A 72,089-nucleotide genomic window follows, 5' to 3' on the forward strand; every position below is an offset into this window, starting at 1 on the left:
AATAACTCATTTTTGTTTAATTTATTTGAGGATTAATAAATCGATTATGTGATGTAACTTGATGATGTTATTCCGCTGTGTCAACATGATATATTATGAATTATGAGTTATAATGAAATGTCTCTTAGTGAATGCATGACATATGACCGATGTTGTTTATTTTATTTATGAATTGTGACGCCCTTGTGCATGTTACTCTGATTTAATTATTAATTTCCGTGGGGGTTTAGAAGGGTGTTACAATTACCAAACCTCATTATACCATTCTCGTCGATTCTGAATTCACCTCCTTTATCTTGGTTAATCAGAGTCAACTTATCAACTAACTCTACATCAGTCTTCTGACCTTCTCGGATTTCCTCAAGAATACTACTAGTCAGCTTTAGCATACCCAATTTAACACTGGTAGGAGTGTCTTCACATACTAAACTCAAATCTCGGAATGGCTCAATTAAATCCAATTCTCTCACCATAAGCATAGACATATGCAGGGACTTCCTACTCAATGCATCGGCAACAACATTTGCTTTACCCGGATGATAATTCAGTTCAAAATCATAATCCTTGAGAAATTCTAACCATCTTCTTTGCCTCATATTCAGCTCTTTTTGGTCAAAGAGATACTTCAAACTCTTGTGATCACTAAATACTTCAAACCTTGAACCATATAGGTAATGCCTCCACAATTTCAACACAAATACCACTGCTGCCAACTCTAAGTCATGAGTCGGATAGTTTCTCTCATGCACTTTGAGTTGTCTCGACGCATAAGCGACTACCTGTTGATTCTGCATTAGTACACCTCCTAATCCCGACAACGAAGCATCACAATAAACAACAAAAGGTTCCGCCGGATTCGGCAAAATCAAGATCGGCGCACTAGTCAACCTCTTCTTCAACTCTTGGAATCCTTCTTCACATTTCGAATCCCAAACAAAAGCTTGACCCTTCCTAGTCAACTTAGTTAACGGCAACGCTAACTTTGAAAAACCTTCAATGAACTTTCTATAGTAACCCGCAAGACCAAGGAAACTACGGATTTCGGAAACTGACTTCGGAGCATCCCACTGAGACACTGCTTCTACTTTCGTTGGGTCAACGGCAATACCATCCTTAGAAATTACATGCCCAAGAAAGCTCACTTCATTTAACCAGAACTCACACTTTGACAATTTTGCATAAAGTTTCTTTTCCTTCAATAGTTCCAATACCACTCTAAGATGATCCGCATGCTCTTCTTCATTCTTAGAATATATTAAAATATCATCTATAAACACTACTACGAACTGATCCAGATAAGGATGGAAGATCCTATTCATATACTCCATGAAAACCCCCGGCGCATTGGTTACACCAAATGGCATCACTGTATATTCGTAATGACCATACCTCGTTCTAAATGCCATTTTCTGAATATCGTCCGTCTTCACCCGAATCTGATGATATCCCGACCTCAAGTCAATTTTGCTGAACACACCCGCTCCAACTAGTTGATCCATCAAATCATCAATCCTCGGCAAGGGATACCGATTCTTGATAGTAACCTTGTTCAGTTGTCTGTAATCCACACACAACCTCATTGAACCTTCTTTCTTCTTCACTAGTAACACCGGTGCACCCCATGGTGAGACACTAGGACGAATAAATTTCTTCTCAAGTAACTCTTCCAATTGACTCTTCAACTCAGTCAATTCCGATGCCGACATACGATAAGGTGCCATCGACACAGGACTAGTTCCAGGAATTAATTCAATAGCAAAATCTACCTCCCTCTCTGGCGGTAATTCTCTTACATCTTCTGGGAAAACTTCCGGAAATTCACATACTACCGGTAAGTCATTACTCACCGCTTTCTTTTTCACTTCCATGGACGCAATCAACATAAACACAGCAGCTCCGTCCTTCATTGCTTTATCCACTTGTCTAGCCGTCAACTCTAAGTCCTCAACACTGACATCTTCAGGAAAAATAACTGTTTTCGTGAAACAGTTGATATGAACCCGGTTAAATTGCAACCAATTCATGCCCAGGATAACATCCAGTTGTTCCAACGGAAGGCACACTAAGTCCATTCTGAATTCTCTTCCAAAAATATCAATTGGACAGTTCAAACAAGCAAACGAAGTAGTCACTGAACCCGACGTAGGAGTGTCAATGATCATACTTCCATTAATCTCAGATATTTCCAAATTCAGTCGTTTAGCACAATCCAATGAAATAAACGAGTGAGTTGCTCCAGTATTTATTATTGCAATTAAAGGAGTGCCATGGATAAAACACGTACCTTTAATCAACCGATCCTCTGGAGTAGTCTCTGAACCAGATAAGGCGAACACCTTACCACCCGCTTGATTCTTCCTCGGCTTAGGACACTTAGGACTAATATGACCTTCTTCCCCGTAGTTGAAACAAGTTACAGTGTTCTCTTTGCACTCAATAGCAATGTGACCTGCCTTTCCACATCTATAGCACTTCTTTTCCTCACTTTTGCACTCGTGAATGCGATGTCCAGGTTCTCCACACTTGAAGCACTTAATAGGGGCACTAGAGTCTCCCCCACTAGGCTTCTTCCAGCCTCCAGCTTTCTGGTTACCCTTACCATATGGCTTGCCACGATCCATATGCTTTTTCCCTTTCCTGTCGACTAACTCGCGAGAGTGTGACGACTTCAGTTTAATATTGTCCTCTTCAAAGATTCGGCTGCAGTCAACCAAATCGACAAACCTACGAATCCTATGGTATCTGATACCCTGCTTAATCTCATCACGGAGACCATTTTCAAACTTAACACACTTCGAGAATTCACTAGCCTCATCATTATTGTAGTGGACATAATACTTTGCCAGCTCAACAAACTTGGACGCATACTCCGGCACAGTCATGTTACCTTGTGTCAGCTCCAAAAATTCAATCTCTTTCCTGCCTCTAACATCCTCAGGAAAGTACCTCCGCAAGAATTCTCTCTTGAACACAGCCCAAGTGATTGCAATACCTGCAGCTTGCAGTTTGTCCCTACTAGCCATCCACCAATCATCAGCTTCTTCGGACAGCATGTGAGTCCCATATCTCACCTTCAGATTTTCGTCACAATCAACCACCCGGAAGATCCTTTCAATTTCCTTCAGCCACTTCTGGGCGCCTTCGGGATCGTGAGTGCCTTTGAACAACGGAGGGTTGTTCCTCTGAAAACTATTCAGCTGCCTGTCAGCACCAATTCCAGCTCCATTGGCATTCCCTCCCAACACACCAGCAATCATACCGAGAGCCTCAGCAATTGCATCGTCGTTCCTTCCTCCTCTTCCGGCCATTGTTCTGCTAAATATCAAACAATATTTATTAGAACAAGAAGTATCGACAGTGTCAATCTTACACTAATCGCATACGAGGGGTCAACCGACACTAAGACTCTGACTCAAACGACCGAGTATGCTCTGATACCACTATTGTAACACCCTTCTAATACCCCGCATAAATAATAAACAATAATCAGAGTAAACATGAAAAAGGGCATTACAACTTCCAATAATTAAACAATAATACTCATGTCATGCCATAAAAGAGAACGTCAACCAAATTTATTCAGATCATCATGTTTAACACAGCGGAATTATCTTTAACATCTTGTGGTGTCGTTTTCTTTTACCTCCCCGTTTCACTTGGGAGGACGGCACGCTAAACCCTTCACGCGAAATTTGGAAGGAGAATGCGCCCGTGGTGGGATGAATTTTGTTTCAGTTCTTCCTACGATATCACACGAACTTTCTTATTTGTCCTACGAGTAGGAAAGGGGAAAAAAGATCTCAACTAAACCCTAGGAGTTTGCTAAGTGTGGGGATTTACACCTAGACTAGAAATTCTGGAGTCCGGGAGTTCGGTTATACATAGGGAAGTGTTTAAACACCCTACATATCTGTAGTACTCTACAGGAACCTTCTCTGTGTCATTGTGATTATGTTTGCTGCTAATGATTGGGAAAGTTTCTCCTTTGTGTTAGGAGAAGGAATTGAATTGATTTGAAAAGACAGACAGACAGACTGACTATTTTTGGTATTTTATTAGCTCGCTGAGATTCCTTGTGAACCTCATGCCTACATATCCCTAGTGGAAGTCAGAGCTTAATGTAGTTCGGGGAACTAACTAGGGAAATTAATTGTTTTTTTGTGCCTTGCTTGAAGCTCAAGGTTGAAGCTTGGAATTAAATCTCTGTTTACAGTAAAGAGACATGAAATTATCTCTACATAGAGGTATTAGTACTATTCTACCACAAACATTTTGAAAGTGTGACAGAATAACTGAATTCATTTCATTCAAGAGGGGGACCTTACTTGTGTGTGCAAGTATGCCAGTCAGATGCCTCTTAAATGAAAGAAAGATGCTCGTCCAAATTAGGGAAAGTGTACAAGTCTGGGGATGTGCCAGAGCATGTCTTTCAGAGTCCTAAATGGGAGACTTTGATTGAAATTGAAATTGAAATGTTTGTTTGTTTGAATGTGGTAGAGTAGTAAAAATATCTCTTTATAGAGATAAGCTATGTCTATCTACTGTATGAAAGATTTGACTTTAGCTGGCTTGTATGAGGCCCAAGCTTGAGGCTTTTTGATTGATTAATTGATATTATTGACTCTGGGAGATGACTCCACTGGGGATTAATTACAGGGTATTTTTGTGTTCTGTACAAAGCCCAGAATTGAGGCTGACTCTACTTAGGGAGACTCTATTTGTGTGCCTTGTACAAAGCCCAAGGTTGTGGCTAACTGTTGAGGATAATTGAATTTTTAAGACTATGAATGACTCTATTTTATGTGCCTTGTACAAAGCCCAAGGTTGTGGCTGACTGTTGCTAGGGAAAACATTATTTTCTGCCTTGTACAAAGCCCAAGGTTGTGGCGGACTCTTAAATGAATTAAGTATGGATGACTATATGGGGAAAGATCCTAAGTGTTAGGAATCTTTGTGTAATACGGTGAACTGACTTTTATAATTGAAAATGTCGCGGTAAGCAAGAGTCGCCACCGACTTTTATTTTATCCAATTTTAGGAAAGGCTAAAAGAACAGGAAAAGACCTTTTAAAAAGACTTTGAGTTCGGGGGGTAAGTTATACAAAGGGAAGGTGTAAGGCACCCTTTGCATCCATGGTTATCCATGGGCTCTTAATTGCTCAGCTCACTTTGTTTGTTTGAATTGTTTGAAAAGAGCAGTGTGTAAAAAGTAAAAACTTTGTCCAAGGACTTTAGCTTGTAAATAAGCGTAGCCTTGTTTTGAAAGTATTTGAAATTGAGTTGGAAAAGTATTTTTAATTTGAATTTGAAAAGAGCGAGCAATTAGTAGCAACTACCCTAAGTTTGAAAATTCGTTCTTTTAGCTTTTCGAGGCGAAAGGATCTATCCATGCCATAAAGGGCAGGAAGTCTTTCAATTGGATGTTTAAGGGTCATCGAGTAATCGTTCGCCATAAGACTGTCCCATGCCATAAAGAGGGCAGGTAGTCTAAGGGAAGGATATAATAGTCATTAATCTTTTTAGGCATCATGCGAGGATACCTTAGCAGTTGGGACAATCATCTTATAAGGCAACATTGAGGGACTAATGAACTTAGGGCAACGTTTGTTTTGCTTTAGGTATCCTCGGAATCGAGGGACTTGACTATTTAGTACACTTAAAGGCAACAAGGCAACAGGCAACAAAGGCAACCAGAGGGATTACCCTAAAGGTGAGTGTGTGGCACAATCAGGTGGTTCAATTCAGATATATTATCTTATAATTAGTGATCTATGTTAATTCAAGGCTTGCACTCCCTAAGATTACTAACTACGCAGTTAAAATGGCGAAAATTAAAGGCAGAAAATAAATGCCCTACGCTATTACAATAAACACCTGCGGGGATGGGGGAAATTAAAAGACAACAGAAAACCCTTATAGGGTCACAGAAAAAATAAAAGTTAAAAATTAATTTCCACATCTTCTTTGCCTTGATCTTCTCTGAATCTTTGATTGACTCTGATCATCTTTTTGATTGAAGGCGCGTAATCGGGAGATCTTGAGGTAACCCTGAAAAGTTGGGCATAAAGAAAAAGGATGTTAGTGCATTTAAAGGTCAACCCTAATCGGTGAAAACAAACCAAATAAAACAGTTAAAAATAATAAAAACAAGAGGTTTTGAAAAGATTCAGGGCGAACCCTGATTTTTAGGGAACCAGGTTTTAGTAGAAAAGATACTGAGTTGATGGATGACATCTACCTAACAGTGATTAGTGGTCATGATAAATGTCTAAAATAGAATCAGGGTTTAAAGCCATGGATTAAACATGTAAAGTAAATGAACTAATATATATAATATATATATATATATAATCGAAAGTTCGATTAAATAAACTAAAGAGCCTTAAAAATATAATTTTATAAATGTAAACAAAAGGTTTAAGTAAAAATAAATTTCTTTGAAAGTAATAAAGAAAAATAAATAAAAGAGGAATTTTAAAAAAGAAATAAATAAGTAAAAAGTTAGAAAACTCAGCTCTGATCTTGTGTGATAAGCTTGTGGAGGAGTATGGTGGACTTGCAGATACTGGGCGTTGGATAAGATGTGGATGAGATCTTGAGGGTCCTCACGTGATCTTTACCATAGTCCTCGCTGGGTGCGCAGTATTGGATCTGTGATCAAATAAACTGTAAAATTACATTGTAAAAAATAAGGGTGTCGTTGTGGGGAATCGACCCCAGGTTTCCTTGGTTAACAGTCTACTCTCTCTGCCATGTGTGCTGAAATCGTTAGCAGTTAATGGAACATATGTAATTAAATAAATATGAAACAGTTCAAAGGGAAAGTCAAACGCAATTCAAAGCTGGGCCCCACTGTTCTGGAAGGACCAATCGTGCGTGGAGAGGGAAGGCCATCACACCGATCCTCCAATCAGAATACACAAACAGAACACGCTGGTGTTGACCAGACCCTGCCCTATTCAGACCACCGCTGGCGGCGGTTCATTCACCTTCTCCGGCGAAGGAGATTTGCGAAACCTGCAATAGTTAACCAAAACGATCGAACAAATAACCCAGATCCATGTTTTAAGGTGCTGCGAATCCGATGGTACCATTATCTTGGGGTAAAAAAGCCTGCAACTATGGAAACGAGAGCGAAGAGTCTTAGTGCCCTAACAATGGCGTTTAATCTTCATTACGTGAAAACCTTCGAAACGATACTCCAAACATATTTAAACATGGTCAGGAACATACGTGTATACGTGAAATTCATTTATATGGCATGGATAAACAGTTTGAAATTAGAAAGAACATGCAAACCGATGAGGATGAGTGAGGATGATCCGGAGGACGTCATGCTTCAAGGAAGAGTGGAAACGATTTCTGAGACTTCCAAGAGGAGGATGCAATGCTTGGGAGGGTTCGAAACTGGATGAAGAGAGTATTGGATCATGCCCTAGCTATTTGCAAGTCTTGAAGGCAAAGAACCCTAGTATTTTTCTCTCCCCCTCTTTTTCCTCTTGATTGGTACACGCTGAGAATATATAGTGGATGATAATTAGGGTTGAGGCTTGGCTTAAGATTGAATCATTTGGTGACATGGAGATTGAAAAAAGATTTTACATAAAATCTTTCTAAGTTTGGTCACCAAGCTATTTTATGCATATTTCTTACTCAATCTTGTCCATTGGATGATATTTGAATTGATTTGAATTATTAAGAAGAAATAATCATCATATAACTATTTTAGGATTTTATTTGATTTTTATTTGAAATTAATTGAATAAAGTTCAATATAAATAAGATAATATCTCAAAAATAGTTATATTTGACCAATGGATCTCTTTTGGGCTTAGTAGTCACGTGGATAATACCAATTCATGGGCCCAATACTCAAAAATATAAATTTCATCACTTTGGGCTTCATGTAATTCTCAACAATCGACCAACTTGTGCGAGCCATAAATCATTCGATATTTATCATATGGAGGTGCTCTAGGACCCTTTGGAAAGCTCAAAGAGTCCTTCTAAAAGTTCCTTTTGGTTTCATCTCAATTGAGTCTACCATGTTCAAGTTATGAGCTTTGAGAAAAAAGGACTTTTTGCGATTTTTTAGAAGGACCCGTAATGTTTTGGCTCATATCTCCCAAATGGTGCGTTTCTGGCCTTGGCTTGTGAGAGACAAAATTGTAGAGAATTCAATTTCCTTTAAACTGAGCTTTGGATGGGAAACTTTTGATGTTCCATGTGAAAGTTATGGCTGGTCAAAGTTGGGTTGACTTTCTCCTATGAAAACCCTAATTTAGAAACTTTTGAATTGTTGATTTCTGATCTTTCCTTGATGAATCATGATCAATCCTTGATCACATGATGAATGATACTTCAAAATAAGATTGTTGACAAAAATCAGAAGTTTTGACAGTGATTTGACCATAGTTTGACTTTTAGGTCAACCAGTCGATTATTGATCGTTTGAGCTGTTGATTGAGCAATCTTGGGAGTCAGAGCTTGAAACTTCATGTGAGGATCCTTTGAAGCATATGAGAGACCATGAAGTCCACTTGAGGTATCAGAAATTGATTTTTCTTGGAAAGAAACAAAACCCTAGTTTTGGTCCTTATTTTTTTAGGAGGAGAATAAACATGCTTGCATTTGGATATCACATGAGCCTGAGGAGACTTCCTGAGCCAAGATATTTTGGAAATTTATGGGCAAATTTTGGGGTATGACAGCTGCCCCTGTTCAATTTTCTTAAACCTGAAGATGCAGAGTGGTTTGTATGCCAGTCGGAATCTGAAGGTGGAAGAGGATTGAACACTAGAATACCAAGAAATTTGCCCTTGCCGAGGTAGGGACTTTTGTTGGAGAAGGGCTTGAAGATGCCATCCAGGTGTTTGAGATGATGTATGATTGAGATGGGCTTGAAGATGCCATCCAATTTGATATACTTGAGAGTCAAATGTGTCGTACGTTAGACTGTTTCTGAGGAATAGACTTAGATTGAGTCGTACGTTAGACTGGGTCTAGTTTGCATCAGCAGATGTCTGGAAAACCGTGCGTTAGGCTGGAGGATGTGTCGTACGTCAGATCAGATCCAACTTGCATCCGTAGATGTCTGGAAAAACCGTGCGTTAGGCTGGAGGATGTGTCGTACGTCAGATCAGATCCAACTTGCATCCGTAGATGTCTGGAAAAACCGTGCGTTAGGTCGAATCTGAGCTTAGTATGTTGAGAAATGTTTGTTGGAGATTAATCGTGTCAGCACCGTTCGTAGTAACTGAATTAGACTTTGGAAAAGTTGATCGTGTCTACACCGTTCGTGATGATAGAATTAGATCTTGGAATGTTGATCGTGTCAGTACCGTTCGTAATACCTGAATTAGATCTTGGAAAGATGATCATGTCTACACCGTTCGTGATGATAGAATTAGATCTCTTAAAGGTCGATCGTGTCAGCACCGTTCGTAGTAACTGAATTAGACTTTAAGGGGTAATTGATCGTGTCCACACCGTTCGTGATGATGGAATTAGATCTTTGAAGATGATCGTGTCAGTACCATTCGTAGTAGCTGAATTAGATCTTTGAGAATGATCGTGTCATCACCGTTCGTGGTGAATGAATTAGATCTTGGAAAGTTGGAGATTTCGTTCATTTGTCTGTACCTGTATTCTGCAATAGGTGTAGCAATTTATATAATTTCATGATGCATGTGTTATGTAATGAGTCCCTCAAAATGAATGAGAAACTTTGTATGTTATGCATGAGTTCATTATGAGGTAATGTATGCAATGTATAAATATGTTTATGACATATAATATGTGAATATGGTTTATGTTGTCTTGATTGAGAAAATAAATCTCTATGTCTTTGTGATTTTATTGTCTGATCTTATCTTGAAGATGATCAGCTGGGGATTTATGATTTCTGCTTGGGGATGATCAGTAACTTGATGTACCCTGACTGGGGATTAGAGATATTAACAAACCATGTTTGGAGAAGAGAAGCAGGTCGGGGAACCGACGATGTCAAAGATGCGAACTCTGTTGAGGAGCTATGTCTTTTGTTGGATGAGTACGTTTGGGGATATCTTCTTTGAGGATTACTCTGTGGGGATATGATCTTGTGAAGTCGACTCTGTGGGGAAGCATGGATGTCTTGAACGTTGCCCCCAGTATTTATAGTAACTGCCATTCCTGGATTTGATTTAGGACATACTGCTGAGTTTTGATCAAGATGTCAAACTGGACTTGCATAGATTTGCCCCTGTTAGTAGGAATTTTGAAAAGATTCGCCTTGCAAGGACTTTATGAGATGTGCATTATGGGCGACATGCCCCCTAGTAATCATAGGCTCAAGACAATGTCCTATGTTGGTTGAGAAGTAGCTTCAGATCTACTTAGATGCATGCCCCTGATTGTTTTGGCACTCTTAAGAGATTCTCATAATCTTGACTTGATTGCCCCAGATTGATTGGGAAATAGTTTGAAACTCGCTTGGGATGTATGCCTTTGACTGTTTGTCATTTAAGAGATTCTTGGAATCTTGACTGGATTGCCCTAGATTGATCGGGCAAAACGCGTCATGCCCCTTGTATACGTAGGAGACATTGCTTCTTGGAGTAATCTGTGTTGGTCGGGATAACTTTGAATCATTAGCCATACCCTGTGCAAATTCATTTTGATGCTAACATTTGAAATTATGTAGCAAAATTTGTTTAATAATGAATTCATGAGATGCAATGCATACGTTTGTCTTGAGTTTTTGAAAAAACATTAAAACAAGAGATGTAAAAGCGTGATATTTGTAAAAACATGCTATTTTTGTAGAAGCAAAACATCGACTCAGCATTTTAGTAAACCTTAAGGAGTCGGGATACCTTTTTGGTGACAGTATGCTTTCGAACTAACCATGCTTCAATTAGGACTTTCAAGGGTTGTAACGTGGCTTGGTTCACGGTTTAAGAAACAAAGGATAATGGCTCAAAATTTATTTATACCCATCCCCTACTTCGTGATGTTCTTCAGTCCTAAGCTCAGTTAATTCAACTTATGCATTCAGATTCGAGAGACTTTTGGATTTGCACCTTTGATAATGATGAAGGTTCACAAGCAAAGATAACTTTTGAGATGGCAGTCACTTCTTCCTTTTGGTAGTCACAACATTGTGTTGTTCAGGAATTTATTGACTTCTCTTTTTTCATCTTTTTGATATCCCTAACTTTTGCCTGAACTGTCTATTTTGAGATTACAGTCAGCGGGATGCCTTGATTTTGCCTAAGTCATCTTTTTGATTTTTGACTTAGCAGGCTTTTCTTTGTATATATGTTCTTTCATTTTTTTTGAAAGATATTGACTGCCTTGCTTAATGATTGATGAACCATCATTGGCTTTTGATTGACATCTCCAACACTTCTTTGATCTGTGCGGATGAATGCTTGTGATTGAAACCTTTGTTGAAAGGTGTACTGAATGATTCTCTTAAAATAGAATGCACAGCCAAATTAACTGAGAACTACCCTGCCCCAGGTTATGATCAAGGGTTTTAATTAGTACAAGAAAGAAACTTCTACTTCTTAGGCTCAAAGGGGTTGACGAGGGATTAACATCCTTATATCTCCACTGTTTAGGAATTGAAACAATGCCTGTACATCGTCAGCATAGTCCGCTCAAAAGCATACTGTATGAGGTTGCGGTATCGTTTTCGTCCTCCTCCCTGAAAAGGCTTACAGCTTAGCAGGAGCTGAATATCACAAAACACATGCAAAGTAAAGACGCAATTTAAAATGAGTGATAGCGAAGTAAATTGTTCAAGACAAACATATGCAATGCACTAATGATGATTATTAAAACAGATAATGTCTATCATGATTCAAATGTTAAACAAACAGAAAAGAAACTTGCAAATGAAAGTAGATCTAATGATCCAAAAGTTTGTCCGTATAGACGTCAATCAGTCTTGTCATGACTAGGCATAGGAGCGGTGATCACCACAGGAGTTTCAGGAGGGTTGGATTTGATTTCTCCGTCATTCATCAGATCTTGAATCTTATTACTTAATGTGTAATTTCCAAGACTGTTGGAATGGTATGCGCACCTCGCATTGGGTTTATAGTCAGGAGAATTCGTTGGCTCGATTGCCCTGAGCGTCTGGATCATATGAGTGAATTGATTGTTGTGACCCAGTTGTCGTGATTCCATTATCGTGACTCAGTTGTCGTGACTTTGTTGTCGTGATTTCATTATCGTGACTCAGTTGTCATGATTCCATTATCGTGACTCAGTTGTCGTGACTTCGTTGTCGTGATTCCATTATCGTGACTCAGTTGTCGTGATTCCATTATCGTGACTCAGTTGTCGTGATTCCATTATCGTGACTCAGTTGTCGTGACTTTGTTGTCGTGACTCAGTTGTCTTGATTCCATTATCGTGACTCAGTTGTCGTGATTCCATTATCGTGACTCAGTTGTCGTGATTCCATTATCGTGACTCAGTTGTCGTGACTCAGTTGTCGTGACTTTGTTGTCGTGACTCAGTTGTCGTGACTTCATTGTCGTGGTCTTTTCTGATTTGAGTGTCATGATTAAATCTTTAATGGCATGCTTCAACGGTCTACCATCCTTTACACCATAACCAGGATTGTTCAAATAATAAGCGCATCTCGCATTGTAATTGTACCCCAAGATTAGGAGTACCTTTAATTCTTCTTGCCCCTTGGCCAAGTTAAAGATCACCTCTCGGAATTGGTTATTCTAAGCCTGAAGATTTTTGACTGATTGCTCGAGATCCATTTATGCTGAAATAAACAGCGAGGAGGTGAGAAACCTGTGGTGGGAACCTGTGAATGCAGATGCAATATTTTCAAGGATCTCCGGAAATTTAGTTAGCAACGTAAAAATGATTTGGTCGCTTCTTCGTTTGAAGAACTATGATCTTTGGATGTTCTTCTATGGGAATCAAGCTCACCATATCCAGTGGGTCATAGCCTCTGATTCGGGAACTTCCGACTTTGAAGGTACATGGCTAGAGGAAAATAAATCCTCTTGCCCCTTGATAGGTACGGTGTCTCTGAAATGGAAGGTATGTGGCGAGAGGAAAGTAAATCCTCTTGCCCCTTGATTAGAAATTCGGTCCTTGATAAGAGTACCTGAAATTGTGCGCCCTAAATTCCTAAGATCCTTGAAAGGGTTTGTGAACATGCAATGTTATGATGTCATGATGTCATTATGTTATGCGGATGCAATGCATCTGACGAAACGTAAGGTAATAAGGATCAGTGAGCCCCACAAGAAAAACCTGCAAGGAAACCAAAGGGTTAGTAGCAAGCACAGACAAGTCACACTAGTGTCCTTAAGTTTAAAGGCTTGCGTGAAGTTCGTAGGTAAGTACCCTCCCCACTGAAGTTTAGTTGGTTCAACCTGTCCTATATAAAGATCGGGTTCTAGGGAGCTCATATCATTGACCTTTCTCGAAGGCGCTTATCTCAGTTCGGCAATCGAATCACCAACCAAGAAGGTCCTGAAAGTCCAGTCCATATGAGTGTAGCTTCGAGTATCAACCAACTCCGGTCGGAACCAAAGCCAGCTATCTCGCTACTTGCTAATAGGCCAAAGTCAAGTTCAACTAGGGTTCTAGGGCAAATTAGTGCTTAATGACACCACGCAGCAGCCAAGTGTTTCCTCAAGTCGGATCCCAAGGAACACCAGGACAAACAAATGTGTCACACTAACGATGGCCACCATATCAACCACATCAGTATACGCTGTGCAGTCTCCTTGGTCTCATGCCATTTACCTAAGGTTCTCAGATCCGGGTTAGGATCTTTCACACAAGTAAATACCCAAAACAGCCTTTGAAATATAAAGCAAACAAATCAAACAATTAAAGTGATCCTAAACTTTAAGGTAACCCCTCTTTTATTCGAAAGCATCCCCAGCAGAGTCGCCAGTTCTGTAATACGGTGAACTGACTTTTATAATTGAAAATGTCGCGGTAAGCAAGAGTCGCCACCGACTTTTATTTTATCCAATTTTAGGAAAGGCTAAAAGAACAGGAAAAGACCTTTTAAAAAGACTTTGAGTTCGGGGGGTAAGTTATACAAAGGGAAGGTGTAAGGCACCCTTTGCATCCATGGTTATCCATGGGCTCTTAATTGCTCAGCTCACTTTGTTTGTTTGAATTGTTTGAAAAGAGCAGTGTGTAAAAAGTAAAAACTTTGTCCAAGGACTTTAGCTTGTAAATAAGCGTAGCCTTGTTTTGAAAGTATTTGAAATTGAGTTGGAAAAGTATTTTTAATTTGAATTTGAAAAGAGCGAGCAATTAGTAGCAACTACCCTAAGTTTGAAAATTCGTTCTTTTAGCTTTTCGAGGCGAAAGGATCTATCCATGCCATAAAGGGCAGGAAGTCTTTCAATTGGATGTTTAAGGGTCATCGAGTAATCGTTCGCCATAAGACTGTCCCATGCCATAAAGAGGGCAGGTAGTCTAAGGGAAGGATATAATAGTCATTAATCTTTTTAGGCATCATGCGAGGATACCTTAGCAGTTGGGACAATCATCTTATAAGGCAACATTGAGGGACTAATGAACTTAGGGCAACGTTTGTTTTGCTTTAGGTATCCTCGGAATCGAGGGACTTGACTATTTAGTACACTTAAAGGCAACAAGGCAACAGGCAACAAAGGCAACCAGAGGGATTACCCTAAAGGTGAGTGTGTGGCACAATCAGGTGGTTCAATTCAGATATATTATCTTATAATTAGTGATCTATGTTAATTCAAGGCTTGCACTCCCTAAGATTACTAACTACGCAGTTAAAATGGCGAAAATTAAAGGCAGAAAATAAATGCCCTACGCTATTACAATAAACACCTGCGGGGATGGGGGAAATTAAAAGACAACAGAAAACCCTTATAGGGTCACAGAAAAAATAAAAGTTAAAAATTAATTTCCACATCTTCTTTGCCTTGATCTTCTCTGAATCTTTGATTGACTCTGATCATCTTTTTGATTGAAGGCGCGTAATCGGGAGATCTTGAGGTAACCCTGAAAAGTTGGGCATAAAGAAAAAGGATGTTAGTGCATTTAAAGGTCAACCCTAATCGGTGAAAACAAACCAAATAAAACAGTTAAAAATAATAAAAACAAGAGGTTTTGAAAAGATTCAGGGCGAACCCTGATTTTTAGGGAACCAGGTTTTAGTAGAAAAGATACTGAGTTGATGGATGACATCTACCTAACAGTGATTAGTGGTCATGATAAATGTCTAAAATAGAATCAGGGTTTAAAGCCATGGATTAAACATGTAAAGTAAATGAACTAATATATATAATATATATATATATAATCGAAAGTTCGATTAAATAAACTAAAGAGCCTTAAAAATATAATTTTATAAATGTAAACAAAAGGTTTAAGTAAAAATAAATTTCTTTGAAAGTAATAAAGAAAAATAAATAAAAGAGGAATTTTAAAAAAGAAATAAATAAGTAAAAAGTTAGAAAACTCAGCTCTGATCTTGTGTGATAAGCTTGTGGAGGAGTATGGTGGACTTGCAGATACTGGGCGTTGGATAAGATGTGGATGAGATCTTGAGGGTCCTCACGTGATCTTTACCATAGTCCTCGCTGGGTGCGCAGTATTGGATCTGTGATCAAATAAACTGTAAAATTACATTGTAAAAAATAAGGGTGTCGTTGTGGGGAATCGACCCCAGGTTTCCTTGGTTAACAGTCTACTCTCTCTGCCATGTGTGCTGAAATCGTTAGCAGTTAATGGAACATATGTAATTAAATAAATATGAAACAGTTCAAAGGGAAAGTCAAACGCAATTCAAAGCTGGGCCCCACTGTTCTGGAAGGACCAATCGTGCGTGGAGAGGGAAGGCCATCACACCGATCCTCCAATCAGAATACACAAACAGAACACGCTGGTGTTGACCAGACCCTGCCCTATTCAGACCACCGCTGGCGGCGGTTCATTCACCTTCTCCGGCGAAGGAGATTTGCGAAACCTGCAATAGTTAACCAAAACGATCGAACAAATAACCCAGATCCATGTTTTAAGGTGCTGCGAATCCGATGGTACCATTATCTTGGGGTAAAAAAGCCTGCAACTATGGAAACGAGAGCGAAGAGTCTTAGTGCCCTAACAATGGCGTTTAATCTTCATTACGTGAAAACCTTCGAAACGATACTCCAAACATATTTAAACATGGTCAGGAACATACGTGTATACGTGAAATTCATTTATATGGCATGGATAAACAGTTTGAAATTAGAAAGAACATGCAAACCGATGAGGATGAGTGAGGATGATCCGGAGGACGTCATGCTTCAAGGAAGAGTGGAAACGATTTCTGAGACTTCCAAGAGGAGGATGCAATGCTTGGGAGGGTTCGAAACTGGATGAAGAGAGTATTGGATCATGCCCTAGCTATTTGCAAGTCTTGAAGGCAAAGAACCCTAGTATTTTTCTCTCCCCCTCTTTTTCCTCTTGATTGGTACACGCTGAGAATATATAGTGGATGATAATTAGGGTTGAGGCTTGGCTTAAGATTGAATCATTTGGTGACATGGAGATTGAAAAAAGATTTTACATAAAATCTTTCTAAGTTTGGTCACCAAGCTATTTTATGCATATTTCTTACTCAATCTTGTCCATTGGATGATATTTGAATTGATTTGAATTATTAAGAAGAAATAATCATCATATAACTATTTTAGGATTTTATTTGATTTTTATTTGAAATTAATTGAATAAAGTTCAATATAAATAAGATAATATCTCAAAAATAGTTATATTTGACCAATGGATCTCTTTTGGGCTTAGTAGTCACGTGGATAATACCAATTCATGGGCCCAATACTCAAAAATATAAATTTCATCACTTTGGGCTTCATGTAATTCTCAACAATCGACCAACTTGTGCGAGCCATAAATCATTCGATATTTATCATATGGAGGTGCTCTAGGACCCTTTGGAAAGCTCAAAGAGTCCTTCTAAAAGTTCCTTTTGGTTTCATCTCAATTGAGTCTACCATGTTCAAGTTATGAGCTTTGAGAAAAAAGGACTTTTTGCGATTTTTTAGAAGGACCCGTAATGTTTTGGCTCATATCTCCCAAATGGTGTGTTTCTGGCCTTGGCTTGTGAGAGACAAAATTGTAGAGAATTCAATTTCCTTTAAACTGAGCTTTGGATGGGAAACTTTTGATGTTCCATGTGAAAGTTATGGCTGGTCAAAGTTGGGTTGACTTTCTCCTATGAAAACCCTAATTTAGAAACTTTTGAATTGTTGATTTCTGATCTTTCCTTGATGAATCATGATCAATCCTTGATCACATGATGAATGATACTTCAAAATAAGATTGTTGACAAAAATCAGAAGTTTTGACAGTGATTTGACCATAGTTTGACTTTTAGGTCAACCAGTCGATTATTGATCGTTTGAGCTGTTGATTGAGCAATCTTGGGAGTCAGAGCTTGAAACTTCATGTGAGGATCCTTTGAAGCATATGAGAGACCATGAAGTCCACTTGAGGTATCAGAAATTGATTTTTCTTGGAAAGAAACAAAACCCTAGTTTTGGTCCTTATTTTTTTAGGAGGAGAATAAACATGCTTGCATTTGGATATCACATGAGCCTGAGGAGACTTCCTGAGCCAAGATATTTTGGAAATTTATGGGCAAATTTTGGGGTATGACACTTTGACACATGAAAGATATGGTTTATCTGCCTTGTACAAAGCCCAAGGTTGTGGCTACTAAGTGATGAAAGACTCACTGGGGAGACTCTATTATCTGCCTTGTACAATGCCCAAGGTTGAGGCTGACTCTTGACAGGGGAGTTTTATTGTTTGGGTGCCTTGTATGAAGCCCAAGGTTGAGGCTAACTGTTTTTGTTGGTTTTGACTCTACTGAGGAGATTTTATTTATTAAAAGACTGTTTTTCTTTGGAAGCTAACCCTTTCCAGGGATTTTGACTCAGCTGGTGAATTTGTCTGTTAAAAGACTGACTCTATCATGTTTTTTTTTTTGGAAGCTAACCCTTTCCAGGGATTTTGACTCTTTTGGGGAAATTATCTCCTAAGAGAATGAAATTATTCTTTTGACTTTTTATTAATTTGACTTTGGAGGCTAACCCTTTCCAGGGGTTTTTATTGAAATGATGGATTGATTTTAATTGACTTTGGAGGCTAACCCTTTCCAGGGATTTTATGATTGAAAAGTGGATGGCAGAAAGATTATCTAGTGGAGACTCTTTGTTTAAAGCCCAAGATGAAGGCTGACTCAATGCTGAGGATGACCAAAACATAGATCCTAGACTCTACTAAGGAGGATTGATGAAGATAAGGGTGACAGAGACTGTCCATGTCTCTCATTCCAAAAAGTGTACTCAATGTGAAATTGAGACAAACTTAGCTTGTTTTAAGTCTGGTTTAAATTGGAAGAAACTCACCAGGGTAGGCTAAAAGGTGACTAAAGACCTGTTCCTATGTTTATAAGAAACCTGATGGGTCCTTGTATACAAGCTCAAGAGGAAGCTGGAAATGCTTTTAAGAAGCCTGTGGGTCCTTGTACAAAGCCCAAGAGGAGGCTAATCGAGGGTCCTTGTTATAGCACAAGAGAAAGCTTATGTAGTTTTGAACTTATTTTGGCTCTAAGCAAATGGGTAAGAGGTTTCACCGGGAATAATTCCTCTTTGGGTGGATGTGTCCTATATTTTTGGATTCTAAGGTTTTTGCCAAGATGTTTCACCGGGAATAATTCATCTTGGGGGTTTGAACTACAGATCTCTAATTAGGAAAGAGCCTTCACCGGGAAGACATTCTCAATCCTAGGTCATATTCCTATAATATATATATAGTTTAACTGTCCTAAGGTTTATACTCAAACGTAGTTCTAAACTAATATATGCACAGTTTATATTTGACAGTAATTTAAATAAAGACTGTAAATTGAAAGCTTGTAAAGCCTAACCTCTGAAAATGGAGATCGTGAGGATGATTGAGAGCACCTGGGTTTGAATGAATGATCTCAATAGCTTCCCTGAGACTCAATGATGCTAACTGGATGCTTATTGTAGCCTGAATCCTTCTGAATTGTTCTATGGACCTCCCTCGATTTGAGCTTCAAGTGGACATGGAGGTTGTTGAATCCTGAGTTACAGATGAGCTGCAGCCATCTGGTTAGCTTCACTATGACCTGAGGAGTGTGTCTGGATGATTGGCTTGCCTTGAAACCTTCTGAATCACCCCATGGACCTCCAACTGCAAGTGCTCCAAAGTGAGAGCAACAATAGTGTTCCTCCACCTACAGAAGTGATCCAGGTGCTTGGATCACCTCAAATGACCTCCCTTGAGATGTTAGAATGCTCACTTCCCAAAGATAAGCTTTGGTTTGAAGAAATCGATTCTTCTTGCCAAAGAACTTTGAAAAACAATGAACAAGAGGAGAGAAAGAAAAAGCAAGTAATATGGTTGCTTTGGTGTATTTTTGAATGAGGAATGCATCTGTATTTATAGGCAAATGGATCAGTATAGCTGCAGAGGAGTGAGCTTCCTTAGTGAAGTTGATTTGCTTTCTTAGCCATGAAGGAATTTTGCAAATATCTCTTATGCAATGATGAGAATTTTGATTCCATTTGATCAATCCCCTAGCCCTCGATTTTGCTTGATCTTAGGGGACAATTCTGAGCCAGAAATGAGCTCTAATTGGTTGGTGAGAAGATTCCTTGGGTGATTCATCAATTTGCCATAAATTCACAAATGTAATCATTACATAATCACATGTTCTTGTTTTTTAGAATCTTCTTCAATCCTTATGGCATGGTGAAAATGAATGCATGGCATGGTTTCAGATGTGTTATGGGTCGTGTAGCATCCATAAGAGAGGTTATTTGCACAAAATTTGCAAAGTCCAAAAGTGTCCATGACCTATAATTTTACTTCATGAGGCCAACTTTGAACAAGCATAACTCCTAGCTCAAATTGAATTTGGAGAAGGTTGAACACAATTTGGAAAGCCCTAAACATCTACTTCAAATCATTAGTTTATGTCTTCTTCAGAATCATTTAGGAAATTTGTGAAAAATGAGCCCAAAGTTGGATGAAAACTAGGTTAAAACACTTAGAAAAATTTCTAAGTGTTTATGACCTAAACTTCAAAATTTCCAAAACTTCATAAATGGTTGATCTTTTGAAAAAAGTTCCTTTGTAAGATGTTGTTTTATTTTGCAAGATCTACAACTTTCATGTTGGAAGTTTTTTGAGTTGTGTAGGTGAAATTTTGAGATCTCACCATGCCTTCAAAAACCCTAATTCCCGACTTTTCGCTCCTTGATGAATTTCTTTGAATTTCTTTGGCCAAATGACTTTGACATCCATATATTGATGATATTGATCTTTGAAAGTCATTTTTTGACCAAAAACCTTAAAAGTCAATGATGATCCTTCACAGTTGACTTTTTCCTGACAAAGTGAATTTTTGGGCTTTTGTGTAGAATTAAGATCTTCTCCCCAAATGGATGATATAAATGGATTATATGGAGGTAGTAGAGATCCTTGAATCATGTCTTGAGTTTTGGATTCATGCCCTGATCAGAAGTCAACTATCCTGGTGAATTAGGTCAAAACCCTAATTTGTCGACCATGTGAAAATAATGACTGTAGACTTTGAATTGAAGTGTGATGTCCAGTAGATCTTGTCATATGAGTTATTTGAAGATGATTGATGTCTTTGAATGGTTCCCTGAGGCTTTTTAGGGTTTCCCAAAAGTGATCCCTGATTTTAGTCCTTGATAGGCTCAAAACCCTAGTCTGGTGACCTGAGTAAACCTGTACTCAGATGACTGGATGTCTAATCAATCATAGATGAGAAAAGTGAAGTCTTTGAGCCTCATGATTGTATTAGGGACTAATCCTTGTATTGATTGATCCTTTGCCTGAGCTTTCTTGTCTTTGAGCATCCTCGATTAGGTACCAGATGGAGAAATGACTGCTCTGGGAACTTGTCTTGACCTGATGAAAAAATCCTGAAGATATGCCATCTCAAGGGGGTCAAAAATTAGGGTATGACAGATGCCCCTATTTAAGTTTCTTTTATCCGGAGGGAGAGAGATTGAGATCTCGATCTCTCCTGCGTAAAAGAGACTTAAATATCAAAGAATGCCCGAATTTTGGGCACTCCTGAGATGTTGTAATTGATAAAATCTTTGCATGATTTGATCCTGTTGTCGCACTTGGCGGGGGATGAGGAGACAAACTCCTGCAGAAATACTTGATGTGGATTCTGGTGAATGGATGGCAATGTAGGATGCGCAATCCATCTTCTTTAACTAAGTGCTGATACTTAGAAAAAGGTAAACAACCTCCCCTCGTTTCGGATGTCCATATCTCGAAACTGGTCTCAGTTGCGTTTGGACGATATCTCAGATAAAGAGAAAATCTCCAAAGGTTTGTTTCCTCATCAAACTTCTCATCAGCACTTGGAGACGAGACGCCATTCGATGGTAAATAAAGAAACTTCAAAGGTTTGTTTCCTCGTCAAACTTCTTATCAGCGTTTGGAGATAAGATGCCACTTGACGGTAGTAAAGAAACTTCAAAGGTTTGTTTCCTCGTCAAACTTCTTATCAACGCTTGGAGATAAGATGCCATTTGACGGTAGTAAAGAAACTTCAAAGGTTTGTTTCCTCGTCAAACTTCTTATCAGCGCTTGGAGATAAGATGCCATTTGACGGCTGTAAAGAAACTTCACCATCTTCCCTTTTGACTTGACGTCTTTGAAAGAATGTCATATGGCCTCATGATCTTTTGAGGGGCTAATGACTTTGTTTGAAGGCGGACGAACTGTTTTCGGGGTGGAAACTGCCATTCGTCGACTGATGCCTGGGGAATCAACGAATTGTTTTCCTAAGAGGAAAACTGCCATTCATCGACTCTGTGGGGAGTTAAATGTTTGAAGAAACTGCCATTTGTCGATCTCTTGAGTATTTAACAGACAAACTGTCTTTTCTTGGGAAAAGACTGCCATTTGCCAATTGCTAGGGGAGCAAACTGTCTTCTACTGGGAGAGACTGCCATTTGCTGACTTTGTCATGATAGAAAGTGAGCGAACTGTCTTCTGCTGAAAGAGACTGCCATTTGCTGACTTTGTTGTGATAGAAAGCGAGCAAACTGTCTTCTGCTGAAAGAGACTGCCATTTGCTGACTTTGTTGTGATAGAAAGTGAGCAAACTGTCTTCTGCTGAAAGAGACTGCCATTTGCTGACTTTGTTGTGATAGAAAGTGAGCAAACTGTCTTCTGCTGAAAGAGACTGCCATTTGCTGACTTTGTTGTGATAGAAAGTGAGCAAACTGTCTTCTGCTGAAAGAGACTGCCATTTGCTGACTTTGTTGTGATAGAAAGTGAGCAAACTGTCTTCTGCTGAAAGAGTGCTGACTTTGTTGTGATAGAAAGTGAGCAAACTGTCTTCTGCTGAAAGAGACTGCCATTTGCTGACTTTGTTGGGGAATCTGAACTATCTTCTGGATGAAGACTATCATTCGCTGACTCCGCTGGGGAATCATTTGTCGATCTGCTGGGAGATTCTGAATTTTCCTTTGACAAGAAGTGGCACCTCTTGACCCTGCTGGGGAAATACCAGACCTGTAGGGAGTTCCGGAATGTGAAGCAGACTATCTTATCTGAAGAAGACTGTCGAATGTCGCTCTGCAGGAGATTCTCGGCTGAGGAATTCCAAAAGTGAACAAACTATCTCTTTGAGGGAGACTACCATTTATTGACTTGCTTGGGGAAATCTCTCTACATGGATCGTTGTCTTGAAGGAAAAAGTTTCTCCAGGACTTGCAGGGGAAACTTGAGTTCATGCCCTCATGACTCGGGCATTCTCATGATTAAAAGCCTAATTTGACTATGCAGTTGTGATGTAATGTATGCATGAATATTATGACAATTATAAAATGTAAAGTGAATGTGAATAGAATTGTCGCGGATGTAAAATCCTATGATACGACTTGAATTCTTGTTGATCAGAAGATGTCCTCTTCTTGGAGTTCGAACTCTGTCGGGAATATCTGGTTATCAGTTGTCCGCTGTCCGAAGTGAGTAATATGAATTGAAGTAAAGATCCGTCATCGGGAGATGTTCGCAAAGCGACCTCATGGGGAAATCTTGGTTCCCGGAGTCTCAACCGTTCTCGGAGCAACTGTTTGCATTCTTCCTATTGTTTGTAAACCTTAGAAAGAAATTTCACCTTTATTTTTGCAAGTAAATTCATTTTTATTTTATGAAAACATTTGTTTCAAGAAAATGACTGTTTAAACTTAAAATGCATTTCAAGAAACTGAATAAGACTAGATTGCAAAGGAAAAGCACAAGGCTCAAATTATTATATATGGAATGGTAATCAGCCAAATGCTTGATTCCATGGAGTATTTACAAAGTTGGAAATTGGTAATTTTCGGGAAAAGGGCTACGATGAAACGTGACGACCGTTATCTTTCCCTTCCACTCCGAGTTGCGCTGTATTCGTGCTTCGTAGAAGATGACCTACTGCTGATGAACACTCCGCTATGGATTTTGAATGATCAAGTTTGTCCTGAACACAGTTACTTGCCATATATCCCTAACTTTTGCGTAAACTACCCCTTTCGGGTTTTAAGTTTACCGGGATTGATTATTTATTTTTTTATGTCTCTAACTTTTGCCTGAATCGCCCTTTCGGGTTTTCGATTCACCGAGACGCTCTTTTTTGCCTAAGTCGCTCTTTGCGAGTTTTCAACTTAGCGAGCTGTTCTTTTGTTTATTTAGGCGAAGTATTTCTTGACTGCGTCGACGTTCACAGGACGGGTGAATTCTTCTCCATCCATAGTCGTGAGTATTAAGGCTCCTCCTGAGAAAGCTCTCTTGACCACGTAGGGGCCGTCATAATTGGGAGTCCATTTCCCTCTCGAATCTGTGAGAAAAGATTGAATCTTTTTGAGTACAAGGTCGCCTTCTTTGATTGTGCGAGGTCGAACCTTTTTGTCGAAAGCTTTCTTCATTCTTTGTTGATATAGCTGTCCGTGGCATAAAGCTGTCATGCGCTTTTCTTCGATTAAGTTCAATTCATCGAATCTGCTTTGACACCACTCGGCTTCTGTTAATTTTGCCTCCATCAAAACTCTCATTGATGGAATCTCAACCTCTATAGGTAGGACTGCCTCCATGCCATATACAAGGGAGAAAGGAGTTGCTCCAGTCGAAGTACGTACTGATGTACGGTAACCATGAAGAGCATACGGGAGCATTTCATGCCAATCTTTGTAAGTGATGACCATCTTCTGAATGATTTTCTTGATGTTTTTGTTAGCTGCTTCTACAGCTCCATTCATCTTTGGTCTGTAAGGAGATGAGTTGTGATGTTCGATCTTGAATTCTTCACAAAGCTCCTTCATCATTTTGTTATTCAAATTTGACCCATTGTCAGTGATTATCTTGCTAGGAATGCCGTAGCGACAGATGATGTGATTCTTGATAAACCTGACGACAACTTGTCTTGTAACGTTTGCATATGAAGCTGCTTCAACCCATTTGGTGAAATAGTCTATGGCTACCAAGATGAAGCGATGTCCGTTGGACGCTTTTGGTTCGATCATTCCAATCATGTCGATTCCCCACATGGAGAAAGGCCAAGGGGAAGAGAGTATGTTGAGCAGAGATGGTGGCACATGAATTCTATCGGCGTAGATCTGGCATTTGTGACACCTCTTTGCGTACTGGTAGCAATCTGACTCCATCGTCAGCCAATAATATCCTGCTCTCAGTATTTTCCTTGTCATGGTATGTCCATTGGTGTGAGTACCAAAGGAACCTTCATGTATTTCTCTCATGAGTATTTCTGCTTCTTTTCTGTCAACGCATCTGAGCAGAACCATGTCGAAGTTTCTCTTGTACAGAACATCTTCATTCAGGAAGAATCTACAAGCTAACTTTCTCAAAGTCTTTCTATCTTTCTTTGACGCCCCAAGAGGGTACTCTTGCTTTTGAAGAAAGTTCTTGATGTCGTGATACCACGGTTTGTCGTCGATGATTGCTTCTACTGTGAAAACATGAGCGGGCCTATCCAGGCGCATAACATCGATCCGAGGAATGTCATTCCAATGATTTATCCTAATCATGGAAGAGAGTGTGGCTAATGCATCAGCCAAATTGTTTTCTTCACGAGGAATGTGATGAAAATCTACCCTGTCGAAGAATGGTAACAATCTTCTCGCGTAGTCTTTGTAAGGAATTAGCCCTGGTTGGCGTGTTTCCCATTCTCCTTTGATTTGATTGATGACCAAAGCAGAATCTCCATATACATCCAAGTGTTTGATTCTTAGATCCATGGCTTCTTCGAGACCCATGATGCAAGCTTCATATTCGGCCTCATTGTTTGTGCATTTGAAAGTTAATCTGGCAGTAAATGGAATATGGGTACCCTGAGGTGTAACAATGATTGCCCCAATTCCTCGTCCATAAGCATTGACAGCTCCGTCAAAGATTAAGCCCCACTGGGATCCTATCTCAGGTCCTTCGTCTGGTAGTGGCTCGTCGTAATCTTTCATCTTGAGGTACATGACGTCCTCGTCCGGAAAGTCGAAACTGGTTGATTCATGACCATTGAGTGGGTGGTGAGCCAGGTGCTCAGCTAGAATGCTTCCTTTCACGGCTTTCTGTGCGTGATACTCAATGTCATATTCTGATAACAACATCTGCCAACGGGCAATTCTCCCGGTTAAAGCAGGCTTCTCAAAGATGTACTTGATTGGATCCATATGAGAGATCAAACAAGTAGTATGTCGAATCATGTACTGGCGGAGACGCTTGGCAGCCCAGGCCAAAGCACAACACGTCTTCTCGAGCATGGAGTAGCGGGATTCACAGTCAGTGAATTTCTTGCTCAGGTAGTAAATGGCATGCTCTTTTCTCTTTGTCTCGTCTTGCTGTCCAAGGACACAACCCATGGAGTCTTCTAAGACGGTTAAGTACATTATCAAAGGTCTTCCTTCCACTGGAGGAGACAAGATGGGTGGTTCGAGCAGATATTCCTTAATGCTGTCGAACGCTTTCTGACAATCGTCTGTCCAGACGCAACTTTGATTTTTCCGTAGAAGTTTGAAAATAGGAGCGCAAGTTGCAGTCATGAGATATATGAATCTCGAGATGTAATTCAGACGTCCAAGAAATCCTCTAACTTGTTTCTCGGTTCTGGGTGAAGGCATTTCTTGAATTGCCTTGACTTTGTCTGGATCTACTTCAATTCCTCGTTTGCTGACAATGAAACCAAGGAGTTTTCCTGAGTAGACACCAAAGGTACACTTGTTGGGGTTCAGGCGAAGCTGAAACTTCCGTAAGCGTTGAAATAACTTTGTCAGATTCTGTATGTGATCTTCTTCATTTTCTGATTTGGCAATCATGTCGTCCACATAGACTTCCACTTCCTTATGCATCATGTCGTGGAAAAGCGTAGTCATGGCTCTTTGATAAGTTGCCCCTGCGTTCTTTAGTCCAAAAGGCATAACACGGTAGCAGAACGTGCCCCAGGGGGTGATGAAAGCTGTTTTTTCCATGTCTTCAGGTGCCATTTTGATTTGGTTGTATCCTGAAAATCCGTCCATGAATGAGAAAACTTTGGATTTTGCTGTACTGTCTACCAACATATCAATATGTGGTAAAGGAAAATCATCCTTAGGGCTAGCTTTGTTCAAATCTCTGTAGTCGACGCACATGCGGACTTTTCCGTCTTTCTTAGGAACGGGAACAATGTTAGCTAACCACTGAGGGTATTCTGAAGTGACGAGGAAACCTGCGTTGATCTGCTTTTGAACTTCCTCTTTGATTTTCATGGCCATCTCCGGATGAGTTCTTCTTAATTTTTGCTTGACCGGAGGGCATTCTGCTTTTAATGGCAAGTGATGCTCCACTATACTGGTATCCAACCCTGGCATATCTTGATAAGACCAAGCGAAGACATCTGAGAATTCTTTGAGTAGCTGTATCAAACTCTCTCTGATCTCTGAACTGAGCGAAGCTCCAATCTTAACCTCTTTTCTGTTTCCATCGGAACCAAGGTTAATGATCTCTAGAGGCTCATTGTATGGCTGAATGGCCTCTTCCTTTTGTTGAAGTAACCGTGAAATTTCCTTTGATATTTCTTCGTCTTCTTCTTCCTCTGCCTCGAATACAGGAAACTCAAAGCTTGGAGAAGTCATACGGTCGCACGTTTCAACGGGGTATTTTATGATTAATCTGCATATGTGTGATAAGTTTTATTTAGACAACGAGGGAAGACTCGGTGTATGCAGTTAATGGAATTTTTGATGTTTTTTAAGGGTGTTTTTTAGGATTACCAATTTCCGAAAAAAGAAAAGGAAAAACTAAACGAAGGAACAGAATGACATTTTTATTTATGGACAGTCATTTCTTGAAACAAAGACCCTATAAAACAAAACTCTATTGCTTTGGGCGAAGCAAAGAGGGACATTTTCCTAAGAAATAGTAAAATGCAAAGCCCTATGAAACATCTCTTCACCCTGGGCTATGGTGAGAGGACAAAATAACGGTGAAAGTTCCTACTTAGGAGTGCGAACAACAGTTGAAACTTCAACAGCTGTCCAGTAGTGGCGAACCCCATTGTGCACTAAGTAATCTGGAACCTTAGGCTTAAGCTGGCCTGTGGTAGGTCTTGATTTACCAACCACTGTCTTTGCAACACTCAGACGATCTTCTTCTACTTCAGCAGACTGAGCGGTGTGAGCATACCCATTTCCAAGTGGAGTATGTCGAACTTTCTTTTGAGGAAACTTCCAATCTTCTGAATGGAGAGACTCGTTGTCGGAGACACTTTCGAGATCATCCTCTTCTGTATTTTGGTCTTGCTCTTCTCCCAAGATGGCATTGACTAGATATGTGAACTCTAGATCCGTAGCCTCGGAAGGTGACTTGGGGATATAATCCTCAATGATGACTTCACCAGTAGATGATGATGAATAGCAAGGGTTATACATCTCTTTTGGCTGAGAGAGGTACTCAAAATCACTGTTCCATCCAGTTGGAACAATATCTTCAAGAGAGATTCTTGAACTTTCAGGAGCGGAGTATTTCACCATGTAGTCGAATTTTCCGCTTGGTTCTCCTAATGTATCCCAAGTCTCTTCGGGGATAGGAGGAACTTCTTCTGATGAACCATGACTTCTGGTGGTGAAGCTGTCAGTAACTTCATCACTGCTTGGTTGAGTCTTACTTTCAGATCCTTCATTTGGATAACAGCAAAGTGGTTCAGACTCTGATAGGGAGATGTATCCTGCTTTGTTAAGATAGGATAACCATTCCTCTTCATCGGTGCTTTCCGTATCGATGATATTGACTGTTTGTTGAACAGGTTGAAGAAAACCTCCACTGCAGAAAGTTTCTTGAATAGGGAGAACTACCTCAATCCCTGGGATAGCTTTTGATGATGTCGGAAAGAATCCAATTCCCGTTCTGTTCTTGTTGTTGGTAGGAATATTAATGTGCCCCCAACCACTGGTAGTGCCATCCTTTACAACTTGGATTGCATCTTTGTATGAAGAGATAGACGCTGCTTTCTCCTTTCCTTTGTCTAAGGAAAGTGCTTGGAATTTAGTTCCAACAACTTCTTTTGGTTCTATGTCGGAGAATGATGACAGGTTGCTGACGATCAGAGCTCGTTCTCCACATACGGTTACCAATTTGTCATTTCTTATGAACTTCAGTTTCTGATGAAGTGTTGAAGTAATTGCCCCAGCCTCATGAATCCATGGGCGACCTAGCAAACAACTGTATTGTGCTGGAATATCCATAACTTGGAAAGTGATTTTGAACGTCTGAGGTCCAATAGTTATGGGAAGATCTACTTCTCCGAAAACTGACTTTCTTGATCCATCAAATGCTTTGACGATGACATGACTTTTTCTTAGAGGGTAATCTTCGAAAGATAATCTTGATAATGTTGATTTAGGCATGACGTTGAGAGAGGATCCATTGTCTATTAGGACTCCTGTGAGTGTATCACCCATGCAGCCAACTGAGATGTGAAGTGGAAGATTGTGGTCCACTCCTTCTTCAGGAAGATCTTCGTCACAGAAACTTAGGCTAGTTCCGGCGGAGATGTTGGCAACGATGTTGTTGAATTGGCTTATAGTAACACTTGGTTCTACGAAAGCTTGTTCCAAAACTTTCTGTAGAGCTTCCCTATGAGCTTCAGAACTCAATAGCAGGGAAAGAACAGAAATCCTAGACGGAGTATGTAGTAATTGATCTACAATGTTGTATTCACTCCTCTGGATTAACTTCAAGATCTCATCATTTTCTTTCGCTTGAACAGCATTGGTCGGAAGATTGTCTTGCCTATGTGGTACTTCCTCCGAAGGTTTCTCCACATTTTCTGTTGTTCTGTTGAAGACTCGTCCACTTCTGGTGACTCGACTAACATCAGCAATGTTGACAACAGACGGTAATGGTATTTCCTTACCATTTTCAATGAATGTAGCGTTGTACTTGTATGGTATAGCCTTGCTGGACTCATACGGTACAGGACCTGGTAAGTAGATGACTAGCGGTGCAACTGCTGTCTTCCTGCTATCATACTTAACTTGCATAGGTTCAACTTGATTAATTTGAGGAGATACGGTAAAGACTTCATCATCTTCTCTGTTGGCAAGAACAGTAATGGTATTGTCATCCATCAGCTTTTGAATGTCGTTGCGAACACGCAAACATCCTTGTGAATCTCTTCGACAGATTCTGCATCTACTGTAAGCGTGGAAATCTGTTCCAAAGTAGGCAAGTCCATTTAAAGTTTTGTGGAACCTGACTACCGATCCTTCAAGGTCTTCAACTTTGTAGATTTTGTATTCTCCTGGACATCCTTGAACCATGTTGATGTCATGTTCAGTTCTGACTCGGATATGTTGAATCCATCCTAAGTCCATTTGTTCTTGTAATGCAGCTTGAACTACGGCACATCCTTGATTATTCTTTGGACAAATTTCACATGTGAAGTAGTTGTGAGGTGGTACATGACCGTACCCAGCTTGTTTAGCGTGCATCTTGACAAGATTTTCCCCTATCTGACGAATGTCGTAGATTTGAATGACGTTGGGGTGTTGGTCTATCAGATTTACTGAAGCTTCTTTGTGCTGCGGCAAAGGATTTGCTTGGACGTTTGGATTAGTATCTTTGAAGGATAGCATTCCGCTCTTCACTAATCGTTGGACGTCAATCTTGAAAGAGAAACAGTTCTCAATATTGTGACCTGGTGCCCCCTGATGATAGGGACAAGATTGGTCAGCCTTATACCATGGTGAGGAACTGTTTGTAGGATTTGGAGGACTCCTTGTCTGAATGAGTCCTTTTGCCAGTAATGTTGGAAACAATTCTGCATACGGCATTGGTACGGGGTCAAAGGCAGGATACCTTGGAGCCCGATTGTTGTAATTTGGAGGTCGAACCTGCTGCTGAGGTTGCTGCGACCTTTGTTGAATTTGTTGTTGCGAGACCTGAGGTTGATAAGCTGGCGCTGAGTTAACAACCGGAGTTATTGTTGCAACTTGAGGTTGGAATTTCTTCTTGATTTTGTGCAAGACATTGCTGACATCTTGATCCTTTTTCTTCTGGAAAGAACTTCCATACTTCCTTGGACCAACAGAAGATTCTGGTTCTTTGTTCAAGCGTCCTTCTCGAACTGCTTCTTCTAAACGCACACCCATGTTTACCATCTCAGTAAAGTCACTTGGTGCACTTGCAACCATTCGTCCGTAGTAAAATGGACTCAAAGTTTTGAGATAGATTTTTGTCATTTCTTTCTCTTCAAGTGGTGGACAAATTTGAGCAGCAACTTCACGCCATCTCTGAGCGTATTCCTTGAAGCTTTCTCTATCCTTTTGAGTCATGGCCCGGAGTTGATCTCTGTCGGGAGCCATATCCAGATTGTACTTATACTGTTTGACGAAGGCCTCTCCGAGGTCTCGAAAAGTACGAATCTCTGAACTGTCCAAGTTCATGTACCATTTGAGTGCAGCACCAGTCAGGCTGTCTTGAAAATAATGAATGAGCAATTGTTGATTATCAGTCTGAGTTGACATTCTTCGAGCGTACATCACAAGATGACTTTGTGGGCATGAATTCCCTTTGTACTTCTCGAATTCTGGTACTTTGAATTTGTGAGGAATCTTAACATTTGGAACCAGACAGAGGTCTGCAGCATTCTTTCCAAATAGATCTTGTCCTCGGAGAGTCTTGAGTTCCTTCTGCATTTGCAGAAACTGTTCTTGGAACTCGTCCAATCTTTCATACACGCCAGCATCCTCACTTGGAGCGTGATGATATACTTGTCCGCCTTGCGGGGGAAAAGTATGCATAATGGGCTGTGGAGAAGCCATGACAGCAGATCTTGGAATCTCAGCATTCTGTTGTGCGAAACCCATTGCCGTTGCTCTTGGAACTTCAATTTCCAGAGGTTTGTAACCCTCCGGTGGACGCATATCCATGGTGACTTTTGGAGCTTCAGAAGCTGGAGGTATGTACCCTTCTGGAGTAAAGTTATACGGCATGCCCCAAGGTCGATCAGGCGGCATGGTATACTGAGGAATAGGAGTAGAAACAATCTCGGAAACCACAGTCCTTTGTGGTTCTTCTGGCGTTGGTCGATTCTGCGCAACTACCAGGGCTTCTACCATACTATTGAGCCTTTCAACAGTACCTTTGAGAGTATTAATCTCTTCTCTGAGTTCTTCATTCTCTTGCTCAAAGTCTTCCATTCTTTTCTTGCGACTTGAACGAGTGTTGTATGGATGAGACAGCTTGAAAGTCTTGGTTCACCTCCTTCTCCTCCTCTCTTTCTGGAGAAAGGAAAGTGACTATTAGATCCGCGACAATTCTCGTGTCAGTGCGTACGACTAAAGCGATGTATGATATGCAATTAAGTTATTATTTTTCAAGGAAACACCATAATTACGTTATGAAACATCAAACTTTTATTAATTAAGCGAAAACGCCGTTTTTACACACTTTGAAAATGGAAATACAGAGAAACTGAGAGAAAGGACTCTAAAACTTTGATGATGAGCCGACTTCACGTTCTAACATCTTCTTCTGTTTCTTGAGCTGAGCGTTCTCTGACGTGAGCTGATCGATGATCCAGGAAGCAGGAGGGATATGATGAGAAAGTGACGTTTGTGTCACTTGTCGATCGAGTACTTCAAGTAACTCATCCTTCCTTCTTAGGATGTTTTGAATTTCAACATTTTCCGTGTTGACAATTCGATACTTGTTCCTCCAAGCATTCCTTTCTTGGCATACCTTGTTTAATGCCGCTTGCAGTTTTTCAACATCGGTGGAGAAAAGGTAAATTGGTTCCCTTAGGGGAATAGGTTCTTGATGTTGATATGGCATCCTGAGCTTGAATGCTCTGACGCGTACCCATTGAAGGTAAGGATCCAGGGAGATGCAAAGATGTTTTCCTAACAATCTTCTCCCTTTGCTGTGAACAAGACGCCAGGCTTGGACAATTTCCTTCTTCAGCATGTTGCCATGATCGTCGATGTTCTTGAAGAACAGACCCTCCAATTGGATGTTACTTGGAATATTTTTCATGGGATAGCCGTATTGACGACGGGCTAAAGCTGGATTGTAACTGATTCCTCCCTTAGTTCCAATAAGGGGTATGTTGGGGAAACTTCCGCAACTGAAGATGATCTTGGTTTCGTCGTTGTCAGGACTACACCAATCAATGTCTGTATGAGTGAGAGACATGATTTTCTGTGACCAGTAAAGGCCATCCCTCATGTTCCAGAAAGTGCTAGACTTTGGCAGGTGCGAAACGAACCATTCGTATAACAACGGTACGCAGCATGTGATTAATCCTCCTCGCTGCAGGTTTCTTGAATGCACAGAGTGATAAGCATCCGCAAGCAAGGTTGGAACTGGATTTCCAATTAAGAAGATCTTAATTGCGTTGATGTCGACGAAATCGTTAATGTTAGGGAACAAAAACAATCCGTAGATAAGCAAAGCCAAGACTTCCTCAAAAGCGCTCATATCTTGGATGCTGACGAAGTACCGAGCTTGATCAAACAGGAATTTGGAGGGCAATCCTTGAATTCCTCCTCTACTCACCATATGAGTTCTGATGTCGACTACGTTCAAAGGAGTAGTTGCAGCAATGATAACGTCGTCAGGATTCTTTTCCAAACCGGAGTACGGATCTTGCGCGTACACGGGTATTCCAATCAGACGAGAGTACTCCTCTAACGTAGGCATGAGCTGATAATCTGGAAAGGTGAAGCAGTGATACGTTGGATCGTAAAACTGTACCAAGGTGGGAAGGATCCCATCCACCATGTTGGTATTGAGCAAAGGCAGAAGTTTTCCATACTTCTCCTTGAAAGCCTGGGGGTTGACCACCAGTTTTCCGAGCTTTCCCAGTTCCTCGACCTGGGGAATCTTGAAGGTGTATTTCCTAGCTCTCTTTCTTCCATAATCCATGGTATAGATCCTTAAGTCCTTTCTCCGTTTCTCTCTTTCTATGAAGTTCAAAACGTTCGTTATTTAGTTTCCTTGAAAAACGACTCGAAAAAGACTCTTTTTGTTTTTAGTTGTTTATTAATGAATGATGCATGAATGCATGAATGCACACACAAGAGTTTTAAACAAACATGGCGTTGAAGGGTATAGTGGTCATGAAGTCAAAACGCAGTCTCCCGCCCCAATGGTAAACTAAGGTTAAGGATTTTTGTACCTGTAGAACGGGTTCTAGGGGTCTCAGAGTTTTTGCTCAACCTTAAAGATACGTTGATTGGTATCTATAAGAGAGTTTTCTCTGAGTGTAGTATCTGCGTGACAATTACTTCCGTAATCACCGCTCTACGTCCTAAAAAAGGCTTTAAGTGGGGTTAATGTGTTTCTAGGTCCTCCTGGTACAAATCAGTCTCGGAATGCAGTGGCGCAGTTAATCACAACCAGCCAGGCAAATCCCAAGAGTAGACTTGGAAACCAAGATTAGAGGGCCTTCACCGGGAAGACATCCTCCATCCTATCTTATGTTGCACTCAAATCCGGGTATAGGATTTCTCACCACAAGGGGGAATCAAGCCCTTTCCCGATACAGAATAAACAAAATAAACAAATATATATGCAACAAACACATGATATGACACAGAGGTTAGGCAGGACCTCTCTTGTTTGAGGGGGAATTTGGCATCCCTAATTCCTCATTGGGGCTGGACCAGCAACAGGTCAACCATTGGTTTGGATGAAAAACCAAGGTTTTTAACACTTATATCCCCAGCAGAGTCGCCATTTTTCTGTGGTGTCGTTTTCTTTTACCTCCCCGTTTCACTTGGGAGGACGGCACGCTAAACCCTTCACGCGAAATTTGGAAGGAGAATGCGCCCGTGGTGGGATGAATTTTATTTCAGTTCTTCCTACGATATCACACGAACTTTCTTATTTGTCCTACGAGTAGGAAAGGGGAAAAAAGATCTCAACTAAACCCTAGGAGTTTGCTAAGTGTGGGGATTTACACCTAGACTAGAAATTCTGGAGTCCGGGAGGTCGGTTATACATAGGGAAGTGTTTAAACACCCTACATATCTGTAGTACTCTACAGGAACCTTCTCTGTGTCATTGTGATTGTGTTTGCTGCTAATGATTGGGAAAGTTTCTCCTTTGTGTTAGGAGAAGGAATTGAATTGATTTGAAAAGACAGACAGACAGACAGACTGACTATTTTTGGTATTTTATTAGCTCGCTGAGATTCCTTGTGAACCTCATGCCTACATATCCCTAGTGGAAGTCAGAGCTTAATGTAGTTCGGGGAACTAACTAGGGAAATTAATTGTTTTTGGTGCCTTGCTTGAAGCTCAAGGTTGAAGCTTGGAATTAAATCTCTGTTTACAGTAAAGAGACATGAAATTATCTCTACAGAGAGGTATTTGTACTATTCTACCACAAACATTTTGAAAGAGTGACAGAATAACTGAATTCATTTCATTCAAGAGGGGGACCTTACTTGTGTGTGTGCAAGTATGCCAGTCAGATGCCTCTTAAATGAAAGAAAGATGCTCGTCCAAATTAGGGAAAGTGTACAAGTCTGGGGATGTGCCAGAGCATGTCTTTCAGAGTCCTAAATGGGAGACTTTGATTGAAATTGAAATTGAAATGTTTGTTTGTTTGAATGTGGTAGAGTAGTAAAAATATCTCTCTATAGAGATAAGCTATGTCTATCTACTGTATAAAAGATTTGACTTTAGCTGGCTTGTATGAGGCCCAAGCTTGAGGCTTTTTGATTGATTAATTAATATTATTGACTCTGGGAGATGACTCCACTGGGGATTAATTACAGGGTATTTTTGTGTTCTGTACAAAGCCCAGAATTGAGGCTGACTCTACTTAGGGAGACTCTATTTGTGTGCCTTGTACAAAGCCCAAGGTTGTGGCTAACTGTTGAGGATAATTGAATGAATGACTCTATTTTATGTGCCTTGTACAAAGCCCAAGGTTGTGGCTGACTCTAGCTAGGGAAAACATTATTTTCTGCCTTGTACAAAGCCCAAGGTTGTGGCGGACTCTTAAATGAATTAAGTATGGATGACTATATGGGGAAAGATCCTAAGTGTTAGGAATCTTTGACACATGAAAGATATGGTTTATCTGCCTTGTACAAAGCCCAAGGTTGTGGCTACTGAGTGATGAAGGACTCACTGGGGAGACTCTATTATCTGCCTTGTACAATGCCCAAGGTTGAGGCTGACTCTTGACAGGGGAGTTTTATTGTTTGGGTGCCTTGTATGAAGCCCAAGGTTGAGGCTAACTGTTTTTGTTGGTTTTGACTCTACTGAGGAGGTTTTATTTATTAAAAGACTGTTTTTCTTTGGAAGCTAACCCTTTCCAGGGATTTTGACTCAGCTGGTGAATTTGTCTGTTAAAAGACTGACTTTATCATGTTTTTTGGAGGCTGACCCTTTCCAGGGGTTTTGACTCTTTTGGGGAAATTATCTCCTAAGAGAATGAAATTATTCTTTTGACTTTTTATTAATTTGACTTTGGAGGCTAACCCTTTCCAGGGGTTTTTATTGAAATGATGGATTGATTTTAATTGACTTTGGAGGCTAACCCTTTCCAGGGTTTTTTTATGATTGAAAAGTGGATGGCAGAAAGATTATCTAGTGGAGACTCTTTGTTTAAAGCCCAAGATGAAGGCTGACTCAATGCTGAGGATGACCAAAACATAGATCCTAGACTCTACTAAGGAGGATTGATGAAGATAAGGGTGACAGAGACTGTCCATGTCTCTCATTCCAAAAAGTGTACTCAATGTGAAATTGAGACAAACTTAGCTTGTTTTAAGTCTGGTTTAAATTGGAAGAAACTCACCAGGGTAGGCTAAAAGGTGACTAAAGACCTGTTCCTATGTTTATAAGAAACCTGATGGGTCCTTGTATACAAGCTCAAGAGGAAGCTGGAAATGCTTTTAAGAAGCCTGTGGGTCCTTGTACAAAGCCCAAGAGGAGGCTAATCGAGGGTCCTTGTTATAGCACAAGAGAAAGCTTATGTAGTTTTGAACTTATTTTGGCTCTAAGCAAATGGGTAAGAGGTTTCACCGGGAATAATTCCTCTTTGGGTGGATGTGTCCTATATTTTTGGATTCTAAGGTTTTTGCCAAGATGTTTCACCGGGAATAATTCATCTTGGGGGTTTGAACTACAGATCTCTAATTAGGAAAGAGCCTTCACCGGGAAGACATTCTCAATCCTAGGTCATATTCCTATAATATAGCTTGTAAAGCCTAACCTCTGAAAATGGAGATCGTGAGGATGATTGAGAGCACCTGGGTTTGAATGAATGATCTCAATAGCTTCCCTGAGACTCAATGATGCTAACTGGATGCTTATTGTAGCCTGAATCCTTCTGAATTGTTCTATGGACCTCCCTCGATTTGAGCTTCAAGTGGACATGGAGGTTGTTGAATCCTGAGTTACAGATGAGCTGCAGCCATCTGGTTAGCTTCACTATGACCTGAGGAGTGTGTCTGGATGATTGGCTTGCCTTGAAACCTTCTGAATCACCCCATGGACCTCCAACTGCAAGTGCTCCAAAGTGAGAGCAACAATAGTGTTCCTCCACCTACAGAAGTGATCCAGGTGCTTGGATCACCTCAAATGACCTCCCTTGAGATGTTAGAATGCTCACTTCCCAAAGATAAGCTTTGGTTTGAAGAAATCGATTCTTCTTGCCAAAGAACTTTGAAAAACAATGAACAAGAGGAGAGAAAGAAAAAGCAAGTAATATGGTTGCTTTGGTGTATTTTTGAATGAGGAATGCATCTGTATTTATAGGCAAATGGATCAGTATAGCTGCAGAGGAGTGAGCTTCCTTAGTGAAGTTGATTTGCTTTCTTAGCCATGAAGGAATTTTGCAAATATCTCTTATGCAATGATGAGAATTTTGATTCCATTTGATCAATCCCCTAGCCCTCGATTTTGCTTGATCTTAGGGGACAATTCTGAGCCAGAAATGAGCTCTAATTGGTTGGTGAGAAGATTCCTTGGGTGATTCATCAATTTGCCATAAATTCACAAATGTAATCATTACATAATCACATGTTCTTGTTTTTTAGAATCTTCTTCAATCCTTATGGCATGGTGAAAATGAATGCATGGCATGGTTTCAGATGTGTTATGGGTCGTGTAGCATCCATAAGAGAGGTTATTTGCACAAAATTTGCAAAGTCCAAAAGTGTCCATGACCTATAATTTTACTTCATGAGGCCAACTTTGAACAAGCATAACTCCTAGCTCAAATTGAATTTGGAGAAGGTTGAACACAATTTGGAAAGCCCTAAACATCTACTTCAAATCATTAGTTTATGTCTTCTTCAGAATCATTTAGGAAATTTGTGAAAAATGAGCCCAAAGTTGGATGAAAACTAGGTTAAAACACTTAGAAAAATTTCTAAGTGTTTATGACCTAAACTTCAAAATTTCCAAAACTTCATAAATGGTTGATCTTTTGAAAAAAGTTCCTTTGTAAGATGTTGTTTTATTTTGCAAGATCTACAACTTTCATGTTGGAAGTTTTTTGAGTTGTGTAGGTGAAATTTTGAGATCTCACCATGCCTTCAAAAACCCTAATTCCCGACTTTTCGCTCCTTGATGAATTTCTTTGAATTTCTTTGGCCAAATGACTTTGACATCCATATATTGATGATATTGATCTTTGAAAGTCATTTTTTGACCAAAAACCTTAAAAGTCAATGATGATCCTTCACAGTTGACTTTTTCCTGACAAAGTGAATTTTTGGGCTTTTGTGTAGAATTAAGATCTTCTCCCCAAATGGATGATATAAATGGATTATATGGAGGTAGTAGAGATCCTTGAATCATGTCTTGAGTTTTGGATTCATGCCCTGATCAGAAGTCAACTATCCTGGTGAATTAGGTCAAAACCCTAATTTGTCGACCATGTGAAAATAATGACTGTAGACTTTGAATTGAAGTGTGATGTCCAGTAGATCTTGTCATATGAGTTATTTGAAGATGATTGATGTCTTTGAATGGTTCCCTGAGGCTTTTTAGGGTTTCCCAAAAGTGATCCCTGATTTTAGTCCTTGATAGGCTCAAAACCCTAGTCTGGTGACCTGAGTAAACCTGTACTCAGATGACTGGATGTCTAATCAATCATAGATGAGAAAAGTGAAGTCTTTGAGCCTCATGATTGTATTAGGGACTAATCCTTGTATTGATTGATCCTTTGCCTGAGCTTTCTTGTCTTTGAGCATCCTCGATTAGGTACCAGATGGAGAAATGACTGCTCTGGGAACTTGTCTTGACCTGATGAAAAAATCCTGAAGATATGCCATCTCAGGGGGGTCAAAAATTAGGGTATGACACATCTAAATAACAAAACAGCCAAGTCACAGACTTAAAACATCAACATAAAAATCCATCCAAAATAAAAAGAGTTTAACAAGTAACTCTAGACGACGCCCCCAGTGTTACACGACCAGAGCATGACACGGACCCAACTGACCCTAACGAACTACTTGACGAGCTAGTCCTCACCAAGTACGAGAGCTACTCCTCAATCTGAAAAATAACAACAGTAAGGGTGAGTCTCATTCACATTTAACTAATGTTATAAGATATAGATAATAAAATATCATTTCACATGCCATTCATCCAATCACAATTATGATCAGATCCAAACCATACAATCAGTAAGCAAACAACCAAATTAACACATATTATAACATTGGACAATCTTCCATTCATGTTATAATAGCAAAACAGCCTAATGCAATGCAACTACATGCATGTGGTACCAAAATCTGGGATAACCCAACTCACCGACCCACCATCGTCAAGGATACGGTAACACCCACTCACTAATTCCACACAATGGGAATTAGCTACCATTGATCCACCATCGTCAAGGACCAGCCACATAATGATTATGAATGCATGCATCAACCATAACATGCTCATCACCCACATACATCGATCAATGTCATAATCATCAATAAAACACATATTTCATACCAACAATACATGTAGAATAAACACCAGTCATAACCACAACATCATACAGGTAAGACATTCATTAGTGTACCTATAAGCATATCCCACCACAAACAAATAAGATCGGGTGTTTTAAAAATAATTCAAGCCACAACTCAAAACACCATTTGATTATATAAACTCACTATCCTTTCAATATACAATTGAGCCAGCTTCTCCATTGGATAATCCATTCTCATTGGTATAAAGTGAGCAGACTTTGTCAACCTATCCACAATAACCCAAATAGCTTCACAATTCTTCACCGTCCTCGGCAAACCTGAAACAAAATCCACAGATATACTATCCCACTTCCATTCTGGAATAAATAACGGTTGCATAGCTCCATACGGTTTCTGATGCTCAATCTTCGACTTCTGGCAAGTCAAACAAGCATAGACAAATTCAGCTATTTCCTTTTTCATTCCAGGCCACCAAAACAGCTTCTTTAAGTCATGATACATCTTGGTAGCACCAGGATGAATACCCAATCTGCTACGATGTCCTTCTTCAAGAATACTCTTCCTCAATTCGGCAATGTCAGGAACACAAACACGATTACCAAACCTCATTATACCATTCTCGTCGATTCTGAATTCACCTCCTTTATCTTAGTTAATCAGAGTCAACTTATCAACTAACTCTACATCAGTCTTCTGACCTTCTCGGATTTCCTCAAGAATACTACTAGTCAGCTTTAGCATACCCAATTTAACACTGGTAGGAGTGTCTTCACATACTAAACTCAAATCTCGGAATTGCTCAATTAAATCCAATTCTCTCACCATAAGCATAGACATATGCAGGGACTTCCTACTCAATGCATCGGCAACAACATTTGCTTTACCCGGATGATAATTCAGTTTAAAATCATAATCCTTGAGAAATTCTAACCATCTTCTTTGCCTCATATTCAGCTCTTTTTGGTCAAAGAGATACTTCAAACTCTTGTGATCACTAAATACTTCAAACCTTGAACCATATAGGTAATGCCTCCACAATTTCAACACAAATACCACTGCTGCCAACTCTAAGTCATGAGTCGGATAGTTTCTCTCATACACTTTGAGTTGTCTCGACGCATAAGCGACTACCTGTTGATTTTGCATTAGTACACCTCCTAATCCCGACAACGAAGCATCACAATAAACAACAAAAGGTTCCGCCGGATTCGGCAAAATCAAGATTGGCGCACTAGTCAACCTCTTCTTCAACTCTTGGAATCCTTCTTCACATTTCGAATCCCAAACAAAAGCTTGACCCTTCCTAGTCAACTTAGTTAACGGCAACGCTAACTTTGAAAAACCTTCAATGAACTTTCTATAGTAACCCGCAAGACCAAGGAAACTACGGATTTCGGAAACTGACTTCGGAGCTTCCCACTGAGACACTGCTTCTACTTTCGTTGGGTCAACGGCAATACCATCCTTAGAAATTACATGCCCAAGAAAGCTCACTTCATTTAACCAGAACTCACACTTTGACAATTTTGCATAAAGTTTCTTTTCCTTCAATAGTTCCAATACCACTCTAAGATGATCCGCATGCTCTTCTTCATTCTTAGAATATATTAAAATATCATCTATAAACACTACTACGAACTGATCCAGATAAGGATGGAAGATCCTATTCATATACTCCATGAAAACCCCCGGCGCATTGGTTACACCAAATGGCATCACTGTATATTCGTAATGACCATACCTCGTTCTAAATGCCATTTTCTGAATATCGTTCGTCTTCACCCGAATCTGATGATATCCCGACCTCAAGTCAATTTTGCTGAACACACACGCTCCAACTAGTTGATCCATCAAATCATCAATCCTCGGCAAGGGATACCGATTCTTGATAGTAACCTTGTTCAGTTGTCTGTAATCCACACACAACCTCATTGAACCTTCTTTCTTCTTCACTAGTAACACCGGTGCACCCCATGGTGAGACACTAGGACGAATAAATTTCTTCTCAAGTAACTCTTCCAATTGACTCTTCAACTCAGTCAATTCCGATGCCGACATACGATAAGGTGCCATCGACACAGGACTAGTTCCAGGAATTAGTTCAATAGCAAAATCTACCTCCCTCTCTGGCGGTAATTCTCTTACATCTTCTGGGAAAACTTCCGGAAATTCACATACTACCGGTAAGTCATTACTCACCGCTTTCTTTTTCACTTCCATGTACGCAATCAACATAAACACGGCAGCTCCGTCCTTCATTGCTTTATCCACTTGTCTAGCCGTCAACTCTAAGTCCTCAACACTGACATCTTCAGGAAAAATAACCGTTTTCGTGAAACAGTTGATATGAACCCGGTTAAATTGCAACCAATTCATGCCCAGGATAACATCCAGTTGTTCCAACGGAAGGCACACTAAGTCCATTCTGAATTCTCTACCAAAAATATCAATTGGACAGTTCAAACAAGCAAACGAAATAGTCATTGAACCCGACGCAGGAGTGTCAATGATCATACTTCCATTAATCTCAGATATTTCCAAATTCAGTCGTTTAGCACAATCCAATGAAATAAACGAGTGAGTTGCTCCAGTATTTATTATTGCAATTAAAGGAGTGCCATGGATAAAACACGTACCTTTAATCAACCGATCCTCTGGAGTAGTCTCTGAACCAGATAAGGCGAACACCTTACCACCCGCTTGATTCTTCCTCGGCTTAGGACACTTAGGACTAATATGACCTTCTTCCCCGTAGTTGAAACAAGTTACAGTGTTCCCTTTACACTCAATAGCAATGTGACCTGCCTTTCCACATCTATAGCACTTCTTTTCCTCACTTTTGCACTCGTGAATGCGATGTCCAGGTTCTCCACACTTGAAGCACTTAATAGGGGCACTAGAGTCTCCCCCACTAGGCTTCTTCCAGCCTCCAGCTTTCTGGTTACCCTTACCATATGGCTTGCTACGATTTAATCCGCTGTCGCGCACGGATCAAAAACGAGTATTTTGTAAAATGGTAGTTTAGCGGTAACGACAACTCGAATATCGTTCTCACAAGGATTCTCGTTGATTATTAACCAAAGGTAAATCGATTTAGGGGGGGTTTGTTTTAGATTTCGATTAAACAAAATAGTGAAAATAAGTGATTATCAAAATAAGCTGAAATGATTAATCTACTGTTTTGGCTTCCTAACTTATCATCGATCCAAATAATTTCCAACTCACAAGCGGATTCTATTCCCTTTTCGATTATAAAAACAATTATACAAGCGCAATTGAAATTATGTGATGTATGTTCCTAATTCCCGAATTAAGCAAACGGATTATATATAGCAATCGTGAATTAAGCAAACACGACAAACATACGCGAATTAAGCAAACGCGATTAAAGATTAGAATTGAAAGGAAATAGATTAATTGGAAAAAATAAGAACCTCAAAGTATCGGCGGAAACCGTTTACAGCAGATTAACCTCTAGGAATTAGTTCTTCATGATCAAACGTACAAGCTCTTCCAAAAATGTGAAATGGTGATCCCCGGTGAACAGTACCGCGGCTGCTACCCTAAGGGGAAAGAGTGCAACCCGTTTTACAATCTAACTGGGTCAAACATACGACCCAGGCCCAAAACTAAATGACCCGAAACTTAACTAAAACTAGTGCTGCAACTTCAACGAATTTTCTGGCCCTTCTACATTCCGATTCTGACTTCGGCTCCAACATAAGAATTGTAGCTCTTTCTCTTAGCTTTCCGGCGATTTTTAGAACGCCTCAATCGGACTCCTGGAACTCTAGATATGATCGTTTCCGTGCAGACTGTTAAAGCTGAAAATTAAATACGAAAATCAAATAACAATAAAAATAAATTAAAATATAAAAACATTATAAAATACAAAAATAAGACAAGCAAACCATGGAAATGTATAAGTACAACCGTAGAAGAATGTGCATCAAAATGCACTGATCAAATTCCCCCACACTTGAACTTTTGCACTCCGAGCAAAATGAAAAACAAAACAAAGAAAGCACAAATACATCAACAGTTATTCATCCTAGGCTACAAATCTTCTTCGGGTAAGTTTGCATCGACAGGTACTAATCTTGCACACTAAGGACATCGTAAGAACACTAACCACAAATATGCAGACATAAGCCTCCTAAATACACAAACCAATTCAAATCATATTATTATACCATAGCCTAACTTACTCATCCTTTTTGCTCTTTTTCATTCAGGCGCAATCACATTAAGCCCGTTATCTCCACACACTTATAGCAGGACGACCGGTTAGTGACTCTGATCCTTTTGCACGGGGTTCCGGTACTTGCGTGGCATAACCCTTTGCTTACTCAGATGTAGTTGCGGGGGATCGGACCGTAATCCTCCCTACCAAGTTCAGCACCAGAAACCGCTGAACCAACTAACAAAGAGTTTTGAAAACTTTTTTTTTTGAAGATTACACAACCGTTGGGTTAAGTGACCGGGTGAGGGTCACCAAACTTAGAAGGTGTATTCTCTTTTTCTTTTCTCTTTTTTTTCTTTTCGGAACATTCACTTATATTCATCGGCTTCCCTGCGTAAAGTGTGTGAGAGATGGTGCCGACTGCTGAAATAAACTACTCAAGAGCTGTCAAAGAATGAGAAATTAAGGCTAAAACATAATAACAAATTCAAATCAATTTCCATATGCAGGAGACTTACGGTGTTAGAACGATACCGATCTTGTGAATTTTTCCTAAGTCTCCGCAAACCCGACTCAAATCAGTCTATAGCCTAAAACTTTCAAAATGATGCATATTTATTTATTTTTTTAAACTGAAAACAAAACAAGAAAACAAAAGAAAATAAAACAAAGAACAAAAGCAAAGATAATAAATGATTCCCTCCCCCACACTTAAAATAAGCATTGTCCTCAATGAAAAGAACTCAAATATAAAGTAAGAGTGAGAGAAAGGAAAGAACACACCCGAGTATTCAAGGAGGATATGTGATCGCATAAACAGCCTTTGCTAGTGAAACCTCTTTTACAATCTCTCCTTCCAAAGTAGGGCTCTCGTGGAATAGCCTAATACGGTGTACATTGACCTTGAAATTTATTTTAGTGCCTTCGCCTTTTATTCCAGGATCAAAGAACAATCTCCGAAAAGTAAAAGTGTCAAATGCGCACGTGAAAGTGATGTCATTTATCACAACATCAAAGATCAATGGTTGTAAGGGCTGCCTCACTAATTTTTCTTCATCTGAAAGTGAGATCTTATGCTTATTACATGATGGAATAATATCAAGAATGTCAATCAAAGTCCATCCAATTCCATTTCTATGTTTCTTCAATGATTTCTCTTCATTCTCAAATTCAGTCTTTGATGAATAACTTAAATCTTCAGGAAGTAGTGCAGACTCTAAAGAAGGTGGTTGTTCAACGGATGGTGTGTTTTGGGCAGCCGAGATTTCAAGTTCAACTGCATAAACAACTTCATCGACAACTTCACCTGTAGGAAAAATGTCATCCTGCAAGGCATCATTAATCTCAGCACAAACAACACACACATTAGTGTCAGTACAATCAGAACATGAGTAAACATCATCAAAATCAGACAGTGATGGAAAATCAGATGAAAGCAAATCATTACGAGTATCATCAACATTTTCAGAATGCGACTCAATTTGAAAAACAGAATGCTCTTCCAAGGGTTGTTGGTTTGATCCTTGAGCTTGCTGCATGGCATTCATCAAAGTGGCAAGCTGTCCAATCTGTGTTTGCAAAGTCTGGAGAGTAGAATCTAATTGCTGTTGATACTGAAGATTATTTGCAGCCATTTGTTTGACAATATCCTCTAGTGAAGGTTCGGAAGGTGCAGAGCACACAACCTGGAATTTCTTCAGATGCTTATGCGAATCCTCTCCTGCAAAACCACTAAAGCTAGGCAACAAATGTGTTAAACCATATTCCAATTCAAAAGGTGTATCAGTCGCAGGATAGTCAATACATAAACCATTGTAGTTCACATTAGGGACAAGCAACTGCGTCAAAGTTCTTTGTTCAGCCATGGTTCAACAAACACAGAAATATCAATTATGTCCCAAATATGCAGAAAGAAATAGAAAGAAGGAAAACGATTAAAATAAATTTAGAAAAATATAAAAACACAAAATTTAAACTAATTAAGACAAATAAGAATTTTGGGAATTTTTTTGGATTTTTTCAAAACTGACAAAACAGTAAATAATTAATTAAAAATAGAAAAAAGAGGAATTTGGCAATTTTGGGTCGATTTCCCTTACTCTGCTAGAGTAAGGGAGTATTGATCACACGATTTTTCTGCTTCCAGTAGGCAAAAACTTTTTACAATCGAACACAATTTTTCCAAAAACCGATTTTTTTCGACTCAAAACGCGAATTGGCCAAAACCGTGGGGAAACTACGGCCTAAACGCGACAACACTAAAACTATGACTCTAATATCAGTTAATAACAACAAGAATCCCCGGCAACGGCGCCAATTTAATCCGCTGTCGCGCACGGATCAAAAACGAGTATTTTGTAAAATGGTAGTTTAGCGGTAACGACAACTCGAATATCGTTCTCACAAGGATTCTCGTTGATTATTAACCAAAGGTAAATCGATTTAGGGGGGTTTGTTTTAGATTTCGATTAAACAAAATAGTGAAAATAAGTGATTATCAAAATAAGCTGAAATGATTAATCTACTGTTTTGGCTTCCTAACTTATCATCGATCCAAATAATTTCCAACTCACAAGCGGATTCTATTCCCTTTTCGATTATAAAAACAATTATACAAGCGCAATTGAAATTATGTGATGTATGTTCCTAATTCCCGAATTAAGCAAACGGATTATATATAGCAATCGTGAATTAAGCAAACACGACAAACATACGCGAATTAAGCAAACGCGATTAAAGATTAGAATTGAAAGGAAATAGATTAATTGGAAAAAATAAGAACCTCAAAGTATCGGCGGAAACCGTTTACAGCAGATTAACCTCTAGGAATTAGTTCTTCATGATCAAACGTACAAGCTCTTCCAAAAATGTGAAATGGTGATCCCCGGTGAACAGTACCGCGGCTGCTACCCTAAGGGGAAAGAGTGCAACCCGTTTTACAATCTAACTGGGTCAAACATACGACCCAGGCCCAAAACTAAATGACCCGAAACTTAACTAAAACTAGTGCTGCAACTTCAACGAATTTTCTGGCCCTTCTACATTCCGATTCTGACTTCGGCTCCAACATAAGAATTGTAGCTCTTTCTCTTAGCTTTCCGGCGATTTTTAGAACGCCTCAATCGGACTCCTGGAACTCTAGATATGATCGTTTCCGTGCAGACTGTTAAAGCTGAAAATTAAATACGAAAATCAAATAACAATAAAAATAAATTAAAATATAAAAACATTATAAAATACAAAAATAAGACAAGCAAACCATGGAAATGTATAAGTACAACCGTAGAAGAATGTGCATCAAAATGCACTGATCAATCCATATGCTTTTTCCCTTTCCTGTCGACTAACTCGCGAGAGTGTGACAACTTCAGTTTAATATTGTCCTCTTCAAAGATTCGGCTGCAGTCAACCAAATCGACAAACCTACGAATCCTCTGGTATCTGATACCCTGTTTAATCTCATCACGGAGACCATTTTCAAACTTAACACACTTCGAGAATTCACTAGCCTCATCATTATTGTAGTGGACATAATACTTTGCCAGCTCAACAAACTTGGACGCATACTCCGGCACAGTCATGTTACCTTGTGTCAGCTCCAAAAATTCAATCTCTTTCCTGCCTCTAACATCCTCAGGAAAGTACCTCCGCAAGAATTCTCTCTTGAACACAGCCCAAGTGATTGCAATACCTGCAGCTTGCAGTTCGTCCCTACTAGCCATCCACCAATCATCAGCTTCTTCGGACAGCATGTGAGTCCCATATCTCACCTTCAGATTTTCGTCACAATCAACCACCCGGAAGATCCTTTCAATTTCCTTCAGCCACTTCTGGGCGCCTTCGGGATCGTGAGTGCCTTTGAACAACGGAGGGTTGTTCCTCTGGAAACTATTCAGCTGCCTGTCAGCACCAATTCCAGCTCCATTTGCATTCCCTCCCAACACACCAGCAATCATACCGAGAGCCTCAGCAATCGCATCGTCGTTCCTTCCTCCTCTTCCGGCCATTGTTCTGCTAAATATCAAACAATATTTATTAGAACAAGAAGTATCGACAGTGTCAATCTTACACTAATCGCATACGAGGGGTCAACCGACACTAAGACTCTGACTCAAACGACCGACTATGCTCTGATACCACTATTGTAACACCCTTCTAATACCCCGCATAAATAATAAACAATAATCAGAGTAAACATGAAAAAGGGCATTACAACTTCCAATAATTAAACAATAATACTCATGTCATGCCATAAAAGAGAACGTCAACCAAATTTATTCAGATCATCATGTTTAACACAGCGGAATTATCTTTAACATCTGAATAACAAAAGCCAAGTCACAGACTTAAAACATCAACATAAAAATCCATCCAAAATAAAAAGAGTTTAACAAGTAACTCTAGACGACCCCCCAGTGTTACACGACCAGAGCATGACACGGACCCAACTGACCCTAACGAACTACTTGACGAGCTAGTCCTCACCAAGTACGAGAGCTACTCCTCAATCTGAAAAATAACAACAGTAAGGGTGAGTCTCATTCACATTTAACTAATGTTATAAGATATAGATAATAAAATATCATTTCACATGCCATTCACCCAATCACAGTTATGATCAGATCCAAACCATACAATCAGTAAGCAAACAACCAAATTAACACATATTATAACATTGGACAATCTTCCATTCATGTTATAATAACAAAACAGCCTAATGCAATGCAACTACATGCATGTGGTACCAAAATCTGGGATAACCCAACTCACCGACCCACCATCGTCAAGGATACGGTAACACCCACTCACTAATTCCACACAATGGGAATTAGCTACCACGGATCCACCATCGTCAAGGACCAGCCACATAATGATTATGAATGCATGCATCAACCATAACATGCTCATCACCCACATACATCGATCAATGTCATAATCATCAATAAAACACATATTTCATACCAACAATGTTGGAATTAGACTCTCAAACCTTTGAGTAATTCCTTATCGTTAAAGATGACAATGAAGAAAATAAGAACAAAAATAGGATTAGGGTTTGTGGAAATTAAAAGAGAAGAAGAAAGTATTTTCTGCAGAGTTTCTCTCTGCCCACAAACTGTGGAAATTCTGTTATTCACTTGCAACTGCAACTTCTGTGAATACAAGATTAATGACTTGATTACAAATAATGAGGGTTACTCCCTATTTATAGATTTAGGTTAGCCTTCTCCCTAAGCCAAAGCCCAAAACTATAAAAGCCCAAAATACCTATTTTGGAGCTAAATCAAATCTAATCTATTTTAAATCTAAATCAAATCTATCTAGATTTAAAACAAACTTATGTGTAACAAACTGTTACACACTTCGACACACCTTGTGTTCGAGTAACAGCTTCGACACAAGGAATTACAAATTAACACACCACCTAATTCATTGTGTCTAAGCTATCTACATTCATCATAGCTCTTAGTCTTCTGAATATTTCAACCAGCACTCCCTTTGTCATGATATCTGCAATCTGATTCTCAGTTCTGCAGTGTTCCAAATTCATCTTTCCTTTAGCTACCTGCTCTCGAAGATAGTGGAACCTCATTTCAATGTGCTTGCTTCGACCATGTGCTATCGGGTTCTTTGCCAGATTGATAGCTGACATGCTGTCGATCTTCATGGTAATTGCTCCATGATCTTTACCTGTTATTTCTTCGAACAAGTTCACCATCCACGTTGCTTGACATGCACAAAGAGAAGCAGCTATGTACTCTACTTCGCATGATGATAGTGCCACTACTGGTTCCTTTCTCGAACTCCAAGCAACTGGTGCACCACCTAGCATAAACACATAACCAGCTGTGGATTTTCGATCCTCAGAATCACTACACCAACTCGAGTCGGTGTAACCCACTAATTTGCATTCTTTTCCCTCATCAGCTGCAGGAAATAGAATGCCATAGTCGAGAGTTCCTTTTAGATACCTCAGTATCCTCTTTGCCGCTGCTAGGTGTGATACCTTTGGCTTCTGCATGAATTTACTTATCATACCTACACTGTACGCTAAGTCAGGCCTTGTGTGACAAAGGTATCTCAATGACCCAATAAGTCTTCTGTATTGGGTTGGGTCGACATCTTCTTCATTTGGGTTCTTCGACAGTTGCAATCTTGTTTCAGCAGGTGTCGAAGTCGAATTGCATTCTTCCATCTCAAATCTCTTGAGAATTTCACTTGCATACCTTCTTTGATGCATCATCAAACCTCTACTACTCTTGTAGAATTCAATACCAAGGAAGTATGAAATTTCGCCCAAATCTGACATTTCAAATTCCTTGCTGAGATCACCTTTAAAGCCTTCGATCTCTTTCTTGCAGCTACCTGTTATCAACAAGTCGTCGACATAGAGACATAGTATAAGCAATTCACTCTTGCTTCTTCTTACATATACCCCATGTTCAGTTGTGCACTTCACAAATTTTTTCTCCCTTAGGAAACTGTCGATCTTCTTATTCCAAGCTCTTGGAGCTTGCTTCAGCCCATACAGTGCTTTATGCAGTCTGTACACTTTTTTCTCTTCTCCATGTTTCACAAACCCAACTGGTTGTGCAACATAGACTTCTTCGTCCAAGGGTCCATTCAGGAATGCACATTTAACGTCCATCTGACACATGTGCCAATTGTTCATGTTCGCCAGACCAACAACCAACCTGATCGTTTCAATCCTAGCAACAGGTGCAAAGACCTCATCGAAGTCAATTCCTTCCTTCTGAAGAAATCCTTTTGCCACAAGCCTTGCCTTGTATCGAGTCACTTCACCTTTGGGATTACACTTCACCTTGTATACCCACTTCACATCAATTGCCTTCTTGCCTTGAGGCAATTCGACAAGTGACCAAGTATTGTTGTCTTCGATGGACTTCAATTCTTCATTCATAGCTTTCACCCACTTCGAATCCTTCAATGCCTCAGTTGCATTGACAGGTTCGACATCTGCGTAGAAAGCGTAATGTACCAGCTCACCTTCATCATTGACTACATCATCTGATGTAATCACACATTCTTGCAACCTTGCAGGCATGTGTCTTGTTCTCTGAGGTCTGCCTGAGCATGCATCACCTCTGACTTCTTCTTGTCGAACTTCTTCTCTTTCGACTTCAGTAGCTGGTTCGTCATAAAGAATTCTCACTGAATCCTTCTTGACATTTTCAGTCCAATCCCATTCTTTAAGCTCATCTATGATCACATCCCTGCTGATCACTACTTGCTTGTTCACTGGGTCGAACAACTTGTATCCTCCAGTCGAATGATATCCTATAAGTATCATTTGACTCGACTTGTCATCAAGTTTTCTTCTCAACTGATCTGGAACATGTCTATGTGCTATAGATCCAAATACCTTCAGATGACTCAAGTTAGGCTTCACACCAGACCAACATTCTTCTGGAGTAATTCCTTCTAGCTTCTTTGTCGGACATCTGTTTAGAATGTATGTTGCAGTCGACACTGCTTCTCCCCAAAATTCTTTAGGTAAATGCTTGCCTTTTAACATACTTCTTACCATATTCATGATGGTTCGATTCTTCCTTTCTGCAGTTCCATTCTGCTGTGGAGTGTAGGGTGGCACCACCTCATGCACAATCCCTTCTTTCTCACATAACATGTCGAAGTCTTTCGACACATATTCTCCACCACCGTCAGTTCTCAAAACCTTGAGCTTTCGACCACTTTGTCTTTCGACCATAGATTTGAACTTGACAAATACCTCGATCACTTCACTTTTCTTCTTGATCAGGTAAGTCCATAGTTTTCGACTGAAATCATCTATGAATGTAACAAAGTATTTGTTACCTCCATTCGAATCCACCTGGATAGGACCACATACATCAGAGTATATGATTTCGAGAATAGCCTTCGACTTACTTCCTGCATCCTTGCTGAAGTTATTCTTGTGCTGCTTCGCCTGCACACATTCCTCACATACCTCGTTTGGAATGTCGATTTCTGGCAGTCCTGAAACCATATTCTTTCTTTTCAACTCTCTGATGTCATTGAAGTTGAGATGGCCTAGTCGATAGTGCCATATCCATTCATCTCTGCTAGCTGCAGTTGCAAGGCACTCGTGCTCCATCACATTGAGTTCGATCTTGAAGGTTCTATTTTGTGACATAGGAGCCTTCAAGATTAACCTCCCACTTGCGTCGACAACTCTCATCATCTTATCTTCGATCGAAACCTTGTAGTTCTTTTCGACCAACTGTCCAATGCTGAGTAAGTTGCTCTTCATGCCTGGTATGTACAACACATTGGAAATTACTTACCTCTTTCCATCTTTCCTCGTAATCATTACATCTCCAATACCTTCAGCTGCTAGAGTATTGTCATTTGCAAATTTCACCATATTTTTCATCGAGGGTCTTATGTTGACAAACCAATCTTTTCTTCCAGACATGTGTGATGAGCATCCTGAATCCAAGTACCATTGGTCCTTGAATTTATCTTCATCTTTTGTTGTGACCATCAACAACATCTCTTCTTCTTCTTGTTTTGCAAACTTTGCATCACTTTCTTGACTTTTATTCTTTTCTGGACAAACTGTCGAATAATGACCATACTTCTGACAGTTGAAACATTGAATGTGACTCTTGTCAGGCTTTCGACCACCACTTCTTCCTCTACCTGCAGCACCACCTCTTTGGTTGCCTTGGTAAGAGGACTTTCTTTGATTCGACCAATTTCCTTCTTGCTGATTTCGACCAGTCGAATTGTTGTAGCCACCTCTACCTTTATTTCCAGTCCAGCTTCCTTTGCCTTTCTTTTCGTTTGTTGAATGAGCCTGCAGAGCCACATCGCTCTTCGACTTGCCCGCAGCTCTTTCAGCCATTCTTTGTTCATGAGATTCAAGCGTCCCTTGAAGCTCTTCTTTTGTCAATTTCGACAAGTCCTTCGACTCTTCTATGGCTACCACGATGTGGTCGAACTTAGGAGCCAAAGATCTCAAAATCTTTGAGACAACAGCTCTTGTTGTTAATACTTCTCCACATATCTTGATTTGATTCACTAGTTTTGTAATCCTAGTGAAGAAATAAGTTATGCTTTCGCTATCTTCCATCTGAAGCAATTCATATGTTCTCTTGTGAGTTTGTAACCTCACCTCTTTCACCTTTTCTGCACCTCCAAAAGATTTTTCAAGAATCTCCCAAGCTTCTTTTGAAGATTCTATATCACTAACCTTTTCAAAATTATCTGAACTCAGACATTGATGGATTATAAAGAGAGCTTTATAATCTTTCTTCTTCAATTCTTTATAAGCAGCCTTTTCTTCCTCATTCGCACCTTCTGCAAGCGGTTCTACCCCTTCTTTTACAAGATCCCAAAGATCTTGACAACAGAATACAACCTTCATCTGCTTGCACCAATTCTCATAGTTATCTCCTTTCAGAATTGGTAGTGTTGCTGGAAAATGCCCATTCGGATGATTCATTGCCATCGCCATTCTTCTTGCCTTGAATCGATTAACCAGAGCTCTGATACCAGATGTTGGAATTAGACTCTCAAACCTTTGAGTAATTCCTTATCGTTAAAGATGACAATGAAGAAAATAAGAACAAAAATAGGATTAGGGTTTGTGGAAATTAAAAGAGAAGAAGAAAGTATTTTCTGCAGAGTTTCTCTCTGCCCACAAACTGTGGAAATTCTGTTATTCACTTGCAACTGCAACTTCTGTGAATACAAGATTAATGACTTGATTACAAATAATGAGGGTTACTCCCTATTTATAGATTTAGGTTAGCCTTCTCCCTAAGCCAAAGCCCAAAACTATAAAAGCCCAAAATACCTATTTTGGAGCTAAATCAAATCTAATCTATTTTAAATCTAAATCAAATCTATCTAGATTTAAAACAAACTTATGTGTAACAAACTGTTACACACTTCGACACACCTTGTGTTCGAGTAACAGCTTCGACACAAGGAATTACAAATTAACAAACAATACATGTATAATAAACACCAGTCATAACCACAACATCATACAGGTAAGACATTCATTAGTGTACCTATAAGCATATCCCACCACAAACAAATAAGATCGGGTGTTTTAAAAATAATTCAAGCCACAACTCAAAACACCATTTGATTATATAAATTATTTGATTAGCTTCACTGTACTCGAAACGGCACCAAAATCCGGTTTACGGTTTAAAGGTTACATATTTTTAAACTTGTCAAAACGGCCTGTCGCAACAACTAACAGCACGCGGCGCCACACACATTCGCGGCGCGGAACAAATCGTTACTACGCCTTCGCGGCGCAAACAAGGTTTCGCGGCGCGTAACGAGAAGGAACTACGCCTTTGCGGCGCAACCAAAGGTTCGCGGCGCATACTGAACACAACACAACTTCCTGGCCTTCTGCCAAGCAGTTCGCGGCGCCAACTCCTGGACGCGGCACGAACTGGCGATTTCCAGAACTCCGAATTGCAGAAAACAGCCTGCGATTTTGCCCTCCTTTCACCAATTCATCACCAAACCAATCCCATTCCAATCAGATTTCGCATACAGTGAAATAACACATATTATAACACATTTATAATACATTCAACCATCCAATTATCACCAATACGCGATCAATATAATCATTATGCATCAATCCTCCCAAAACCTAACACTTCTATAACCTAAGCACAACCCAATTGATACGAATAACACGATCAAATTCTATCATACTACCTATAATCCCATAATAGAAGATAAACGGAAGAGTCCCCCCTTACCTGAAGGTTGATTCTTCGCTCTTCCTCGCGTCGCACTTCTTCGCTCTTCTCCTCTTTTCACCTTCAGACTTCTTTTCCCAAAATGCTGTAACCCTCTCTATTCCACAACTCCTTCTATTTTATGAAAATAAGCTTATCATTAGTAATGGGCTTCACCACTGACACCCCCCCTTCTACTACAAGCGACACTGGCCCATTAGCCTCATTATTTCCATTTTCCTCAGTTAACTCAAATAATTCTAATATTTAATCCAAAAATTAATTAAATTAAATAAAGAATTTTATGGGGTGTTACAACTCTCCCCCACTAGAAAAGTTTTCGTCCTCGAAAACAAACCTTAGGCAAAGAGTTCCGGGTAGGAGTCCTTCATCTGGCTCTCCAATTCCCACGTAACATTTCCACCGGCTGGTCCTCCCCAAGCTACTCTGACTAATGCTATCTCATTGCCACGCAATTGTTTCACCTTCCGATCTTCAATCCTCATAGGCAAAGCTTCAACTGTCAAATTGTCCTTTACCTGTACATCATCGACTTGGATCACATGAGATGGATCAGCAATGTACTTCCTCAACTGCGACACATGGAATACATCATGCAGATTCGCAAGTGTCGGTGGCAACGCAATGCGATACGCCACTTCTCCAACCCTCTCCGTAATTTGAAACGGACCAATAAAACGCGGAGTCAACTTCCTTGACTTCAGTGCTCTACCAACACCAGTTGTAGGAGTCACCCTCAAGAACACATGATCTCCTTCTTGAAATTCAAGTGTCCTCCTTCTTTTATCATGATAACTCTTCTGACGACTCTGAGAAGTCTTCATCTTCTCCTGAATCATCTTAATCCTTTCTGTTGTCTCCTGAACAATTTCCGGCCCAATCACAGCACTTTCGCCAGATTCGTACCAACATAAAGGCGTTCTACACCTCCGACCATACAAAGCTTCAAACGGAGTCATACCAATACTCGAGTGAAAACTATTATTGTAAGTAAATCCGATCAAGGGTAGATAACTATCCCAAGCACCGCCCTTTTCCAACACACAAGCACGCAACAAATCTTCTAGTGATTGAATAGTTCTTTCTGTCTGTCCGTCCGTCTGTGGATGATAAGCAGAACTCAATCTCAGCTTAGTACCCAAAGCCTTCTACAAACCATCCCAGAATTTGGATGTAAACCTTGGATCTCTATCTGACACGATACTCGAAGGAATACCATGTAAACTCACTATCCTTTCAATATACAATTGAGCCAGCTTCTCCATTGGATAATCCATTCTCATTGGTATAAAGTGAGCAGACTTTGTCAACCTGTCCACAATAACCCAAATAGCTTCACAATTCTTCACCGTCCTCGGCAAACCTGAAACAAAATCCATAGATATACTATCCCACTTCCATTCTGGAATAAATAACGGTTGCATAGCTCCATACGGTTTCTGATGCTCAATCTTCGACTTCTGGCAAGTCAAACAAGCATAGACAAATTCAGCTATTTCCTTTCTCATTCCAGGCCACCAAAACAGCTTCTTTAAGTCATGATACATCTTGGTAGCACCAGGATGAATACCCAATCCGCTACGATGTCCTTCTTCAAGAATACTCTTCCTCAATTCGGCAATGTCAGGAACACAAACACGATTACCAAACCTCATTATACCATTCTCGTCGATTCTGAATTCACCTCCTTTATCTTGGTTAATCAGAGTCAACTTATCAACTAACTCTACATCAGTCTTCTGACCTTCTCAGATTTCCTCAAGAATACTACTAGTCAGCTTTAGCATACCCAATTTAACACTGGTAGGAGTGTCTTCACATACTAAACTCAAATCTCGGAATTGCTCAATTAAATCCAATTCTCTCACCATAAGCATAGACATATGCAGGGACTTCCTACTCAATGCATCGGCAACAACATTTGCTTTACCCGGATGATAATTCAGTTCAAAATCATAATCCTTGAGAAATTCTAACCATCTTCTTTGCCTCATATTCAGCTCTTTTTGGTTAAAGAGATACTTCAAACTCTTGTGATCACTAAATACTTCAAACCTTGAACCATATAGGTAATGCCTCCACAATTTCAACACAAATACCACTGCTGCCAACTCTAAGTCATGAGTCGGATAATTTCTCGCATGCACTTTGAGTTGTCTCGACGCATAAGCGACTACCTGTTGATTCTGCATTAGTACACCTCCTAATCCCGACAACGAAGCATCACAATAAACAACAAAAGGTTCCGCCGGATTCGGCAAAATCAAGATCGGCGCACTAGTCAACCTCTTCTTCAACTCTTGGAATCCTTCTTCACATTTCGAATCCCAAACAAAAGCTTGACCCTTCCTAGTCAACTTAGTTAACGGCAACGCTAACTTTGAAAAACCTTCAATGAACTTTCTATAGTAACCCGCAAGACCAAGGAAACTACGGATTTCGGAAACTAACTTCGGAGCTTCCCACTGAGACACTGCTTCTACTTTCGTTGGGTCAACGGCAATACCATCCTTAGAAATTACATGCCCAAGAAAGCTCACTTCATTTAACCAGAACTCACACTTTGACAATTTTGCATAAAGTTTCTTTTCCTTCAATAGTTCCAATACCACTCTAAGATGATCCGCATGCTCTTCTTCATTCTTAGAATATATTAAAATATCATCTATAAACACTACTACGAACTGATCCAGATAAGGATGGAAGATCCTATTCATATACTCCATGAAAACCCCCGGCGCATTGGTTACACCAAATGGCATCACTGTATATTCGTAATGACCATACCTCGTTCTAAATGTCATTTTCTGAATATCGTCCGTCTTCACCCGAATCTGATGATATCCCGACCTCAAGTCAATTTTGCTGAACACACACGCTCCAACTAGTTGATCCATCAAATCATCAATCCTCGGCAAGGGATACCGATTCTTGATAGTAACCTTGTTCAGTTGTCTGTAATCCACACACAACCTCATTGAACCTTCTTTCTTCTTCACTAGTAACACCGGTGCACCCCATGGTGAGACACTAGGACGAATAAATTTCTTCTCAAGTAACTCTTCCAATTGACTCTTCAACTCAGTCAATTCCGATGCCGACATACGATAAGGTGCCATCGACACAGGACTAGTTCCAGGAATTAATTCAATAGCAAAATCTACCTCCCTCTCTGGCGGTAATTCTCTTACATCTTCTGGGAAAACTTCCGGAAATTCACATACTACCGGTAAGTCATTACTCACCGCTTTCTTTTTCACTTCCATGTACGCAATCAACATAAACACGGCAGCTCCGTCCTTCATTGCTTTATCCACTTGTCTAGCCGTCAACTCTAAGTCCTCAACACTGACATCTTCAGGAAAAATAACCGTTTTCGTGAAACAGTTGATATGAACCCGGTTAAATTGCAACCAATTCATGCCCAGGATAACATCCAGTTGTTCCAACGGAAGGCACACTAAGTCCATTCTGAATTCTCTACCAAAAATATCAATTGGACAGTTCAAACAAGCAAACGAAGTAGTCACTGAACCCGACGCAGGAGTGTCAATGATCATACTTCCATTAATCTCAGATATTTCCAAATTCAGTCGTTTAGCACAATCCAATGAAATAAACGAGTGAGTTGCTCCAGTATCTATTATTGCAATTAAAGGAGTGCCATGGATAAAACACGTACCTTTAATCAACCGATCCTCTGGAGTAGTCTCTGAACCAGATAAGGCGAACACCTTACCACCCGCTTGATTCTTCCTCGGCTTAGGACACTTAGGACTAATATGACCTTCTTCCCCGTAGTTGAAACAAGTTACAGTGTTCCCTTTGCACTCAATAGCAATGTGACCTGCCTTTCCACATCTATAGCACTTCTTTTCCTCACTTTTGCACTCGTGAATGCGATGTCCAGGTTCTCCACACTTGAAGCACTTAATAGGGGCACTAGAGTCTCCCCCACTAGGCTTCTTCCAGCCTCCAGCTTTCTGGTTACCCTTACCATATGGCTTGCCACGATCCATATGCTTTTTCCCTTTCCTGTCGACTAACTCGCGAGAGTGTGACGACTTCAGTTTAATATTGTCCTCTTCAAAGATTCGGCTGCAGTCAACCAAATCGACAAACCTACGAATCCTCTGGTATCTGATACCCTGTTTAATCTCATCACGGAGACCATTTTCAAACTTAACACACTTCGAGAATTCACTAGCCTCATCATTATTGTAGTGGACATAATACTTTGCCAGCTCAACAAACTTGGACGCATACTCCGGCACAGTCATGTTACCTTGTGTCAGCTCCAAAAATTCAATCTCTTTCCTGCCTCTAACATCCTCAGGAAAGTACCTCCGCAAGAATTCTCTCTTGAACACAGCCCAAGTGATTGCAATACCTGCAGCTTGCAGTTCGTCCCTACTAGCCATCCACCAATCATCAGCTTCTTCGGACAGCATGTGAGTCCCATATCTCACCTTCAGATTTTCGTCACAATCAACCACCCGGAAGATCCTTTCAATTTCCTTCAGCCACTTCTGGGCGCCTTCGGGATCGTGAGTGCCTTTGAACAACGGAGGGTTGTTCCTTTGAAAACTATTCAGCTGCCTGTCAGCACCAATTCCAGCTCCATTGGCATTCCCTCCCAACACACCAGCAATCATACCGAGAGCCTCAGCAATCGCATCGTCGTTCCTTCCTCCTCTTCCGGCCATTGTTCTGCTAAATATCAAACAATATTTATTAGAACAAGAAGTATCGACAGTGTCAATCTTACACTAATCGCATACGAGGGGTCAACCGACACTAAGACTCTGACTCAAACGACCGACTATGCTCTGATACCACTATTGTAACACCCTTCTAATACCCCGCATAAATAATAAACAATAATCAGAGTAAACATGAAAAAGGGCATTACAAATTCCAATAATTAAACAATAATACTCATGTCATGCCATAAAAGAGAACGTCAACCAAATTTATTCAGATCATCATGTTTAACACAGCGGAATTATCTTTAACATCTGAATAACAAAACAGCCAAGTCACAGACTTAAAACATCAACATAAAAATCCATCCAAAATAAAAAGAGTTTAACAAGTAACTCTAGACGACGCCCCCAGTGTTACACGACCAGAGCATGACACGGACCCAACTGACCCTAACGAACTACTTGACGAGCTAGTCCTCACCAAGTACGAGAGCTACTCCTCAATCTGAAAAATAACAACAGTAAGGGTGAGTCTCATTCACATTTAACTAATGTTATAAGATATAGATAATAAAATATCATTTCACATGCCATTCACCCAATCACAGTTATGATCAGATCCAAACCATACAATCAGTAAGCAAACAACCAAATTAACACATATTATAACATTGGACAATCTTCCATTCATGTTATAATAGCAAAACAGCCTAATGCAATGCAACTACATGCATGTGGTACCAAAATCTGGGATAACCTAACTCACCGACCCACCATCGTCAAGGATACGGTAACACCCACTCACTAATTCCACACAATGGGAATTAGCTACCACTGATCCACCATCGTCAAGGACCAGCCACATAATGATTATGAATGCATGCATCAACCATAACATGCTCATCACCCACATACATCGATCAATGTCATAATCATCAATAAAACACATATTTCATACCAACAATACATGTATAATAAACACCAGTCATAACCACAACATCATACAGGTAAGACATTCATTAGTGTACCTATAAGCATATCCCACCACAAACAAATAAGATCGGGTGTTTTAAAAATAATTCAAGCCACAACTCAAAACACCATTTGATTATATAAATTATTTGATTAGCTTCACTGTACTCGAAACGGCACCAAAATCCGGTTTACGGTTTAAAAGTTACATATTTTTAAACTTGTCAAAACGGCCTGTCGCAACAACTAACAGCACGCGGCGCCACACACATTCGCGGCGCGGAACAAATCGTTACTACGCCTTCGCGGCGCAAACAAGGTTTCGCGGCGCGTAACGAGAAGGAACTACGCCTTTGCGGCGCAACCAAAGGTTCGCGGCGCATACTGAACACAACACAACTTCCTGGCCTTCTGTCAAGCAGTTCGCGGCGCCAACTCCTGGACGCGGCACGAACTGGCGATTTCCAGAACTCCGAATTGCAGAAAACAGCCTGCGATTTTGCCCTCCTTTCACCAATTCATCACCAAACCAATCCCATTCCAATCAGATTTCGCATACAGTGAAATAACACATATTATAACACATTTATAATACATTCAACCATCCAATTATCACCAATACGCGATCAATATAATCATTATGCATCAATCCTCCCAAAACCTAACACTTCTATAACCTAAGCACAACCCAATTGATACGAATAACACGATCAAATTCTATCATACTACCTATAATCCCATAATAGAAGATAAACGGAAGAGTCCCCCCTTACCTGAAGGTTGATTCTTCGCTCTTCCTCGCGTCGCACTTCTTCGCTCTTCTCCTCTTTTCACGTTCAGACTTCTTTTCCCAAAATGCTGTAACCCTCTCTATTCCACAACTCCTTCTATTTTATGAAAATAAGCTTATCATTAGTAATGGGCTTCACCACTGACACCCCCCCTTCTACTACAAGCGACACTGGCCCATTAGCCTCATTATTTCCATTTTCCTCAGTTAACTCAAATAATTCTTATATTTAATCCAAAAATTAATTAAATTAAATAAAGAATTTTATGGGGTGTTACAACTCTCCCCCACTAGAAAAGTTTTCATCCTCGAAAACATACCTTAGGCAAAGAGTTCCGGGTAGGAGTCCTTCATCTGGCTCTCCAATTCCCACGTAACATTTCCACCGGCTGGTCCTCCCCAAGCTACTCTGACTAATGCTATCTCATTGCCACGCAATTGTTTCACCTTCCGATCTTCAATCCTCATAGGCAAAGCTTCAACTGTCAAATTATCCTTTACCTGTACATCATCGACTTGGATCACATGAGATGGATCAGCAATGTACTTCCTCAACTGCGACACATGGAATACATCATGCAGATTCGCAAGTGTCGGTGGCAACGCAATGCGATACGCCACTTCTCCAACCCTCTCCGTAATTTGAAACGGACCAATAAAACGCGGAGTCAACTTCCTTGACTTCAGTGCTCTACCAACACCAGTTGTAGGAGTCACCCTCAAGAACACATGATCTCCTTCTTGAAATTCAAGTGTCCTCCTTCTTTTATCATGATAACTCTTCTGACGACTCTGAGAAGTCTTCATCTTCTCCTGAATCATCTTAATCCTTTCTGTTGTCTCCTGAACAATTTCCGGCCCAATCACAGCACTTTCGCCAGATTCGTACCAACATAAAGGCGTTCTACACCTCCGACCATACAAAGCTTCAAACGGAGTCATACCAATACTCGAGTGAAAACTATTATTGTAAGTAAATCCGATCAAGGGTAGATAACTATCCCAAGCACCGCCCTTTTCCAACACACAAGCACGCAACAAATCTTCTAGTGATTGAATAGTTCTTTCTGTCTGTCCGTCCGTCTGTGGATGATAAGCAGAACTCAATCTCAGCTTAGTACCCAAAGCCTTCTGCAAACCTTCCCAGAATCTGGATGTAAACCTTGGATCTCTATCTGACACGATACTCGAAGGAATACCATGTAAACTCACTATCCTTTCAATATACAATTGAGCCAGCTTCTCCATTGGATAATCCATTCTCATTGGTATAAAGTGAGCAGACTTTGTCAACCTGTCCACAATAACCCAAATAGCTTCACAATTCTTCACCGTCCTCGGCAAACCTGAAACAAAATCCATAGATATACTATCCCACTTCCATTCTGGAATAAATAACGGTTGCATAGCTCCATACGGTTTCTGATGCTCAATCTTCGACTTCTGGCAAGTCAAACAAGCATAGACAAATTCAGCTATTTCCTTTCTCATTCCAGGCCACCAAAACAGCTTCTTTAAGTCATGATACATCTTGGTAGCACCAGGATGAATACCCAATCCGCTACGATGTCCTTCTTCAAGAATACTCTTCCTCAATTCGGCAATGTCAGGAACACAAACACGATTACCAAACCTCATTATACCATTCTCGTCGATTCTGAATTCACCTCCTTTATCTTGGTTAATCAGAGTCAACTTATCAACTAACTCTACATCAGTCTTCTGACCTTCTCAGATTTCCTCAAGAATACTACTAGTCAGCTTTAGCATACCCAATTTAACACTGGTAGGAGTGTCTTCACATACTAAACTCAAATCTCGGAATTGCTCAATTAAATCCAATTCTCTCACCATAAGCATAGACATATGCAGGGACTTCCTACTCAATGCATCGGCAACAACATTTGCTTTACCCGGATGATAATTCAGTTCAAAATCATAATCCTTGAGAAATTCTAACCATCTTCTTTGCCTCATATTCAGCTCTTTTTGGTCAAAGAGATACTTCAAACTCTTGTGATCACTAAATACTTCAAACCTTGAACCATATAGGTAATGCCTCCACAATTTCAACACAAATACCACTGCTGCCAACTCTAAGTCATGAGTCGGATAGTTTCTCTCATGCACTTTGAGTTGTCTCGACGCATAAGCGACTACCTGTTGATTCTGCATTAGTACACCTCCTAATCCCGACAACGAAGCATCACAATAAACAACAAAAGGTTCCGCCGGATTCGGCAAAATCAAGATCGGCGCACTAGTCAACCTCTTCTTCAACTCTTGGAATCCTTCTTCACATTTCGAATCCCAAACAAAAGCTTGACCCTTCCTAGTCAACTTAGTTAACGGCAACGCTAACTTTGAAAAACCTTCAATGAACTTTCTATAGTAACCCGCAAGACCAAGGAAACTACGGATTTCGGAAACTGACTTCGGAGCTTCCCACTGAGACACTGCTTCTACTTTCGTTGGGTCAACGGCAATACCATCCTTAGAAATTACATGCCCAAGAAAGCTCACTTCATTTAACCAGAACTCACACTTTGACAATTTTGCATAAAGTTTCTTTTCCTTCAATAGTTCCAATACCACTCTAAGATGATCCGCATGCTCTTCTTCATTCTTAGAATATATTAAAATATCATCTATAAACACTACTACGAACTGATCCAGATAAGGATGGAAGATCCTATTCATATACTCCATGAAAACCCCCGGCGCATTGGTTACACCAAATGGCATCACTGTATATTCGTAATGACCATACCTTGTTCTAAATGCCATTTTCTGAATATCGTCCGTCTTCACCCGAATCTGATGATATCCCGACCTCAAGTCAATTTTGCTGAACACACACGCTCCAACTAGTTGATCCATCAAATCATCAATCCTCGGCAAGGGATACCGATTCTTGATAGTAACCTTGTTCAGTTGTCTGTAATCCACACACAACCTCATTGAACCTTCTTTCTTCTTCACTAGTAACACCGGTGCACCCCACGGTGAGACACTAGGACGAATAAATTTCTTCTCAAGTAACTCTTCCAATTGACTCTTCAACTCAGTCAATTCCGATGCCGACATACGATAAGGTGCCATCGACACAGGACTAGTTCCAGGAATTAATTCAATAGCAAAATCTACCTCCCTCTCTGGCGGTAATTCTCTTACATCTTCTGGGAAAACTTCCGGAAATTCACATACTACCGGTAAGTCATTACTCACCGCTTTCTTTTTCACTTCCATGGACGCAATCAACATAAACACGGCAGCTCCGTCCTTCATTGCTTTATCCACTTGTCTAGCCGTCAACTCTAAGTCCTCAACACTGACATCTTCAGGAAAAATAACCGTTTTCGTGAAACAGTTGATATGAACCCGGTTAAATTGCAACCAATTCATGCCCAGGATAACATCCAGTTGTTCCAACGGAAGGCACACTAAGTCCATTCCGAATTCTCTACCAAAAATATCAATTGGACAGTTCAAACAAGCAAACGAAGTAGTCACTGAACCCGACGCAGGAGTGTCAATGATCATACTTCCATTAATCTCAGATATTTCCAAATTCAGTCGTTTAGCACAATCCAATGAAATAAACGAGTGAGTTGCTCCAGTATCTATTATTGCAATTAAAGGAGTGCCATGGATAAAACACGTACCTTTAATCAACCGATCCTCTGGAGTAGTCTCTGAACCAGATAAGGCGAACACCTTACCACCCGCTTGATTCTTCCTCGGCTTAGGACACTTAGGACTAATATGACCTTCTTCCCCGCAGTTGAAACAAGTTACAGTGTTCCCTTTGCACTCAATAGCAATGTGACCTGCCTTTCCACATCTATAGCACTTCTTTTCCTCACTTTTGCACTCGTGAATGCGATGTCCAGGTTCTCCACACTTGAAGCACTTAATAGGGGCACTAGAGTCTCCCCCACTAGGCTTCTTCCAGCCTCCAGCTTTCTGGTTACCCTTACCATATGGCTTGCCACGATCCATATGCTTTTTCCCTTTCCTGTCGACTAACTCGCGAGAGTGTGACAACTTCAGTTTAATATTGTCCTCTTCAAAGATTCGGCTGCAGTCAACCAAATCGACAAACCTACGAATCCTCTGGTATCTGATACCCTGTTTAATCTCATCACGGAGACCATTTTCAAACTTAACACACTTCGAGAATTCACTAGCCTCATCATTATTGTAGTGGACATAATACTTTGCCAGCTCAACAAACTTGGACGCATACTCCGGCACAGTCATGTTACCTTGTGTCAGCTCCAAAAATTCAATCTCTTTCCTGCCTCTAACATCCTCAGGAAAGTACCTCCGCAAGAATTCTCTCTTGAACACAGCCCAAGTGATTGCAATACCTGCAGCTTGCAGTTCGTCCCTACTAGCCATCCACCAATCATCAGCTTCTTTGGACAGCATGTGAGTCCCATATCTCACCTTCAGATTTTCGTCACAATCAACCACCCGGAAGATCCTTTCAATTTCCTTCAGCCACTTCTGGGCGCCTTCGGGATCGTGAGTGCCTTTGAACAACGGAGGGTTGTTCCTCTGAAAACTATTCAGCTGCCTGTCAGCACCAATTCCAGCTCCATTGGCATTCCCTCCCAACACACCAGCAATCATACCGAGAGCCTCAGCAATCGCATCGTCGTTCCTTCCTCCTCTTCCGGCCATTGTTCTGCTAAATATCAAACAATATTTATTAGAACAAGAAGTATCGACAGTGTCAATCTTACACTAATCGCATACGAGGGGTCAACCGACACTAAGACTCTGACTCAAACGACCGACTATGCTCTGATACCACTATCGTAACACCCTTCTAATACCCCGCATAAATAATAAACAATAATCAGAGTAAACATGAAAAAGGGCATTACAAATTCCAATAATTAAACAATAATACTCATGTCATGCCATAAAAGAGAACGTCAACCAAATTTATTCAGATCATCATGTTTAACACAGCGGAGTTATCTTTAACATCTGAATAACAAAACAGCCAAGTCACAGACTTAAAACATCAACATAAAAATCCATCCAAAATAAAAAGAGTTTAACAAGTAACTCTAGACGACGCCCCCAGTGTTACACGACCAGAGCATGACACGGACCCAACTGACCCTAACGAACTACTTGACGAGCTAGTCCTCACCAAGTACGAGAGCTACTCCTCAATCTGAAAAATAACAACAGTAAGGGTGAGTCTCATTCACATTTAACTAATGTTATAAGATATAGATAATAAAATATCATTTCACATGCCATTCACCCAATCACAGTTATGATCAGATCCAAACCATACAATCAGTAAGCAAACAACCAAATTAACACATATTATAACATTGGACAATCTTCCATTCATGTTGTTATACCCCAAAATTTGCCCACATATTTTTCAAGAAAACTTTAATCTGAAAATTAAGAGTCTCATATAATCATGGATTTTTATTTCAACAAATATCCTGACATATGAAATACTTAGTTTTTAGAATTTTTCTTATACAGTAATTTGGCTTGCAGTTGAATTTATTCTTACGCAAACGCCAAATACTGTTTATTACTTCACACATGCTATTTATTTATTTACAGATAAATGGTACTGACACAATTGGTACAGAGTTAAATCTTTTTGCAGGCGCAGAATCAGGAAACTCAGACTGTACTGGTAACAAGTAGATTATTATTATCTTTTGTTTCCCACTAATTTTTGTACTATATTCCATTATTTGCAAAAAAATCTTTTCAAATCTCTTTTTTCAAAAATCAAATCTCTCCTTTTTCCAACACTATCATACACTTTCTTTCAAATCTTACTTCCACTCAAATTTTCCTTTTTGTACGGAATCACATCATTCCCCAACGTCTCTTTCCTTCTTTCCATTCTATAAATACCTCTCATTTTCTTCCATAAAATCTCACATCAAATTCCAACTCATCTTTCAAATTCCTATCTCATATCTATTTTCTCTTCTTCCCTGACAAGAATGGCAAAGTGGATAGAGACACTGTTTCTTACAGTCATCACCATTGCTACGGTGATCATGACTTTCTTCTGCCTGCATAGTCCTGAGGAGTGTGGACCTGCAATGGTTATGCTCCCAATCATCTACATGTTATTGTTCATAGCATGGGTTATCAATCGTCATTCTTAAAATTTACCGTATTTCTCATTTCTTAAATGTACCGTTTATTCGTCGTACTGTTCAATATAGTATGTGATATTTGTACTGTCAGTATTAAATGTTGTACTATTTGTCATAATATTGCTTAATTACTAAGATAATATTTTGTGTGTTTTCTGCCAGTCAAATATTCCTATTTCTGTGCATTAAATGATTTTCAGGGTTATTATCGGTAATTTTGCCCGCATACCGTAAATATTAGTTATTTATTTTGTCTATGTTTTTTTTAACAAGTCATGTAAATAAACTTTCATTTTTCACATAAAGCAAAAACAAAAACAACAAAAAATAAAATTAACTTTGACTGTTGATTTTTCACTCTAACTGCTGCATCAATACCTGGACAGTCAGTTGACAGCCAAACTGCTGGCAGTACAATTCTCAGTGTTTTGTACCATCAATCAAATCAATCTTTCACAATTCAAAATTCCAAGATCTTTTGTGCTAGAAGTCTTCTGAATATCACGCGATTAGCAGAGACTCAACACTGCACAAAAATCAGGTACGCTTAACTGTCTCCTACACAAACAGTCCCTAATCAGGGTTTTTCTTGTTTTTACAGGAGCAACAAGTTTTTGAGAGCTCAAATGGATTTCATACACATCCATATATCTCAAAGTACCATCATACAAATTTTCAAACTTCAATTCACTCAGACGCACCGTCAGCAGCTCAAACAGTCAACAGACGACCCGTTTGACCAAAAAAGTCAACAGACAGTCAAAAATGAAATTTTTTGTCAAAGTCCATATTTTGTCAAAGGATTCATCATTTGATCATTGGATGATCATAATTCATCAAGGAAAGATCAAAAATCAACAAAACCCTAAGATTCAAAATTAGGGTTTTTGCCTGAAAAGTCAACTCAACTTTGACTGATCATAACTCTCTCATCCTTCATCCAAAAAATTCAAACCAAAGCTTGTTTTGAAGGAAATTCAATTATCTTTCAAATGCCATTGATCCCATGGTCATTGGATTCACCATTTGAAAAATATGATCAAAGACATTACAGGTCATTTTCAAAGTCAACAAAAAGACACTTTTTTCAAAAGGACACACAAGGAGCTTCAAAAATCATTTTGACATGAGACCAAAGGCATTGGTTAGAGGACTCTTTGAGGTTTCCAAAAAGTGCAAGATCTCCTTCATATGACAAAAATTGAAGGATTTACACCTTGTTGAAGTTGGCTAAATTTTGGGAAAATACATAAAATCAACATTGCTCAAAAATGTATTTTTTCCAAATGGGGCCAAGTTTTCAGCATTCAAACATCATTTCCATGTTACTATGGGCCTCCCACGACCAAGACTAAGCCCATATCATTTTTATCCATTTTTGGCATGATTTTATCTTACTTTAAGATTAAAATTAAAAGGAAAATGCATGGATAATGGTAGCTTAACTTCCAAGCATGACTCACCTCAAAGAATCTTCATCTTTCTGCAGAGGATTGAAGGACAAGGCAGGTGCATTGAAGGCAAGATGACTTGGTCAAGAATTCAAGCTTTTTTATATTAAAAAATGCAAAGTTTCAACAAAGGCAACTAAGGCACATCTTAGCTTCAATTCTAAGCACACATAGCTTATAAATAAGCTATCATAGTTCAGCAAAGAAAGAGAGACAAGTTCAGAAGCATCCATAAGCATATAGCATACTTGTAACCACTTGTAATTTTCAAAGAAACTTGAAATTCGAATTTTAAGTTTCAGTCCATTTCAATATAAAATAAACATTCAAACATCATCTCTGAGCTACACTGAAACAATTCCAATCATTTCCAAGTCATAAACTTCACTGAATCGAGTTATATAAAGCCACGGTTTGTTCAAACTAAAACCAACTTATATCTCATAACTCACGCACATTTAACAAGATGTAGATGCATAATTGTGTTTGGTTTGAAGCTCTGGTCGTTTCTGGAGCTTCAATTGGATTTTAATGGATGTTTGTAGCATATACCATTTTAGGGTTTACTTAGCTCAAAATTAGGGTTCTTCATTAGGGCCAAAATTAAAACAAATTAAGGGCAGGGTTACATTCAGTGGAACAAGACGAATCCAATGGTACCATCGCGCCTGATTTCTATGCTTGTTTGACCCTATTCGTTATTTTGCAGATTTAGGGTTCACTTACAATAGCGCTTTTTTACAAAAGCGCTGTAAAAGGCCTTGTCTGAAGGTTGAAGACGATGAGGTGTCTCCCCCTCATTGGTCCAGAAGCGCGCGCGTGTTTTTTAAATTTATCTCTGATTCTGTGCTTTGCAGGTGTACTGATCACCACGTGCCTCAATTTCTGGACCATCTGATCTCATTTAATGAATGATCCAACGCGCCAGATCACTCTTCCCCACCATGCTCCCTCACTGATTACCACACAGGATCAGTATCCTTTTATTTTCTATTTTATTTTCTATTTTATTTTAATTTCTTTGTTAAATTAATTTAAAAATAGTTTTAAAAATCCAAAAAATACACAAAAAATATTTTTATACTTCTAAAATAATATACTATTTTATGAAATAAAAATATTTTATTTTTCTTCAAAATTTTAATATTTTGCATAATTAATTAGTATATATTTATATATTTGCTTTTTAATTATTCTAACCAATCAAAAAATCATTAAAAAATTGTTCTTCATGTTAAATATTGTTTATATATTATAAACTAATTTTGTACATATTTTGAATAATTTTCTCTTTAAGTTTTAATTATTTGTATAATTATTTGTATAATTATGTTTTAATTAACTTAAATCAATTTCAAATCAAATTTCAAAAATTCCAAAAAAATTAGTTTTGTTTTAAAATTAATTGACAAATATTTTGTACATATTTTAAGCTTAATTTCTAGGTTTAAATCAATTTTCATCTTTTTCTTCATTTTAATTTAATTAATCATGCATTAATTATAATTAAAATAAATCATAAAAAATCCAAAAACATGCCTTTTATTTTTCTTGCAATTTAAAATTCCTAGATAAATGTATAGGATGTCAAATTCATGTAAATAGGCTAGTTTACATTTCCTGCATAATCAATGTAATAGCGTAGATTTACTTTCCGCACTTTACATTTCCGCATTTTAATTTCCAGCACATATAAACTGCGTGTATGTCAAAGATAAAATTGAACCGTTAGATCACTAACTTCAAAGATAAATATCTGAATCCAATCATAATCACACTTGCACCTCTTCAGGTAATCCTTTTCATTCTTTCAAAATCAAAGTCAAATTCTACTATTTTGAGTACAAAATCGAACCTTGCTTTTATATCCGGTGGAAGGATAGATTTTTAAAGGAAATAGGATAAAGACCTTACAACTCAGGGTAGACCTCCTAGTTTGCTTGCTCAAATCAAAACAAACAAAATTCTCATACACTGTTGTTTTTCAAAACAAAACTTTCAAAAAAGACAATACTTTGTATACATCCAAACACGGGTTATTACAAAGTTAACGTTCTTTTCAAAACATCTTTCGAAAGATAAACAAGCATTTTGTATACATCCACACACGGATCATTACAAAATTCAATTTACAAAGGTATTTGAAACCACATATGAGCAATTTCAGAGCAATTGAAAAGTGATCGAAAAACAAGTGAGCTAAGCAAACTTAAGAGCCCATGGATAACCATGGATACAAAGGGTGCTAACACCTTCCCTTTGTATAACCTACCCCCTTACCCAGAATTTCTTAAAGGTCTTTTTTCTGTTTCTTTTATAAACCTTTCCTTAATTGGATAAAATAAAAGGTCGGTGGCGACTCTGTGATTTTCAAAAATGCGAAAGCATTAAGCGACAAAAAAGAGTCAGTTCACGTATCTCTACAGATCAGAGGTATGGCCCGGTATTAAAAAAAATCGGAGGTCCACAAATATTATCACAATCCAAAGACAACTTATACAAACCATCCAACAAGATACCATTACCAACAATTTTAGAATTCAACATCCAATTTATTTTTCCATCATAAAAGGTAAATTGAAATCCAAACTTATCCAAACAAGATACTGAAATCAAATTCCTCCTAAAGGAAGGTACATAAAATGTATCTTTCAAAACAAGTTCAAAACCAGTTCCTAAAACTAAGCTAACATCTCCCACCAGCTCCACAGTTACTTCAAGATCATTTCCTACCCTGAGCTTGCTTTCCCTCAGATCCGGTCTTCGTTGGTTTCTGAACCCCTATAAAGACACAATAATATGGGTTGTAGAACCACTATCAAGCCACCAGTAATTAACAGGAACATCAACTAAGTTAGACTCAAAACAGACCCAAGCTAAATGATTACCTCCAGATTTGTTATTGTTGTCTAACCAAACTATGAAAGCATGACAATCAGTTTTCTTATGCCCCTTTTCCTTACACCAAAAGCACCAACAAATTTTCTTCAAAGCAACATGCTTAGGACCTCCTATGTTATGGTGTTGATCATTATCTGGTTTCTTAAATTCAGGATGTCTATGAGAAGCACTATGAGTGATTTTCTTATTTTTCCAAGAATTCTTACCAGAATGGGGTTTAGTATGAACAGTCAATAGGGCTAAATCACTTCTCTCCTTTTTGAGTTTCTCTTCTTCAGCTACACACTTGTTAATAAGGTTATTAACGGTCCACTTATCACCAAAGGTATTATAGGCAGTTTTGATTTGAGTGAATTTAGCAGGTAGGCAGTTTAAGGCATGAGACACAATGAAATTCTCATTCAGGTCAATGTCATGGGTTTTTCAGTTTGGTTTGGACATGAACCATTCTAAGAATAAACTCCCTAACACCCCTATTGTTATCATAACTCATGTCCGTGAGTTGTTTCAGTAAATGTCTAGATTCAGCATTATCAGATACCTGAAACCTCTCTCCAATAGCACCAAGATATTCTTTAGCATTCTCTTTCTCAGGAAATCCACTTATCAGATGTTCAAAAATAGTGC

Source organism: Vicia villosa, linkage group LG1, assembly GCF_029867415.1.
Source record: "Vicia villosa cultivar HV-30 ecotype Madison, WI linkage group LG1, Vvil1.0, whole genome shotgun sequence".
NCBI lineage: Eukaryota > Viridiplantae > Streptophyta > Magnoliopsida > Fabales > Fabaceae > Vicia > Vicia villosa.